General features: G+C 45.5%; 2 protein-coding genes across 3 annotated transcripts; one reads left to right on the forward strand and one right to left on the reverse strand.

The window, feature by feature from the left end:
- Positions 1 to 2,714: 2,714 nt before the first annotated feature.
- On the forward strand, positions 2,715 to 32,053 carry SLC9A8 (solute carrier family 9 member A8). 2 transcript variants are annotated; one of them, XM_086622775.1, is made up of 16 exons: positions 2,715 to 2,793; positions 3,458 to 3,636; positions 7,091 to 7,171; positions 12,069 to 12,127; positions 15,602 to 15,685; positions 16,632 to 16,733; positions 17,424 to 17,458; positions 18,541 to 18,684; positions 19,995 to 20,133; positions 21,976 to 22,081; positions 24,105 to 24,221; positions 25,740 to 25,822; positions 27,546 to 27,657; positions 28,089 to 28,309; positions 29,407 to 29,553; positions 30,833 to 32,053. In XM_086622775.1, the coding sequence occupies exons 1-16, from the start codon at positions 2,786 to 2,788 to the stop codon at positions 30,938 to 30,940; spliced, it is 1,725 nt and encodes a 574-aa protein (XP_086478901.1). In that variant the 5' UTR covers positions 2,715 to 2,785; the 3' UTR covers positions 30,941 to 32,053. The 2 variants fall into 2 exon arrangements, with proteins under 2 accessions (XP_086478901.1, XP_086478902.1); XM_086622776.1 differs by having other exon boundaries at positions 19,995 to 20,031; positions 21,985 to 22,081.
- Positions 32,054 to 43,497: 11,444 nt separating this feature from the next.
- On the reverse strand, positions 43,498 to 58,682 carry LOC104383359 (opsin-5-like). The gene is made up of 6 exons (XM_086622979.1): positions 58,614 to 58,682; positions 49,707 to 49,794; positions 47,910 to 48,072; positions 47,168 to 47,295; positions 44,921 to 45,249; positions 43,498 to 44,082 (listed from the first exon to the last, which is right to left on the reverse strand). Exons 1-6 carry the CDS (start codon positions 58,680 to 58,682, stop codon positions 43,528 to 43,530), a joined length of 1,332 nt encoding a protein of 443 aa, XP_086479105.1. The 3' UTR covers positions 43,498 to 43,527.
- Between the last annotated feature and the right edge of the window lie 12,435 nt (positions 58,683 to 71,117).

Here is a 71,117-nt window from a genome sequence, read left to right on the forward strand (position 1 = left end):
CCATCTGTGGTTCCCCTTTGGCCAGAACCAGCAGACACAGTGCGGAGATGGTCAGCTCACATCCTGAAGAGTTACATCTGCAGTCATCCCTTTTCTACATCAATCTCTCATGATTAGAAGCGCATGACAGCTACAAGGCCAGTAAAACAAAACAAGGGTGGAGATTGCTGATCATGCCAGTTGAAAGATTTAAGGAACAAAAACAACCGAAAAAATGAGGCCAAGGCCAAAACCAAAAAACCCCAAAACAAAAGCAAAGAAAACGTGAAGAGAAAGCAAAATAGCTAAAATTTCTGGCCTTTGTTCTTAGGCCAGATGACCTACTTTCACACCAAGCAAAACTCGAGCGCCTAGGAAAGTTAGTTTTAAGATTTACTTTATTCTGCACCAGCCTGCTGCAGAATTCAACCTCGCTCTGGTGACAACTGCAAGAGCCCATTGCAACAGGCGCAGATCACACGGGACTCCAGCCATGCCCTTTTCCCTGACCTACACTGCTGCAATGGCTCTACTTCTTCCGTCATTTGCTGATTTGCTTCTAAGAAACTTTGCCATTGCAGACACATGCAGCTACTGCTTTAACACAGAGCAGCACGGGCACAGCTATCAGATACGGAGGAAGGGGGCTACAGGGAAAAGGAGCCAGACTTGTCAGAGCTGCACAATAAAAGAGGCACCAGTTACTAAGTGCAGCAAGGGGGCTTCCAGTTGCAAAACAGGGAAAAGGTTCTTCGCCCTGAGAGCAGTGCAGCGTGGGGACAGGTCTCCCAGAGCAGCCGGGAATATGTCCATCCTTAGAGATTTTCAAAATTTCTCTGGACAAGGCCCTGAGCAACCTCCCCTAACTCTGAAGCTGGCCCTGCTTTGAGCAGGAGGTTGGACCAGAGCTCTCCAGAGGTGCATTTCAATTATTCTTTTCTCTGATTTCTGGGTGGACAGGGTAAGGACTGGGCCAGGACCAGGATGCACAGCAGGGGAGCTTCTTCCTGTCCGTGACCCAGAGCAGGTGCTGTACTGCACGGAGGCGAGATGCCATGACCCCCACTGTCCTTCTCTGCCACATTCTCACGTGCTTTCCCTCAATCACTTTCAGTTTAACTTCTTGCCATTTCACTGCCTTTCCCAGAAATGCAAAAGAAAAACCTCAAACGTTATTACGAACTGAAAACATGCAAATTTGCAGAAGACAAATTTCTTTTCAGAAAAATTTCTCAAGGGAAATACTGATGAGCTGTCTTTTAGCAACCAGCTACTTCCAGCCATCTAGAGTGACCTACACCAACCTCTGTTCCTACTGAAGTGACACTCCATTCCCTTCTGGTGTTTTGACACAGCACATTGGGAGCACTTCACAAATACTGAAATTGTCCAAGGCTTGGCAAACTCTGAACTTCAATTTTTGCTCAAAAAAAGGAAGACAGCATTCACAAGGAAATTTCCCGCGTTCCATCAGTTTAAGTGTAACACATTCCGGATCAAGCTTCATTATTTATGGATGAAGTCTTGTTCATAATCTCCACTCCAAAGCATCGTGAAAACCGAGATCAAAGAGCAGAAGCACCCGAGCTTCTGATGTGTTGGAGGCCTACAATCCCCTGAGTTTCCAAACAGAGTAAGATGTGCACATCACCTGTGGAAATCAGCTTGCACCGCTCTGCAAAGTGCCATCCTCATTTTTCACTGGCACCAGTGAGCTTTAAGTGCACCACGTCACACATGCCTAAGCTGAAGTCATGCAGGCTAAACTGTCCCAAACACAACTGGGATGGAGAGAAGGAGTTAAAGCAGACGGGGATTGGCAAACTGCAGATTGTCGGAAATCAGCCAGTGTGGAAAAAAGTATGGTTGTAACTGTAGTAAGACTATCTAAATAGGTCACCACAAAACCACATGAGAAGATGAGAGCAAAGAAGGACGTGTGGGCTCAGTCTTACTACAGGAAACCAGATGTTCTCCAGCTCTGCACTGCCTGTGACAAACAGGCACTGCCCAAATCTCACTGTTTTTGAAAATTCACACATGTTCACGCCTTTGAATGGCTTTCACTTTCATGTAAACGGTTCACGAGTGTCAGCGTGTCTGTGCTGTGAATCTACATTTCCCTGTTCATTAAAGTGCGTGGCTGATATTCCAAGGGCCTTCAGAATGACCTGACGTGTACAAACCAGTGCATCCGTTTGCACAAACCCCTTTTTTTCCCGAGGAAGTCAAACCAGGAATGAACAGGGATGCATGCGATGCTGTCACACTGTTTGCTTCCATAACGCCCATCACCCCTGCATCTCGGACTTTCGGAGACCGGACGGACGGATGCGCATGACCGTCTTTGCAAGCCGGGAGGCGCTAATTAGCCCCGCTTGCAGGTAGGAGCTGACGTGCGGGACAGTTCACAGACCCACGGCGCACGGCGGGACGCCGCGGGCGGCACAGCCCGCCGGGCAGCGCGGGAAAGGGAACATCGCGACATCGCGCCACAGCCCCCGGGCGCGACAGGGCAGCGTCGCCACGCGACAGCATGACAGAGCGCCGCACGGCGCGCGCCCCCGCGCTCACGTGACAGCCGCCTCCCTCCCTCCCCGCGATCACGCGCCCGCACGAAGGCTGCCGGCGGCACGCCGCCGCCTTGCGCGCATGCGCGCTCTCGCCCCCACCACCCTCCCCTGTCCGGTCATAGAGATTGCGGTCACGCTTTCACTAGAGCGTCGCCGAGGAGTCCCGGAAGTGGCTGCGTGCGGGGCGGCCTGGCAGGAGTGCGGTGGGAGGTTTAAGGCCGGCGGGCGGCAAGATGGCGGAGTGAGTGTGGTGGCGGGCGGCGGGAGGGGGCGGCTCGCTCCCCCGGGCCCGCCTGGCGGGAAGGCGTCGCCTCCGGGGCAGAGTCTTGCTGCCGTGTGCCCGACGGCGGTGCCGCTCCTCTCAGGAGGGGCTTGCGGGGGAGGCGGCAGTGTCCCGGCCCCTCCGCGCGGCGCGGCGCCTGGGGCTGGGGGCTGCGGGGCGGCCCCGAGCGGGTCCGGGAGCATCCTGCCCACGGGAGGGGGGGCGGCCGGCTGGCTCTGAAGCGGCCCTGCGCGGCGGGGAGGGCAGAGGAGCCGGCAGGTGCAGTCCGCCGTCCCTGCGGGTGCCGTCGGTCTGATACAGTGGGGTCGTTACACTCGTCCGGCTAAATAGGCTCCTTCATTCTCTGCGTGTCGGGCTTTCACCTGCATCCCAAGCTGCAATGCAGAATGTTTGGTGTCTGCAGTGCACGAAGGAACTCTGCAATAATCAGCTCCATCAATCTGAACTTCCAATATGTGTCTGTGATCAGAGACCGCTTTTAAAAAGCAACCGTAACATGTCGGTCACTAGTACAAATTCAGTGTGATCTGGTGGTTGTTTCACATGTGCTTGTCTTTAGTAGGCTAAGTCTTTATCATGCCGCTCCCATCCAGTATAATCACGTATTGTGTTATCCTGCCAGGTCTGCAAATGCCACCCATGAAGTCATCAATGTCACCCTCCACACTACGCTGGCTGCTACTACCAAATTGGTGGTACCTACACCTGCTAAACCTATCCTTCCAGTTCAGACTGGAGTCCAAGCACAGCAAGAGGAGCAATCTAGTGGCATGACGATTTTTTTTAGTCTTCTTGTTTTAGGTGAATGATGATCTGAAACTCTTTTAATCTCTGTTAATCGTACTTTGTATCTGAGGACATAGGTTAACTTTCAAAATCATAGCATTTTATTTTGTTTCTGCTTTTCTCTCTGTGATGTGGAATATTGTACAGACACAGGGACTTAAAAAGTTGGATATGTAACTGCCTGAACCTCCCAAGCTAAGGACCATTGCAAACCTTTTCGCCATGGTTTGAAAGTGCAAACAGCATGTTTAATTGTCTTTGCCATCTTTATCAAGCGGAAACAGATCTGTTCTGAGTTGTGTTGTGTCAAAGCCAAGCCATAAATTTAAAATGCCTGAAGTAGCATGAGTTAGTCTCTGACCCCAGATTTCTATGACTTGTTTATCTGTTCAAACACCACTTCGCTTTCAAAGTCATACCTCTGTTCTCCTATGTTCATGTGATCCATGAATTCCCTTCTGTTGTTATATGCTTTTACTGTGCTCTTCCTTAAGGGGACACTCAAATGTTCTTTTAGCCTGTCCAGAGCATTGCTTTTTCCAGCCTCTTGCCTGACTGTTATACTCCTGATATGTGCAAGTGCCTGGAGCAGATGATGTGCTGCCAGATAGAAACTGAGCAGTCTTACACAAGGAATAGGTGGCCAAGAGCTAAAGGATATACCAGGCTGCAATAATTATGGTGGTAGGAGTCACTTCTTAGACTATGGTTGCTTTTTTTTTTTTTTTTTATTTGGCCAAAGCAAAGTAGTCAAAAGCTGGTAGAAAAGAGCTGATGATTAGATCTGCTGAATAGAAGGCATGTTTGTGCTTGCATTGGAGTTTGCTGGAAATCCATAATATGCAGATGCCTTTATGGATCTATCCCAAAGAGCAGTATAGAATGCTTTTAACACAGTAATCCTAAATGTATTTACTGGATGTATATTATTCATGTTTAACAAGCAAGAAATTGATACAAAACTCAATTGTACTGATTGACAGGTGAATAAAAACTTCGCTTGGGATACATGGTGAAGCTATTGCTTCCATAGTCTGTTTGGCAGTTGGCAGCCAAATTGTTGCTTGTTAGTGAGCTTCTGAACTGCTGCAGTTTCTAGTACAGCATTTTAAAGTAAACACCAGTTTGAGTCTGCATTAAAATACTGTACTGTAAACTCAGGTGTCTTGAGAACTGATTGATTGATATCATAAAGATTAGTGGGGTGGATATGTGGGGAAGGGAGCCCTGCCAGTCTTCATGAACGGAGCCATCCCTCCTCATCACTCCGAACCCACAGCTTTGGCCCTGAACAAATTATGTGCCAGTAATTAAGCAAATATTACTGTTACGGCTCATGAGTTCTTGCTCAGTTTGTAAGCCCATCCATCTGTTCAGATGCACATCAATGACATGCTCACCATGTTGTGTGTGAGCTGGGTGTACGAGATAGCAAGTGGAGGAATACAAACATCAGTGTTACACCCATTCCCTAGCACCGTATTGGAGAGCAGGATGATGAAAACTGTTTTTATTCATGAGGTTTGTGCTTCTTTTTTGTGATACTGTATAGTAAGTACAGATCATGTTGTAGACCCTAGTAGTTCACAAGTGATCCAGCAAACAATGCCAGTGCTCAGAATTACTTCTGGACCATTTTGCTTGTTCTTTGGCAGTAAATTGAAAGCGTTCTTCCAAACCATTTGCAAGTGGCTGTTTGGTTTTTAGTTAACTAGAAGGAGATGTTAAACCAAATCACTAAGAGCAGTTCCGAGGAGCTAGTTCATTCCCGAGTTCAAAACATGTGCTGTGTCACCTGGCACTGTGCTGTCCACAACGAAATAGAGTGAGAGTCACAGACACAAGGCACAGAGTGAGGTGAGAGAAGATTCCCCTTGCAGTAGAGAGTAGATTTGTGAAATACACAGAAAACAGTCTCTGCTGCGATTAACAGTTTGATTCCAGTATATAAAATGCTACTGACTTCACTTGAGCTTCAGTTGCTTTCTGACAAAATGCGAGCAGTAATACTGTTTATTTCCCAGGCCACGGCAGGGTGATTTGTTAGCAATTAGAGCCAAATACATGTATTGCAGACGCACAGGTCAGATGTTGTTTCTTTCTTTGACCCTTTGTTGATCTAAATTAAAATGGGAGAAGAATCGTGGTACTTTCAACATGGGGAATATTCAGATCAACATTTTTAGGAATTTAATAATCCAGCATTATTTGATTCTTATAGAGAAGTTTCCCATCTGTAGTAGTTCCAAGAGTCAAGTGGTGTCTTCCAACCATGTCCACAGATGATACCCAGATCTGCTGTAGATCCCTTGTAATTTGCCTTTACCATTGGCGTAGAGGCTGTGATGGGATTTTCTTACTACTGTGACCTTCGTTTTCGTTGTGAGACAGACTTTCTCCCTACTGGGTGAAATACATTACTACAGTACGAAATTGACTTTTTAAAAACAATAAGTGAATGTTGCATCAGATTCAAATTCTAATTCTTTTTAACTTCAAGCCAAATCTGTTTTGTGTTTTTCTACACTGGTCCTTTGCTCTTACTGGTTTAAATTATAGCAACACTTAGCAGTGAATATCTCTTGCTAATTTGGATAAGAATTTGGCTGATGCTTGTTATGAGAACCAGGATATTTAAGCATTTACCTGTTCTGCAGCCTCATAGCCCCACTGAATGGCACTTAGGGAGGCTGTGGAGCCAGACTCTTCTGAGGTGCACAAAAGAACAAGAAGCCAATCACAAGTTGCAACGAGGGAAATGTGGATTGGAGAGAGGAAGAAAATTCTTCACCATGAGACCTAAGCACTGAAAGTGAGATTGAGAGAGGTTGTGACTTCTTCGTCTTCAGAAGTTTTCAATCTTGACTGGACAAGGCTCTGGTCAACCTTCTTTGACTTTGAAGTTTGCCCTGCTTTGAGCAGGAAGTTGGTCTAGATGACCCCAAGAGATCACTTCCAATGTAAATTTTTCTGATTCTGTGATTATCCCTCTGGGTAAAGCCCATCCGCTCAGAGTCACTTAGATGGAAAAGTATGTAGCTTTGAAATTTTAATTGAGGCCACGTGTACATGTATGTTTTGTTTCAAAAATACAAAATGTTTACCAGAAAGGTTACTAAAACAGTGTATTCTGTATAACTGACATTTTTTTACCATTACCACTCAGAGAATGTTTTTTTGTAAGCTGAATCAGGCTCTAAAAGTAGTAATACTAGTATTTTTAGAATATAATTTTAAGTCCTAGAATTTGCCTTAGTTATTTTCTGTCATTTGTAGATCTATTTATGTACTTCAGTGAGAATTAGGTTTGAACTAAAATTTGGATTCTTGCATTTGTGGATTTCTACTAAATCAGAAGAAGTTTTGCTACATGTAATTTAGAAATACTATGTAAAAGTGTATTTTATTCTCTTCTAACACTTCTAAATCTACGTTTTTTTGTTTGTTGTTTTTTTTTTTTCCTTCACAGCTATCTGCATCATATTGGTGCATTTACTGATAAAATACCGACTTCATTTTTTACCAGAGAGCGTAGCTGTTGTTTCTTTAGGTGAGTAATCATGACATTTTTATATTGAATTTGTGTTAATTCAGGGACTCTTGGTGTCTGTACTTGAAATAACGCTCTGTTGTGTGTTAAGCATCACTAGAAAGGTACAGCAAACTGGATGCAGTGAAGAAAACAACCAATTAATAGAATTAAATTAATAGAAGAGTTCAAGAATATGTACAGAGATTGGCTCAGTAAAATGGCACATACAGGCACTATAAGGGTGTCACTACCTAGGTACTTTGGCAGTTTCCTCTATTTTTGCATCTGCACTGTAGGGCAAGATACTGCAGCACTCCCTGGCAGCGAGACTCTGGCCTCCCCTTTGAAGTGGTACATGGGTTTGTATTAGCTTCGGTAGAATTATGTCTGTGTATGTTATTTTAATCTAGCTGGGGACTGTAATTGTATCCTGAAAACTTGCCTGGACTGCCAGACACTTAAGTATCCCTGTGGTACCATGACATGAGCTCTTCCTGTGACTTGAGCTAGAAGAATGCCACCCTTAATGAAGATCAAGTGCTTACTTAATTTGAATTAAATTTGGAGTATTCCTAAGCCTGTAGTTTTATGTTAGGATAATTCTATTTATTTGTGTGCTGCTTTTCCTGATATGTAAACGTGCAAATGAGGAGGAAATCAGGCCAAACACATTTATCATTTTCTCTACATATTGTCTAGCATAATGTTTAAAGAATGTGCTCTAACTAATCCCAGCAACAGTTTTTCAGCTGTAACTTGTTTACAAGAATCTGTGATATTTTTGCTTCTATTACTAGTGACGCTTTCACTGACAGCCATTCTAAAAATACACCAAAAAGAGAAAGATGCTTACCTGTAATTCTAACGTAGCGTGGAGGAGTGTAATATTTGTTGAGCAGGTAGATTTTTGTCTTTCTGCTGGGCTTTGCCTGCTGTACTCTCTGGTACATTCTTCTTTCATATTTCTTAACTGTATTTTCGCACAATTTGTCAATGGGAGGAAGTAAGCTTTCTGGTGCTTGTCAGTAGCTTATGCTTTCTGGAAAACAGGCATCTTTTTGCATCTTGAGTGCTAGATTGAGAACATCTTAGAGCTGTTAGTGAAAAGAAAAACATACAATTCTGCAGGCGTGACTGCCTGAATTTTTAGATAATTATTTGATGCAGACCACATCACATTATTGGCATAGTAGAAGATACTGAAACTTAGAGACATTCACTTGCAAGGCCCTGTTTGAGTTCTGATATTTCTGTGCAGCTGAAAAACGAATAGACCTGGAAGAAATCTGTCATAGTTCTGGTGTGGATTTCCTGGATATTGCACACACACCTCATCTTTATAGGAGCAGCGTCCGTCGGACTTTTGTGTGTTTATGCTTCTGTCTACCATAGTATGACATGGAAAGATGAGAGCTGCTGCAGATGATCCTGACTGACTTTGTCATCCCCATGGAAACCATACAGTGTTTGATTCACTATCAACACACTTCTCTTTCCTTCCCTTCTTACATTATTGCCTTGGACAGGTGTCTTGTGTGGTATGTCTTCCAGGGTTTTGAAAGGTTCCTAAAGGACATTACTATCCCTTCAGTATCCTTCCTCTTTGTACACAAATATCCAGGTGAAATATGTTAATTTGACTTCTAATCAGGTTAGTTACCATTGTTATTAAATAGCTAATCTAAAATTAGGCATAATCCCTAATTTAAAATGCAGTATATTGATTGCTCTTGCTGGCATAGTTTTGGATTTTCTTCACTATCATTCCTTAGATTCTGCCCCAAGGCAGTTGGGGCAGTGCTGAGCTGAGGTGTCAGGCAAGCTTGCAGCACTGCTGCTGCCGAGCTTTGCAGAGAGCAGCAGAGCACAGACATTCTTCTCTTTTTGTTTCTTGTTCTTGGCATCTCAGGAGCTGGACAAGGATTTTAGCTGTGCTGGTATGTCCTGTGCTTTTGTCAGTCCCAACAAATGCTTGTTCATGGAACTGGTAAGTTTCCATGCTGGGGCTGTCACTGCTACTCAAGATGGGTAAGAAGGAGCAGTGCCTCTCTTGTATTTTCACACAGAGGGTATGTAGGAAACTTGCACCGTTCGGTTTTTGGTGTAAACCATAGCATAGCTGTAGTCTGTCTCCTAAACCAGACAAGGTTCCAGCAAATGCAATTCCGCTAAGTCAAGAGAGTGTTATACCCAGTAGCAAACCAGCTAACAGATGTCCTGTGTCACTTAAGCCTTATTTATTTAGTTTATTGACTCAGTCATATTTAAATTACTGTCAGCTCTGTTGACAGAATGTGGTATCTGTATAATCGTTGGAATTGCCAGCTAATTGCTGGTCAGTGAACCTCTGTTACTGGTAATGATCTACACAGCTGCAAGAGCACAGCTTGAGTTTCAAGTATCCAGTTTTGCTAGCAGTGCCAGAAGTGAGGTGTGTCCTATTTTGACTTGTAAATTACGCAAACGTTCTCAGGCAGTTATTGAAAGCTAATAGAAATGGCAGCAGACAAGATAAGTATGATTTTCACAACTGTTTTTCCTCCTGTTGTCTAAGATGCTCAGAAGCTTCTGTTTTAGGGCATGTTACTCTCCTGGTGGACAGGGCAGGAGTGTATTCTCTAAGACTGGATTTTGATCTTCGTCCTTAAAAGTTACTGGAATTTTGTTGGTAAAATAGTTGCCAGAAAAGTTTTTCTTTTGGTTTCCTTACTGAATTTTAAGATGTTCTCAGGAAAAATACAGGAATTTTCTTATTACAACCAACCTTTAACATCTTCAAAAGAATGAGGTTTAGATTAGCTCTTACAGACTTAGCTTTCCAGTTAGCCCCTTGACAAAACTGATTTGCCTGATTTAATAGATGGAACCAGCTGAACAAAAACTGCTTTCATTGATCTAGTAATAAAAGAAGAGTAGTTTGTAAAGATGTGTGAGGTTTTTAAAAACAGCATCAAAGTGTGATTCTGCTGCTATTAAACTGTCTTGGTGATGTGTTATTTTGTGCAGCTCTCTTTCATGACTTTCCTTAGCATAATCTTAATTTAGTAGCACTGTTGTGTGTAATACGCAACTAGAAGAAACTTCTGCTATGTAAAGGTGTAAGCTGTGTGATTCGAGCTCATCCTTTTCCCCTAACCTCTGCTGCTGCCTTACATTTATATTGTTCATTTAAATTTTGATACCATAAAAGGGCCTCGTCTGTCAGTGACACTGTTGTTAGGGTCAGTTTGTGATTAGCTCTTCCTCTAAAAAAGAGGTTGAAACTGACCTTTTACTTAAGCTTCTTGAGCTCATAGGATAGAAATGCCCAGCTTGTAGCCCACAGGCCATGGTTGACTTACTCACAGGGGTCCAGTTTCACAAAGTGGCACTGAAGCCCTTCAACTTCAGCAGAAGTGAGTTAAAGGATTCTCTTTTCTTTTAAATCCCCTTGAAGCATAGTTTTATGTGAGAACTCTCAATACTAATTCATCTAATACTGAAACTTTGTTCAGGATGTACACTCCTGAAGTCTGTGCCTTTAGCTGTATAGGCTCTAGTTGTTGTGATGGTTTTTCCCCCACATAAACTTCTTGTGAAGTGATACAAGTACTGCCTGTACCAGTTGAAGACTGGTCTGCAAAAATTAGAAATGTTCTAGTCCTTGGCTTCTGACACAGCTTCCATCCCAGAATGGAAAGCCTGACTGTTAGTACTGAGACCTCTGTGTGGCATGTGAGTGGCTGTATCTGCATTCTGTCCTCTTTCAAAGAACAGCAAACCTTTGATGTTCCTTCATTGATGTTTTGCTCTTCCTTTGCGTATAAACCATTTCATGGAACAATTATTTCTATCCTCTGGGACCAATGCCTTCACATATTTTTGTATGAAAGAAGGCTTAAGCCTCATGGCTTTGTGTGTATGACACATCCGTCAGGAGTAATCCATGTGATGCTGTTTGTAAGACTCTTTTGATAGCTACAGCATGAGAGAATAAAAACACTTGAGTAACAGGAAAGCACGCTTTAAGCTTCTTAGCCATTTTTTACCTTTTATTCAGTGTTTTTCACTTCTACATGCCAGTGTTTGACTATTAAGTCTCCATTCTGTAAATAATAAAACACAACTATGCAGAAACACAGATCTGGAATCTAACTAAAGACAAATTCCTCATAACTCCTTGAAAACAATTAATGACAGTTCATGAACCATCTTCATGATTTCCAGAAGAAATCTTGTTAGTTTGGAGTTTTTTGTCTTACTTGTTTGAAGATGGGTAGGAGGAAAGAGCACGATAACCTTTAAACATTTAGTTTGCAGACCCTTGGTAAAATTATTCCCAAATTAGTATTTCTACATGACTTAAAAGATGTTAATTCATTTGGGAAATAGTTATGACAGTGTCTCCACCCTGATCAGAATTTGTTGCCTACTTTATTGCCAGTAAGTGCTGTGATTTCACTGGGAAAAAATTCACTTTTGTGGGAAAGGCTGATTTTACTTAATCTGTGTTAACACTGCAAAAAATATTAAAGTGACGTGAAGATTTTGTGCCATCACACAGTTACCTAACTCGTAACTTCCTGATTCTTTAGCAAGAAAGGCCAAATTTTATTTGAATGCAGCTTAGATGAGAAGTGGTTTTGAGTAGTTAAACCTGTTACCTTTAGGAACCAATGAACACAGCACTCTAAATATGCGTGTTCAGTATTCAGATATCTCAAGTGGCAATCTTTTGTGCAGGGAAGCAGTGTAATTGTGTAACGTGTTGGAAACGGTCATATATCAGACCCAAAACCACTTTGTGCTTTTGTGATTTAGGAATGAAAGACTTGCTGCTTTATGTTTTGCCTTGTTGACTGAGAGTTGATAACAATTAATGGAAGCAGTGATGTGTTTGGTGAATATTTCAGAATGTTATCTTATTCTCTCCTAGGTATCCTTATGGGAGCTTTTATAAAAATCATAGAGGCTCAAAAGCTGGCCAACTGGAAGGTATATTTGAAGCAATTCATTATTGATTGTAGAACAGTCCTTAAATGTTGAAAATAAGATTGTTTGTAATACTGGTTTCTTTAGAGGTAATTCCAAAAACTGTACATTATACTTTATGCCAAGGTTTGGGTTTTTTTTAATAATAATACAACCTACCTGAGGTCCTAATCCTGCTGAACATTTTCTACATAATATATTTTTCACTGAGTAATCCTTTTTATGGTACCAAATCTGTTCCTATTAGATACATGATAGAAAGTGGTGCTGGGCATGTTTGGGATCAGTTACAGTGAAAAGTATAGCAATGCAGTTGTTCATCTTGTATAGTTTTTGACTGTATTTAGTCCTCTTCCTCCTTTTAGAGTTAATTTTGTAGGTGTTTTTGTAGAAAAAAACGTGGTTTGATGGCTTGTAAAGTCACGTATTTTACCTGAAGATGTTAACGTAGATTTCACAGAGGTAAAAGGAACACTTCTTCAGAGTAGCTGTGCTAGAAGTCATGTTATTTACTTATTTTATTTACTTATACTTCACATTGCAACAAATTGTGGTGCTATGAGACAATTCACAAAGCAATCCATTAAGCATAGCAAGTTTCTTGGATATTCCATTGCTTCTTGTGCAAAGACTGCCTAAACCAGTGTGCCTGAAGCATTTTTCATGCTGGCTGAGACAATGGAAGCATGATACAGGCTTTCTTTCCAGCAGAAGATACAGGCAAAACTGCTGTGTAGAAGGTTGTCCTTGCCCTGGCGCTTTGTGCATTACAAACTCAGATATGTTAACAGTGATGGTAACCAAACGTAGAAAAATGTGACTAGAGAGGTTGTGGGAAGCTCCATCCCGAAGATATTCAAAACTTGGCTGGACAAAGCCTCAAGCAGCCAAAATTGCTCTGAGTTGGCCCTGCTTTAAGCAAGGGCTTGGGTCAGCGACCTTCAGAAGTCCACTCCAACGTGCGTTAGTGTATGATGCTTTGAGGTCTTATCTGTGCATGTGTGGAGTTACAGAGGCTTCCCCAGGGAGGGACGGTCCTGGCAGAAGTGTCTCCAAGAGGTGAAGTCTACGGTGAAGCAAGGATTTTGCCTCCTACAGTTTATCCACATCATCGAAACAATGAACTCTTCACTGTTCCTGCTGTAATTTAAAATCTTGCAGTATTTAAGTTGTGATTTTGTTTCATACTATCAAAGAGTTTATTAGGATTCAATCAGTGAACTTATTGAAATCACAGTGATTTGAATCACCAGTTTTAAACAGGATTTATCTTAGCAAGCTGCAAAACTTGGTTTGAGTAGTGAATTTTAATCCTAGCTTGCAGCTTAATATTTCTTGGCAGTTATTTCCCTAAAGGAAGATATTTTTTTTTTTCTCCTGAGTTGAAATACAGTAAAATACATAGATTATCAATGAGATGTGCCTTTTTAATTAAATATTATACTTTTTTATCAGCTGACTCCACTAATTCTGTGTACATTTATTTAAGCAATTACATAGTTCAAGAGTCATGTTGTGATATTTCATTTTTACCTAGTTACTTATTAGAAACAGTGGGTGGTGTACTATTTAGTGTTTTTTCATTTCTGATTTGTGTCAACTGGATTTGACTTAAAATTGAAAGTCAGTTAAACACCCACAAAATCAGCATTTTAAAATAGCTTCTTATTGGCGAAGTAAAATGATCTGAAGAGGATTATGTATTGAGGGAAAAAAAAAGAAAGCTTAAAACATGCTCTGATTTGAGCACTGATTCTATAAACACAGGAAATATTGATCATAGCTAGCGAATTACATAGTGATTTCTAGTAAGCTTTGGTCAATTCTTGGGAGGCACTGAGGAGTCTGGGTATGTTTGCTCACATTATCAGCTAAGGTAAAGGGTCATAGATACCATATTATTATCTGGTTATTTAAGTTACCTTCACTGTATTAAAGCTTAGGCTTTAACATAGATTGTCATAATTTCAGATGTGAAATGTTCTAATCAATAATTATTCTGTACTTTATAAAATGTTTTTAAATGGTTTTAAATTGTTTTAAATTTAAGAGAACTTTTGTTTTATCTGATGTGGAAAAAATAGGATATTGAATTGCAGGCTATATCCGTGTACAAAGCAAATCTTGGATCGTATCCCTGCCTTAAGAACTCTGTAATGTATGTAATGTAGTTTCTTGCAATCATGCCTTACTAAGTCTTCAGTGGACCTTGTACTTGCTGGTGATTTTTGCTGGCTAGCATGGCTGATAATCACGGTCCTTGTTATTTTTACTTTCCTGATCTCTGCTTCAATGCAGCACAACAGCAGTCCTTCCTTTTCATTATTTCTCGCCTCCTTGTCCAACTCTGCTTTCAGGGGCTTTTAAACAGTGAAGTTATTCAGGTATGTGGGTTTTTTGGTCTATGACAGGAACTAGGTAGCATTAGTCTTCGACGCACGGAATTGTGCAGGCAGAGTAATGGCCTAGAGCATTTCAATATAAAGGATGAGTTTTATTTTCTAAGTCCCTCAAATCCTTTAAGATGATTATCGCTAGTACAGACAGGAATGAGACTTTAAAGAGATGAGTACTTCTTTTTTGAAAGCTGGTGTTTTAACAGAACAGTCCATCAGCTGTTTAACCTGGATTTAAACAAATTAATCGTGGCTTACAAAGGTGACAAGTTCTGCTGTATTCAAAACTGCGGGGACCAGGAGGGAGCCTGGTGGGTAAAGAGAGAGCGGCATGTTCAGCCAGGATGAATTTGCCTCTATGCTTAGTCTGCCAGCAGAAAAAAAAAAAAGGCACCATTTTTGGGGTACAACTCCATAAAGCAGTGGTAGCCAAGTGATGAGATAGGTGACAAAGAGTAAGGTCACCGAAATATAACATCTTACTTCACAGTAGGTTTCGTTTATATCACTCTGATGGTAGAAAGGAACCATCAGAGTAGTACCATTAAATTACAGGCATAAATTACATTTGCCAGAAGGAATCAAACATCTGACTCTTTGCAAGTGTATTAAGATGATGATCTGATTTCTTCTCAAGTGATGAGTTTTCAAGTAGTTTCACTAGATCACGATTAAACTAGATTATATTCAAACCAGTGGCCAAGAGGTCACTGTTCCTTGACAGACTTAGAGATTTTGAGACTGTGAGATAAAATGGGAATACTTTTTGTGGAAACAGAAAGACTTTTCCTTTGCCAGAAATAACCAGTTTTCTGTGCAGCTTATTCGGAGATAGTACTTTAAAATAAGTAACACCTAGATTTCTGTCACTGGGTTAGAAAAAACAATGAAAGTAACAGCTCTGGAGTAGTTTACTATTCTTCAGTCTTTTATTTTATGATAAGAAGGGAGAAAGATTAGTGCCATTTTCATTTTCCAACATTTCTGTTGGATTTTTAAAAATAATTTCCCTTTTGTAAGATTTGATGTTATTTCAATAATTATGATATCCTTGAAATTATACTTCATTTTTGTTTTGCAGGAGGAAGAAATGTTTCGTCCAAACATGTTTTTTCTGCTTTTGCTTCCACCTATTATATTTGAATCTGGATATTCATTGCACAAGGTTAGTCTCTGCCAAACACTCACTTTACCTGTTGAGCGCTTGTTTGGAACAGATTCTGCTTTTAGTTATCTTCATGAAATTTAGAATAATTGCATTAAATTCCATCATATTAATCATTGGGGAATTGAGAATGCAAAATTTAAGCCTCTTCAGCACAGAATGCAGGGAATGTAGCTCGTTACTGTTAACTGAATGTTGGCAGGGTGCTTGGTACTGCGCAGAGGTTGTTTTCCTTGGTCGGAGAGGTTTCTTGCCTCATCAGAGCTGCACAAGGGCTGATATGAAGGAGGTAGAATGGGAAGGAGTAGGATCAGAAGTGGGAAAGGTGAGGTCACTCCATAGCGAAAGAAGAGGAAAACCTTTACAAGGGTTTTCACTCTTTGCCTCGGAGCCTGTGTTTCCATGGGCATTGCTCATAGCGCTCGTGCTGGCTGAAGTGGTTCTGGTCCTCCCTGTGTGCTGCCTTTCTGCTCGAGCTGTGCTGCACGGGAGGCAGTGGGCACTGGGCAGTAGTAATACCGTGAATTTGTACTGTCACTGAAGATTTCTTCATACAAAATCACGACCTAAGGAATGGACTGGCAACTGGGAGCTTTACAAGCCTTTTTCACATGCGCTGTGTACAATAGATGGATTAATTTACAGTTCTGTCAGGTTGGGAATGTGTCAAAGTGCTGGTGAATATCCAGCTGTTCGTCTGAGGATTGGTTTGTTGTCAGGGTACCAGACTGACATCCTGTCCTGGGTATCGGAGGGGTTTGCTGTCAAGAGAGCAGGCTTTTTAGGCAGATGGAGTGGATGTCCTGAGGTACTTGGAACCAAAATAATGAAGCTTTAGTATCAGAAACCCAGTTGTGAATCAGAATCTAATGTAGATGCAGACCCAAACAGGACTTTTCCCTCAGATAATTCTCACTAATTTGCTTACTTTATTATTGTGTTCCAGGGTAATTTTTTTCAGAACATTGGTTCCATCACTCTATTTTCTGTATTTGGCACTGCAATATCAGCTTTCATTGTAGGTGGAGGAATTTATTTCCTGGGCCAGGTAAGAATAACTACTTAGAAGCACTTACATTTATCCAGCTTGCTCTTTGAAAGTCAATTTTTCAAGGGCAGACAAACATAGTGAAAGTGAATTCCTGGGTCACAAAGTCCAGTTCTCTGCTATCACAGAGGCAAGGTTATTAACCCTTTCTGTAGATAGAGCATGCTCCATGTTAAAGGCAGCTAAGACTTGACCTGAGTTGTATTTTTTTTTTACTTTATCTTCCTATTGGAAGCTATTCCAGTACCTATCTTCTCTAGACCCATCTGATTTCCAGTATTAGGCTTACTTGTTCTTCTGTCAACAGTTTTGGTGTTTTTTTTCTGCTTTGTTGTTTCCCCATTTGTTAGCTATAGACAGAGATAATTATATTTTCTCTCAAACTTCATTCTGGTAGGCCAAGCAATCCATACTTTTCTCTTTGTCTCTCAGATTTCCATTCCTTTAAATGCTTTAGTTCCTCTACTCACCTGTATCTGTTCCAGTTTCATTTGGTCTTCCCTGATTTTGAGTGACCAGAATTGTAACAGCAGATCATTGTTAGAGGGCAGCATTAGATCGGGTAACATCGTGATGATGATTTTTTTTCATGATAACAAACTTAGGGTTTGATTAATAGTTTCATTTTTAAAAACAGCAGAAAAACACAGTTGATTGTGATTTTTTTTTATGTTTTGCGTGTTCTTTCAGGCTGATGTAATTTATAAACTCAACATGACAGACAGGTAAGCTTTTGGGGAAACGGTGTAGTGTGTGAAATGAAGCACTCTTCAAGATACTGTATATGGGAAATGCACTGTAGTTTGCCAGCTCTTCTGGTTATTGTTTAGATTGCTTAGATTCCACATGGCATATGAAACTAATAAAGAGATCGAACACTTCTAAACCTTATTTTACACCCTTATTTCCAAATGGTATTCTGTGCTCAGTTATTTTTCTAGACAAGAAAGATACTGTTTTTTTTACTAACCAAACTTTAAAATTAAAATATGTAAACCTTGATTAGTTGGCATTATTAATATATATGATAAAGGCATAACTTCCTTCTCCAAATCTTCTCTTAAAAGACAGAATGAGTTTTTCAGTATCAGCAATGTAGATTTTTCAAGAACTTGGCAAAGGATCTTATCAGTTTTTTAGGAGTACACCACCCTACTGTTAAACAAAGGTTGTTCCAGGTTTATTTGGGACTTTTGTTTGTTTATTGTATAGCCAAGTACAGCAGTGTTCTGTTAAAATCCATAAATAAGCTGGGAGGCAAGCAAGAAACATAACAAGTAAAACATACATGAACAGCAAAAATCTTCCTTACTTGTTTCTGTTGTTTGACTTTACACAGCTGAGCAGTCCCATTGCCTCTGTATTGTCTGTCTTTGGATTCCAAAGTAGTGAAGTTTTAGCATTTCCCTTTAGATGTTCCTCTCTAGTACTCCTGAACAGCTAACACCATGCATGTATGGTACGTGATTTGGACTCTGTCTGTAAAGTTGTTTGGTTTCCCATTCCTCTAATTTTTTCTCATTTAGTTGGAGTAAGACATTGATACTGTTGTTGAGAGCTGGGAGATAGGTATTTCTCCAACATCTCTTCCAGCTAGGTGACAACTTTTCTTTTTGGTATATCAGTAAATGAAAAACAAAACTTCCCTTTTGTCACTTCAAGTTCTCATGAATGAGAAGAGACCATAAGTTTTCACTGTGTAGAAATTATAACACATAACATCTTCGTTACTAGTTGTTCATATAAGTTTACTAGGTACATATTTTTCTTTCATCTACTTTTCTTTTTTTGTTTTGTCGTCTCCTAGTTTTGCATTTGGGTCTTTAATATCTGCAGTTGACCCTGTGGCTACTATTGCCATCTTCAATGCCCTCAATGTGGATCCTGTACTTAACATGTTGGTTTTCGGAGAAAGCATTCTCAATGATGCAGTCTCTATTGTCTTGACCAAGTAAGTGCATTCGAACTACATCTGTTTACAGAAACAGCAACCGTGTTATTTTCTGTTAATTAGTTATTCTGATATGCAGTAATTCTTCCATCTCCATTTGGAACAAATCATGTATTTTTGGTGTAAAGCTGAATTTTGTATGAACGTCCTTTGTTAAAAGCAATCCATAACATAAACTGCATAGGCAGAAGACAATAAATGGCTGTCTTTTACAAGTACCTCAGTGCCTTATCTCATTGACCCCAGATAATTGGTTGCTTTATAAGTCCATACGTGTCCATACTGGCTCTCTTTCCATCTGAGGTCCTGACAACAGAATACCAACGTGCGTCCTTTGAGGCTTGCACAAAAAATATTTACCTTGCCAAATACACAGCTGGGTTTCCTGTATCATTGGTTTATACCCAGGATCACATATCAGTCTAGAGGGATACATCAATGTCCATGAAATAGGACCTTAGTTTTACATTTACACTGGGGCTATCACAGGGAGGAACATCCAATATCCTTATACTTTCCCTGTGATAATTCTTTGGGGCCGAAGGAGTGAAAAAAAAATACATATATATTTCTTCATGTTATTGCTGAAGTCAGTAGATGTCACTATGAACATATACAAGAAGTAGATGTACTGAGAAGGTAGAGAAGCTAGAGTCATTTTTCAATGAACTGATTGCTTTTAATACAGTTGTGGTTCGTTTATGTAAGACCATGAAAACTAAGAGCGGTCAAATGGAACACTGGTTAAAATCCGTCTCTTCTTTGCATGGAATTCTGTGAAATATATTCCTGAAATCCAAAGAGATTTCTCCCCTATCCTCTTAAGAGCTTCTTTGTTTTTCTTCAGTGACGTTATTGTCTCTCATCCACACCTAAATATTTGATGGGGGGTCTTTCTGTTCATTTGTTCTTCTCTGAGGATCTCATGATCTGTCTCTTTTCATGCCTTGAGTTTTTACCACTGCAAAATGTGTTTTCTTTTCCTTTTCAGAGGTTGAAAATTGTTTTGTAATACTGGGCATTATCATAGCCTATTTACGCCATTCTGGGGATTCTTCAGAAGAGCAATGCTGGATTTCCAGATTTTTAGCAGAATTAGGTTTCCCTTTAGGGATTACACTAAGACTTGATGTAACATCTTTTGACATTCCTCTTGTTATATGTATCACAGTAAAAGCCTTTTAAGAGTGGTAGCAACAAAGAAATGGAAATCTTTTTTTGTCGTTGTCCTCAAAAGATGTTTTGTATTTTTGGATCCAGGCTTAGAATTTATAACCATTTCTTTTTATTTATTTTTTAATTATATCTAGCACAGCAGAAGGTTTGACAAGAGAAAACATGTCAGATGTAAGTGGATGGCAAACTTTTCTTCAGGCACTGGGATACTTTCTTAAGATGTTCTTTGGCTCTGCAGCACTTGGCACACTTACTGGCCTCATTTCTGCATTAATATCCTTTTTTAATTTGGGGGATACACGTGTATAAACTGATGAATGTCAGCATTCTAGTAGTATTTTCTTTCCCATCTTCTTCAGCATTTCTTAGAGGATATTTCTTATTAGACGTTATTTTGTTGGCTGAGGATTTTTTCCTGCTCATTTTGGTTTTATGTTTGTGTGCATGGGTATGTATTAAAAAGTTGCATCATATTTTTATGAACGTAATTAAGGTCTGAAATGCTGTATAGTAGCTTTTATCATGTGCATTGGACTGTTAAAAAATACGGTAATTGTTTTGTAAATTCAAAATATATTAATTCCATTTCGGTACTGATCCATTTTTACAAGCATATGGCTCCTTTTTTCCATACATAGAAGAGTTCATTAAAAAGGAGAAAAGAAGCTGCTTTTCCCGAGTGCTTTTGAGTCAGACCAGCTCATTTGTCCCTGGGTACCGTATTCAGGCAGCTGAATACAGACACTGTTCTATTTGGATTTACCTTGAGTTATATTTTGCCTCTTCCACTTCCATGAATTGGTTGCTAAACAACCCAGAAGCTTCTCTGCTGAGATAAGGAAGGATGTTTGGTGTAAGTCAAACACCTTTCTTAATTTTCAGGTCTTGTTTAATGTTAACACTGACTTCACTGTAGGTAATCTTTTGTGCTAGGCTTGTACAACAGTTACTCATGTCATCTGGGACACACTGTTAAGCGCTTTGTTGGTAAATAACAAGAACAGAGTGTTTGATTAGACAGACATATTTCCTCTCTTGGGTCATCAGCCTGATTCCATAAGCTTTTAAATTATTCCATACAACACAACAAAAGAGGGAGACAGATGTTCAACACTGCTTTCACTGATATCTAAATGACATTAAGACAAAGAGAAAAGCAGCTTATTTGCCCTATTACAGTTATTTGTACCTCAAAGTATTGGATTTACTCTAAGCATGCAAAATTTCAATGCAGCAAAGGAAATCTCTTATTAATTGCCAGCAGATAAATATGATTGAAGGTCGTTGCTGGTTCATGACCCAGGAGGAATGTGACCATCCATGTCACAGGCATCTAATCTTCTGAATTTTAACAAAGATGGTAGGTGAAGTATTTTAAGCATGAAGGCAAGGATGTGATTGAAGGAATATTCCTCACTGTTAATATTACTGCAAATCTGTCATATCCTTTTGAAAGTAACTAGAAGTCTAGTGACTGAACAGAGGCTGCTTGCATGCTTAGTGTGGCAAATAACCATGTCCAAGGCAAAATCTGCTTGTACTTGGCAGCTGTGCTGCAAAACTGTGCACGAGATGCAGAGCAGAACTTGTGGCCTTTGACAAATGTCCACGATTGTGACCAGTGTGAAGTAAGTTTTAATATCTTTAATATCAAAAGGGCATTATTTTGTTTAAAACATAAATGAGAGCTGGTTTTATTTGCTCTTTCGTAGCTCTCACCTGTTTTTAGAAAAACCTTTACTATTTAATGATTCTCCGTGGATTCTCTGCAATAGTTTTGGAGCAGAGATGTAGGGAAATGGCCCTTCTAGATTCAAACAAACAGTTTGGCATGTTGTTATCAGCGTTGTATAGGTACCTCAGTAGCAGGTCTTTTCTGCCTCTAGGTCTGTCCATTCTGATACGCTTCTACCACCAGTAGCTTCTGTAAGAAACACTCCCTGTAAGAAATTAATCTGTCCATACTTGAGTCAAAGGCCGATGTGTAGACTTTTTTAGCTATTCAGTTGATAAGTACATTAAGCATAATCATTGTTTTGTAATTGAATGACACAGATCTAAAGTTTTCTTGGAATTTTTTTTAATTTGCTTTTTCCATAACGTTTTCATGTGTACGTGCTAAAGCACATTGATTTGAGGAAGACACCCTCCCTAGAGTTTGGGATGATGATTATCTTTGCTTACCTTCCTTATGGACTTGCAGAAGGTATCTCACTCTCAGGTGAGCAGCAAATGAGTATGTGCAAGTTTCTTTGATAAATTTAGGGAGTAGGTTTTATTTGTATCTCAGAGCACGCCTGTTTTTTTTACGTTTTCTCATTCAACCTGTGCTCTTACTTTTAACTTTGACTTACTTTAAAGAAACACTTATTCTCTACTTCATGTTATAGAAGTATAGAAAAAGTAATCACAGTTTTCATAAGAATTAGTTAGCCAACGTAATTACTAGTACTCTCCCCGGTTACCTTTGCCTAACACAGAATTAAAATTTCAGCTGCACACTGTGGATCTCAGCCATGTCAGCTAACTTAGATAATGTCCAGCCTACTACCCTGGAGCCGTTTTTTTCTGCCTGTCCTTCAGTGCTGTTGGGGAAATCAGCTGAGACCACTGAGTGTTGTATGTGTCTCTGAACACTGGGTAGAAGTTTTGCTGTAGGCCAGGAGAACAGGCTTACAGGTGAACTTCTTCCATCATCCTTTACAATCAAGTACAAAGACAGATTCCAGTTCTGTGGGATACCCGATGTCTCTGACCTTTGCTATTTAAGTGGTTTTTAAGGCAATCAGCTTCCTGTCTCATTTCTCAAAGGAAAGTGGGAAGGGATGCAACAGTTAGTATAATTCAAATAGCTAGGGAATCTGCTTGGTTCTTTTTTTTTTTTTTCTTGGTTTGTTTTTATTTTTAAGTGCATTAAAAGATATATTTGCTCTACAACTTGGACTATATAAGAATGTTACAAGTTTGTGAGGAGTAGTAGCAGGATTATATTTCTTGTAAATGAGCTACAGATAGGAAGTCACACCTTCTGAAAATGTACATGTGAGCTAATGTGAATATTTTGGAATGGATCTGTAGCAATGTGTATCAGCCTACCCTCACTGATGTCAGTGGAGTTATATTTTTTTATATGCATGAAGATGTGGCCTATAATCGTGGTAGTTACAGAATGAAGATATATAATCCTAGTGCAAATACTCCATTCTGCCCACTTGCATCCAAAACTACTCTGTATGTGTGTATAGGCCAACACATACGTAGGGGAATGAAATTTTATGAAATGTAAGTAAGCAGTTTGATATGATAAAATATTTGTATTGCTATAAAAACAAGTTTTGCCTTGTGAGAAGATTATTCTGGAGGGTCTCAGCACATGGCCTTTCTATTTCTAATTTATATTGCTTATGAATATAAAAATTATAATAAAATATTACAGAATTACAGTGCAATAGCATTATATAACCAAAAAACCTGTATGTTGGTATACAACAAAAATTAATTTACAGTTAAGATTCCTAGTTAGTTACTTGCAGGATGATAGAGGTTCTTTGTCATTTTATTGGTAAAGACAACCTCTTTAATTTGCTCAAGTGCCTTCAAGAATAGCTTCTGAAGCATGTAGCTTCAGCCAGGTACTTCTAGTCTGTTAAACATAGCTTGTTTTGGGCTAAGCAGGCATGCTCCCACATGTCATCCTGTCCTCTTGAAATCTGCATTGCAATTATTTTTTCTGGGTTATGTTGTCAATTTTGGTCAGCTATTTCCTCATAAGGAGTACTGTAGTACTACAACTACTGTAGTACTTGTTCTTCAAGTGGACTGCTAAATTCTTCCACAATCATAACCATCATCTCAAGTGACATCCTTCACAGGTATAAGTCTGTGCAGTATCTTCTAGTATCTAGTAAGATCAGTGGAATAAGACCGGTATGAGTAATGATGATAATAGAAACCCCACTTACTGCTTCATAAGCTTTTGCATTAATAAGGGCTATAAAGACTTCAGAATAGATTGCCCGGAGAGGTTGTGGATGCCCCCTCCCTGGAGGTGTTCAAGGCCAGCTTGGATGGAGCCTTGAGTAGCCTGATCTAGTTGAGAGGCGTCCCTGCCCATGACAGGGAGGTTGGATTAGATGATCTCTAAGGTCCCTTCCAGCCTGTGCCATTCTATGATTCTATAAACACAAATAGTTGCAGAGTGCAAGCTGTTCTTCTTCTGTTGACTGCCACATTTCTATCTACAGGTATCATGGCCATCCTCTTCTCCGGCATCGTGATGTCTCACTATACACACCATAACTTGTCCCCAGTTACACAGATTTTGATGCAGCAGACACTGAGAACTGTTGCTTTCATGTGTGGTAGGTGCCACCTTTGGTATATATCTAATATTAACAGTTTAAAATGTTATTTGCCTGAAATGGTGATTCTGATGGGAGCATGTCAGTGGTACATGTCTGTAAGAGAAGAATTCCTAATAGTGGAGGCTAGAAGGCAATCAAAAGTCACCTTTCCTGTCATACTGAATAAAACAAACAGTAAATCTCTCTCCCATCCTGCAGGCTCCTGCTAAGACTTGCCACAAGATTGATAACCGAATAGAGATCTCTGACTTCTGTATTCCTCTGGCATATTTTTAGTTTTAGGAGATGTATTTTTAGCTGTATTTTTTAAAATAGTTTGGGATCTAAAAAGCTACTAGCAACAACAATAGCTTCACAAATTGAGCAGTTGGTTTTGGAAGTAGTGATACAAGAAGCTCAGAGTCCCATAGGCTTTCCATTTCCTCTTACAAGCCAAACTCTGGAAGAAATTACATGCTTCTGTATTACAAATACATCCCTGTTTTTGAGGGCATGGCATGAATGTGTTCCGTATTGCTTGCAGGAAGATGCACTTGGAACATGGTCGGGGAGAGGCCTTGCTGCAAACTAAGCTTAACCACTCGTTACCTGAGCACCAGCAGCTCATCAGCATTTGGTCTTAATCTATTACAAGTGCTAGAAAAGCACATATTCATTCAAGTCACTGAAAGGAGTTATTTTAAAATACTGTGCAATTTCTTACATGTTTGCAGCAGGTTTTGAACATGCAAATGTAAGGAGCCAGTACCCAAAGCATGACCAAACAATGTCTTATGCTGCAGTAACTCAGGTATTGCTACTGTCTGTCCAAAACCATCCTGGTTTTAACTGCTTTTATAATAAGGAACCTACCTTGCTAGGACAGCAGTGGACTGATGAAACATCTTGACTCCGCGATTATCTGATGGTAATGGGTTGATGCTGTGGAAATAAAATGTTTGGATTACTGCAGTGATTGTGCAGTGGTGGTACTGTTTCAGATTTGCAAACTTTGCTTCTAGAGGTTATTAGAATATACAAGGGCTGTTAGATCATACAGTGCAGTATTTTATTACAAATAAAGTCATGAACTGCTGCTGTTCATAGAATTTAATGAATCAAATACTTTATAATGGTGTTCAACTTGCAATATATGAGATTGGGCCTGACATTTCAGTTTTATATAAAATCTGATTTAAAGCTAGTCACTAGTAGTCACTCCTGTAGCTTGTATTCTACAGCTTGTCCTGTCTTCCTCAAGTAAAAAAATTCCTCAGTCTTTAGAACAAAATTCTGCTAGCTTTGTTCCTATTGGTTAGTAATGTACAGCTGAAAAAAGCCTGCACACACAGACCAAGTGCTGTCCACTGACAGCAAGAGTGGAAGAATCTGGCCGATGCATAATTGCATTTGTGCCTATTTTGTGCTTTCAAAAGTCCGGAAATACTGTTTTATGTACCATATGTAGTAACATATAATAGGAGTAGAAAAGGTTTTATAGAATGGTTTATTTAAGATGTGATTTCTCTTTTTCAGAAACGTGTGTTTTTGCATTTCTTGGGCTGTCAATTTTTAGTTTTCCTCACAAGTTTGAAATGTCCTTTGTCATCTGGTGCATAGTAGGTATTTACTTCCTTCCGTACTTGTTTAGATGAGGTTTTGGTATTGGGGAGGGGGGAAACACCTCACAGTTAAAATATTTAGAATAGTTGTTAGGTTTTTATGAAAATACTTTTATATTTTTATCTATTGCACAAAGTTAATTCTGACTAATAGTATGAAATTACTATCCTTATTCTCAGAACTTTGGTGTACAAATACATCAGTCATCTTTAAGGAATTCCAGTTTGCTGTTATTTTGGATCCCTGCTGTATAAGATCATTAAAAACAAATAACAGAACCTTGCTTGTTTTGACCGTATTAGATGTATTAAAATAAAAGAAATCTCAAAAGATGTTGAGATTATTATACATGCCAGTTTATTCCAGCAGTTATTTTCCCAGAATATAATCCTGAGTTTTTATGTATCTTTAGCTTCATACGAATGATTTGTGGGAATGGGCAGTTCATAAAAACCACAGTGCAAACTAGTATGAAACTCTGCTCCATTTCACCTCTACAGTTTCTCTTTCATGTATCACTGCAGTTTGTTTACATAAACCAGTTTAGTCCACACATCACTTCTTCCCTCTGAACTCACCTTCAGAGGAAGTCCTTACTCAAACCTTCTCCAATGTGTATTCATTCTTTGACTCCATTCTTAACTCTTTTCCTTTTCATTCTGTATTTCAGCTTAGCTTTACGTAGTGGCACTTTGAATTTTGTTTCACGTAGGGGTTACCTACATTCATTGCTCTTATAATTGTTGAATATAGATAGGAAAAGTATGTTCTCTTTTGTGGAGTCAAAACAGGAAAATGCACATCCATTTCCAGATGTGTACAGCAACGTATACTATCACATTTTAGTCCATGGTTCAAGGGACGAATCGTTATCTACAATTTACAGATAGTAGTATCAGCCTGGGGAACTGCTCTCACTGCATTACACCCAACTTCTTTATCTAATATATATCCAGGGTGTGACACTTCCTTCTATGTAGCATTGCCTTCACAGGCATAATGGAAATTGTGTAATTTGGGGGTGATTCATAAAGGAAAACAGCACAGCCCTTCAAGGATCCTGCTGACTAATTCTAGGATATTTACTTTATCAAGGTCTATTTGTGGTAGAGCTTAAGAGCAATGCCATTGTGAAAACCTTTGCTTTTCTGAGTTACCGTTTACACCGTATTTGTTAACTGTCTGACATTAAATCAATAGTACTTTTTTTCCCCTCTCTCAAAACGTTGCTTCACTGTGTGGTATATTTCATAACCGTACCCAGGGAAGTGTTGAGGAACAAAATTACATGCTACTTGGTTGGCTTCTGGCCTTTTTCTCCGAGGAACTGGTCCATGGGGAAACAACAGAAGTATCTTACTGCCTCTTAGCTGCTGTGCCAAGGGTGTGATTAAAGGAGCTGAACTGACTGAACTGAGGAAAACTTTTACCCAAAGTAATTCTTGGTCTCCCTAGAATGCCTCTTGGGTTTTAATTTTTTTATTTTAAGTAAGTAAAGTAGTGTCTGGTCTCTGTCAGGGACAAGTTTGGTTTAGTTTTAGTTAAGCAGACAAAATGTTTAAAAAGTTAAATTCCTCATTGACCTATGCTGAGAGGTTTCTTTACATTAGTTCAGCAGCACACCTACTTGCAAGAGTTGTGAGTGGAAAGTACAAGCCAGGTGCAACTGGGGGCCTTTGTGAACGTAATGCATCAAGTGGTCTTGTTTCTGTTTTTCAGATACTTGTTCTGTTTGGTAGAGCAGTGAATATTTTCCCACTTTCCTACCTACTCAACTTTTTCCGTGATCATAAAATCACCCCCAAAATGATGTTTATCATGTGGTTTAGTGGTAAGTTAAAGCTCAAAGTATGGAGGACTGGAAAAAATGTTTTATCTTTTTCATTGTGTGGGTTACTCTGGGAAGAACTGTTTTTCCGTCTGTGGAACAAAACTCAACTGAACGTTTGCACTGTTCTCAAACCCAAGTGCAATAGATATGTTCTCTTTCCCCTTTGCGCTAGAGGACCATGCAGTGGTGATCCCTGCTAAAGCTTTTCTGCAAAGAGTCTACTTTTCTTGGTTAGCAACTTCAGTTTGAACAACAGTATCTGAAGAGCTCAGATTCGTTCTAGTGTAGTAACCAAACAATAGATAAACAGACATGGTATAGGATTGTAAAAATCCTTTAAAGATGGAGAATTCCTGTTGAGTTATCAGAGAGCTGAGGAACAATGTAGCTGTTGATTCACTCTCCATTGATTTACTGTTCTCTCTGATAAGGTTTACGAGGTGCAATTCCCTATGCCCTCAGCCTCCATTTGGGCTTGGAACCAATAGAGAAGCGGCAGCTCATTGGGACAACAACAATCATCATAGTATTGTTCACGATTTTGCTGCTGGGAGGAGGAACCATGCCCCTCATCAGACTGACCGACATTGAGGACTCCAAAGCACGCAAGAGGAACAAGAAGGACGTTAATCTTAGCAAGACAGAGAAGATGGTTTGTTTGGGTTTTTTATTCAGGAGATCACTGTTGGGCTTTGTTTGTTTTAAAAATTTCTACACTTTCCAAGACTAGTATGTTATTTTTTACTAAAAAGTAAAATGAAAGCAATAGAAAAGTCATGCAATATAATTTTAAAATTAAAACAAAGACAGAGGTTGGTTAGTGTTTACACAAAATAACTGTTTGGACAAAGGGAAGAGAAATAGTCTCTTGACTCAATCTAATTATAAATTGATCCATGCAAATTAAAGTAACCCCTGCAAAAGCATAAAGCAGATGATACATGATTGAGTCATTTAGAGAGGGAAAGTAGTGAGTACAGTGTGAGTCATGAATTAATCATGAAAAGGCAGATGGGAATTATTTCGAAAAAGTCAAAGCAAAGGCCATGAGAAGGTGGTAACAACAGCAGCCCAGCTGTTGTTTAAAATAAAGCCCAGCTTTATTTTAAAGCAATTTCTGGCTAAGCAAGAGAGTACTGAAAAAAACCTAACAGCCATTCTGAAACCTCGTGTGCAAAAGACCGGAGTACAGAAGGTATCCTAAAACATTTGCCTGTTTTTCCCCAAACCATCAAACAATACATGGAGGGTGTTTTTCTGTAGGATCTGAAGAACAGCTCCTCTTGGCATGAGGTTTCAAAAAGCTTGGAGTCTTCAGAGCTGTCTTACTCTGTCCCTGTCGGGAAACGTATATAGGAAGAGCACAGGCATAGGGCGTGTTCTGATACAGGGCTTGTTTTCAGTGAGACAATGATGTCAGTGTTGCTTGCTGGATAAAATCATTGTTCAGCTCACAAGAGAAAACCTGCACACTAGAAATCTGTTCTCAGCAATAGTAACAATACAAAATATGGAACGTTTGAGGTCTTTCACCTTTCAGCATGAAAAGGAAGCTAAGTGGCTCTGGGAATCAGCAGCTAGATGGACTCATACAGCCATAAGCCCTGGTAGGCTGGGGTGGTAATTTCCATATTGTTCCAGCATAGGAATTGGTTGCGAGAAGGAAGAGCACAGAACAGGGGGCTGAAACTAGCTGGAGGGATGACTGCCACATTTCTCAAATTATTCCAATATTTGTGATCTTTCTAGGGAAATACCATAGAATCTGAACATTTATCAGAGCTCACAGAGGAGGAATATGAAGCCCAGTACATAAAACGCCAGGACCTCAAAGGGTTTATGTGGTTTGATGCCAAGTATTTGAATCCTTTCTTCACCAGAAGACTCACACAAGAGGTAAGACTTTCTTGTTCTCTTGAAGAAAAGAAACTGTGGTAGAGTTGGTTGTTACTTCACTCTGTACCATTCCAGGCTCCAGCATAGCCATGCGACTTCCACATTAGGAACAGTGAGCCATCTAATATATTACTTGGGCATATGTAGAGCAGCTGTAATGAAAAGCTGCACTGTAAAATTGCAGGTTGGATTAAACAAGCATCTCTCAGGGCTACCACAATTAAACTTTAAAAGGTGTGTGGATTTATTGAACTCGCCTTTAATCTTGCAGAATACCATGAAGAGTATCAGGAGTTACTCGTTACTACTGTTGCTAGAAAAAGCTGCTGCCACTCATGCAGGGATTTTAAAGTGCCATCACACAAAGTTACTGCCTTTTACTGTACACAGTACTGTGAATTCTGGAGCTGTGATTTTTCTGTAGAGTGCAGTTTTTACATTGGAAACATGCACCAGCATTGCAACCTTCACTTTTAAGACTACATCACTGGAGACCGAGACTTCGAAGCTGTAAATGCAAAATGACACCTGACTGAACATGTAACTTAACACTGCGTGGCTCTGAGAGGTGTAAATACTGTGTCATCTTCGCTCCTGTGCCTCAGAAACCTGAGACTCCTTAGCCACAAAATTCACTGTTTTTTCCAGTTTGCCACAGAATTAAGCATTTTTGCTGTGGAGTTTATAATTTTGTGTAAAGTGTGCACATTCCATCTTCCTAGTCTGCTCAAACATACTATTTTTTCCTCGTTTTGTACCTTTCTTTTCAAAAGAATGCTTTCAGCACTTTCCTACAAAAGCTAAAGACATTTTTTGCAAACCCAAAAAGGAATCAAGAAACCAGTGCAAGCATCTGATTCGTAGTTCGTAGCCAAAAGCACAGGCTGCCATGCAAATTGCAACCAAAGGCTAGAAAAATAAGTATGTGAATCACCACAGCAGGCCACAAGCTTCCCAGTGTCCCTGGGAAGGCGTAGAGAGGAGCGCAATTCAAAGCCAGGCCATTCAGACAGCATTAGAATTGTTGAAACCCACAGAGCAAGACTGTCTAGAAAACAGGTAAAAATATCTGTCATCAAAAATATCGTCCATGGAAATAATTACTGACTGAACACTTGATAAACATTTTCTGGTAGGAAACGGAATTGCTTTGGATGTTTAGAGACCAGGGGTGGATTATCTCCTAAGGAGTATGCTAAACTAGTCCTTCTCTTTTGCTCTGACACACAAGTAGTGTTGCAGCTAAGTAACAAACTGTTCTGGTTTGCTTTCGCCTTAGGACTTGCATCATGGACGCATACAGATGAAAACTCTCACAAACAAATGGTATGAGGAGGTACGACAAGGACCCTCAGGATCTGAAGATGATGAGCAAGAGCTGCTATAGCAGACCTGGGCAGGAATGCAGTGAGTTTATCATTAGAAAGAGGATTTAATTATCAGGAGTCTGACTGCATGAAAGCTGAGAGTGAACTTCCTGATTTCAGACACGTCTTGTGCTACATGTTTAGGTATAAAACTGCAGATCTGCTGTGCTTGATGTTACTAGTCAGTGATGGAAACCCAGAAGTGTCAGACATTGGACTGAATGAAGAACCTTTCGTTCAGATTGTACAGCATAGTAAATCTCATGCAGCCTGTTGAAAAGCAGAAACACCTGCCATGAAATGATGACACTGTTTGCTAGGGAGGTCATCTTCTTCTTATGAAATCTGCTGTAAACGTGTGCTGAAGTACAGAGCCATTGTATGACTCTGCAAAACAGAATGAATTGCACTTTATTTTTTTTTTAATATATATATTTTCATTCACAGCATGGAGAGTCTTGACAGTTTATACTGTGAATTTTTTTCAGCACTAGTAAGGGAATCTTACTGGAATAAATGTATGGGATTTGCACATTATAAATCCAGAGAAGATGCATACCTTGACAAAAAGCAGATGTTGCACATAGAAGGAAGCACCTCTGAAAACTGCTGGTTTTGTCATTGGAGAAATTCTTGATTTCTATTTTATGGGATTTTTTTTTTTTCCTGTGCTTAGGTATCTAATCCACAGTACTGATTACAGCATGTTTGGAGGAGTGGGGGATTGTGTGACACAGTACAGAACTGCATTTGAAATTGTAGTTTTAACATTGGGGTTTTTTTCCTTTGGTTAAAGCCAGTTGCAGTGGGGTTTCTGTAATTGGCAGTTGTTTCTTGCTGGCACTTTGGCTTCAAATCTTAGAAAATAGCAGCTTTTGTTTTGGCTAATTCATGAAGTGTCTCTAACACTCCAGAATTTACCAGTGGAATTTTTAAGTTCTAGTGGAAGCAAAAGCAGTGTGTACATGAGGAAGAAAAGTCTACAAAAGTCTAAATCCAGGTACAGAAAGGTTAGTTGGGGGTTGGAACTAGATGATCTTTGAGGTCCCTTCCAGCCCTAACCATTCCATGATTCTATAATATTGCACATTGCTGAAGCAGCCTCAGTTGGGACGTGCCAAACAGCTTTCATTAACTGTTGATACAGTTTTTCTCTTCTGCTTACACTGTTTCAAAATCAGCAGCATTGTTTCACTTTTTTCTACTGGGCCCAGTCTCTTTGCTCAAAATTGCATACACCTAAACAAACAGCCCTGCAGTGTTTGTTGCACATTCGCCATGGTTACACATGCAGCAGTTTGCTCTCACTGCCAACCCAAATTCCTCATTACTCATTTGCATCTTCACTGTTGAAATGTGAATTGTAGTTCTGCACATAAATCTGACCAAGTGCACATTTGTTTCTGAAAGCGTGAAACTTCTATTTTCGGTCTGGTTTTGCTACTGAGGTTTTTAATCAACCGCTTATCTGCTGGGAGGAATAAAAGTTCAAGAATGTATTTAGAATCCTAAACCTGTGTTGTCTGAGAAGTTTTTCAAAATAGCACATCTTGCTACGGAACTCCTTTGTCCCCTTTCCCCACCCCATTAGTTCAAAGAACTCTGCTAATCCCAGAGCTGAAACATGCACTGGTGGGAGTCTGAATGGGGCATCAGCTCAGCTTGTGGCATTGACCAGAATGCAGTTGGTGTTGCTTTATCCTCAGGACAGGATCTGTGTAAAAATCAGACTTTTCCTTCACCCTTCCAAACAACAGTAGACTTAATTAAATTTTTGTTACCCATCAGCCTTCCTAGATTTCTTAACCTGAATATTTAAGCCCAGGAGCTGACTGGGAGGTCTCCAGGAGCTTCTCTTGTCACTGGAAGGTGTACATTGAGCTAGATGCTGTTACGCTGGGCTTCGTGTTATGCCTTAGTCATGCTGAAATATAAAAAAGCCTCTGATGGCTATTGCTATTCCGGTGAAATAAGAATAGAATGGAAATGAATAGAGGGGTGTACCGGTAGATCGGCCCTTTGATACATCCGCCACGGCAAACCGATCATTTCCTGCCCTCTGCTGGCAACTGGAGAGAGAGCTCTGGCATCTAAGGAGCCCTTTGCTGGGAACAATTTTACACATTAAATTGAAGCAATTAACTGATATAGCTAGAACTAATGAAATCACTTTGAAGTAATTAAATTGAAGAAAATTTGGATGGTTTAATTTTAAAGCCACTATTCTAAAACTCAGGAAAATACTGCATTTGTCAAAACTTGACTTGAGACAGCTTTGTTCTCAAAATATGCACCAAATTCCTTGGTTTGGAACCAACAGAAGTTTTTGCCATTATTTCAGTGACCAATTTTCATATTCATTTATCAATATATTGACTTTTCTGTGACAGTCATTTCACAGTTTGGATTTCTTCACTTAAAGTAATATGCTTAGAAAAGAAAAATTACCTGTCTCCTTATTGACTTGCCTTGCAGTTACTTTAGATCATTTCCTGTTTTATCAGACCAATGTTAAACTGTAATCCCTCTTCCCACAAGTACTGGCAGCCCCATCCTAACTTGGTGTCATCTGCAAATTTGTGCACACGTAAACTTGTCTGCTGTCAAGTACGGAGCCACCAGGAAGGCCACTGCAGGTGTGACTGATTACGGAGCCCTGAAGTTCTGCCAGGCGGCAAACCCAGCGGCTGTTTCTCTTGACAACTAAAGAGCCATGCCAAGGAGAGGCGGGGGAGCTCAAAGCATGGCAGCAGGCAGCTCAGACCCTCCAATAAGTTATTTTTCCACCTCTTCCAGCCTGTCCCATCCCCCAAACCAACAGGGGCTTTCACCAAGTTTCACCCCACTACTCACATGGACAGCAAACCCACTCCCACCATGTTGTCACTGCCAGCTCACGGGCCTGATCTGTGCCTCAGTTTCCCCAACTGCAAGCCAACAAGCAGCCCTCTGAGCTGCTCGATTCCCAGGGCTACCAAAACTACCAACCCATACCTGTGCCAGGCAGGGAGGGGATGCCCCTGCCTGCCCCACTCCCTCGCATCTCCCGTCAGGACGTATGGTCATGCCACCCCCTCCCTGTGCAGGGCTGCCACATGCCACCAGCTGACGCTCAGCCGGGGAGAGCTCCCAGGTCTCACCCCTAAGACACAACGGAGCACTGGACGGGGCTCCAGCACATCCTTCCTGCAGACACACCATTGCCGCCCCTGTCCCCCCCAGAGTGCCATGTCCATGGGCACCAAAACAGCTGTGTGGCTGTTGCTGATGAGCAACCATTACCACGGAGTCTGGTTTACATTCAACCTCTGCCATCTTTGAGCCCCACCTCTGCCCCGGGAGCCCAAGAGCAGGACCCCAGCCCCAGCCTGATCATGACTCAGCAGCCAAACGCGAGCAAACACCTCCAGCTTTCTTTGCCTTGGTTTCATCATGAAGATGATGTTATTTTTAACTCAGCCACACCAAGAGACACTTGGTGTGGCTGAGTTAATTTTAAACATTAAAGCACCTACGGGCTGTTTCTACAGCCTAATCTAAAAGCTGCCATAAAAGGACCAAAGGCAATAGTCGTTATCTGCCGTTCAGGAGCTTAACCTTTGGAAAGAAAGGCCAAGGCTCTGAGCTTTGCTTGTTAAACACCCTTCACCTTTCCCAGCAACCGTGCAGCATGTGGGTGAGGTCACCCACCCCAGAGAGGAGGTTTCTACTCGTGGGGCTGCATCTAAAGGTCAGTGGCACAGACTGCAGCTGAGGGCTGCCCAACCTTCGAGAACAAGGCCACAGGAGAGGACACAGGCACAGAGACCGGAGAGGAACACACACTGTTGGCTTTGTGCAGCCACTGATTTTGGAAACCCAAAAGGTCTGGACATGAGGGGTCACTGGCTGTTGCGTGGAATAGTGGTACAAGTACAAGCTGAGGGCAGCTCTGGTTTGAGCTGATGGGATCTTTGTCAGGGATCCACACTTTAAAGTTGAACAGGAGTTGGATGAGTTTGTGTGGGACCTGCCAGAGCGTGTTGCTGTTGGGGAGGCTGGTCCCACTCCCAGTCCTGCTGGTGGGGAGGCCAACAGCAGCACAACAGCCCGGAGCCACCAGCTGGGAGGGTTTTACACATTCAAGTAACCACCACAGCCAGAAGTAATGAAATTGCTCTGAGATCATTAAGCTGGAAAAATGTTGGGCAGGAGGGGGAACGATAATTAAAAAGCAACTGCACTAAAACTTCAGAAGGTGCCCACTACACTTGTCACAACTTGGAGTTAAGGCTGCATTTCCCTCAAACTACACGTTAACCTCCACAGTTTGAAACCACTGGAAGACATTTCTACTGTTATGTCAATGACTGATTTTCACCATCATTTCTAATTTTGCTGACTTTCCTCGATAGCCACCTTATTACCCATTTCCTGGGGCACATGGTTTCCCTGCCACCTTGGACCATGCTCTTGTGCCCTCAGAGCCCAGAACAATCACCTGTTTTGGTGGAACATGGCTCCCGGTGGGCCCTGGGGACACTTGAGTTAATGCTCCCTGGCTATGGGGCACATCCAGTTGTTCTGAGTTTTCCTTCCCGTGGCAAACTGAAAACCAAGCAGAACAGTAAAGCCCATCCCTGTGGTCTCAGAGCGGCTGAGGTGAAGCTGTCCTTGCAGAGCCAGTTCACAGAACCAGTGTTAATAGAAATTAAACTCAAAGGGTAGATTTTTTTTCCAAAGGTTTGTATTTGTATACAATCTAACTGCTGCTACCCATAGCTGAGCCCACTGTCAGGGAGCAGAGGAGGACGAGCAGAACAACAACATTTGCTCTCAGCTTCATTTATGCAAAAAATCACATTTTTCTGGTCATGACCGCTGTGAAACGTGGCCCTAGGGACTGCTCTTGGGGTTGAGGACACAGCCCCACCAGGGCCTGCAACACACAGAGAGGGACAGCCTTTGGGTGAAGCCATTTGATAAACTAAGACAGAAGCTCAAATCGCACACCACCCGTTTTGCCAGTACCATCCCATGGCCAGCTGTGGGATGCTGCATTGCTCCAGGGTCCAGTTCTGTGCCCCACTGAGGTCAGTGGGACTTGACACTGATTTGAGGAGTGTCCCATGTCCCCAGGACAAGCGGGAAGGCTGCATGGACACACATGGGCTGCTTTAGTTCACCCCTAAATTCTCTTTCAAACCTAAACCCCTGCCAGGCTGGGGGTCTCCCGAGGGGCAGGAGTGCATCCCTCGCCTGCTCACCTTTCCAGGTAAGGCAGCAAAGGAGAAGGTTATTAACGGAGCCAGAGTGAGCAAACTGTGTATCTCCCACGATATTGTTGGTGGGAGAACACAGAAATCCAAGGGGTTTTTAATCCTAAAAGTGATTTCATGATACTGATGGATGTGAAACCATGGGAGATTTGAACAGAAGATAGTCCCAGAATGGGCCAACTACCTTTTGGAGCTGCCTTAGGATTTTAAGTGGCCTCTGCCAGCCTGCCTTTGGGATAGAATTTCTCTCCTTGAGAAAGATTTCTTGCTGCAGGTTTTCTGGCTCAGGCTGGGCTTTTAGTAACTCTATATTTATTACCTATGCATAGGTCCATAGAGATGGGCGTCTGCACTTGCTTCAGCATCTTCAACCTCAAGAAGCTTAACTCAGAACACAGCAACTACTTGTGAATAAAGCTGTCGCTGGAAGAAGGCACAAGCACTTTTGCTCAGCCAGCACTGGGCGGGAAACGCAGGGACCACGTCTCACCTGCCCAGGAACCAAACCCACTCCAGGGCCCTGGGGCAGCCCTGGCTCACCCTCTGCACCAGGACCAGGCTCCCATCCTGCAGCAAGCAGTCACTGAGCAGCAACACAGCACTGCAGCCCTCACTTCCCCCCTTCCCACCCAGCTCAGAGCTGGAGACCAGGCTACAGCAGCACCAAAGGCTGAAGAAACCAGTTCTCACAACTAGCAACCACCTCCCAAACCCTGCCCGACTGCTGCAGCTACCACAGACCCTACCTCAGCTCCAAGGGATGAAGCCACCATCCTTCTCACAGCCTCAGGCTCACCCCACCTGCAGCCACAGGAACTGCCCTTGATAGAGAGGAGGAGTCTTGTCCTCAGGTATATGGTGGCAGCTGATGACACCAGTCCCAGCTGGGGATACTGATTAAATCAGCACCAGCTGGGCCATGCCCCCTATAGAGCCTCATAGAGCCCTATAGACAACAATAGAAGCCCTATAGAGCCCCATAGATCCCTATACAGCCCTATAGACCCTTATAGAGTCCCATGTAGTCCTATAGAACACTATAGAGCCCCATAGACACCCTACAGAGCCCCATGGAGCTCTATAGAAGCCCTATAAAATTCAAGAGAGGCCTATAGAAGCCCCATAGAGCCCTATAGAAGCCCTATAGAGTTCCATGGAGGCCTATAGACACCTATAGTAGCTTTATAGAGCCCTAGACACCTACAGAAGCCCTATAGAGCCTATAAAGCCCCATGGAACCCTGTAGAGCCCTACAGACACCTATAGAAGGCCTATAGAGCCCCATAGTTAAAATCTAGTAGTAGTTAAAATCTAAATGGTGTTCTTGTAATGGGAAGAAGACCTCTGAAACAGTTCAGCTCTCGCTCTGCACCTGGTGACTTCTTCAATCACTGTATTTTCAGCTGCAGAGGACGAGCCATTGCAGAGAGGTGAGCGCAGCGCTGCGACACGGTGAGTCGGCGTCAGGTGTCAGAGGGAAGATGGGACTGTGGCTCTGTGGCTGCTGATGTTTGGGGTTTGGTTCATTTTGAAGGTGTGAAGCAGATTATCAGCACTGGAGATGACTGGGGCAGGTAAGCAATGACCAGTGGGCTGAAGTAGTAGTTACTGTTCAGGTGTCAGTGCTGGTGCAGTGATATGCAGCCCCCAGACCCATCCTAGAAACTCCTAGAGCCACCCAGACCCCTCCTAGAGCCCCCAGACCACATGTAGAGACCCCCAGATCCACTCAGATCCATTTAACACCCCCTCAGGCCTATCCTAGAGCCCCCAGACCCATCCTAGAGACCCCCAGATCCACTCAGACCCATTCTAGACCCTCACAGATCTATCCTTGAGCCCCTAGACCCCTCCTAGAGCCCCAGGAAAATCCTAGAGCTCCTAGGGTGTCTAGAGACCTCTATGGGGCTATATAAGGGTCTATAGAGCTCTATGGCACTCTGTGGGGCTCTATAGGGGTCTATGGGGCTCTACAGGACTTCTGTAGGAGTCCATAGGCCTCTATAAAACTTTATAGTGCTGTATAAGGCTTCAACAGGGCTCTAAGGGCCTCTCTATAGGGCTTCTATGGAGCTCTTTAGTGCTTCTATAATAGTCTATAAGTCTCTATAGGGCTCTATCGGGCTCTGTAGGGCTTCTATAGCTGTCTGTAGGGTTCTATGGGGCTCTAAAAGGCTCTATAGGGGGTATGTATAACTCCATGCGGCGATGAAAGTGTCTATAAAGCTCTATGGGGCTTCTATAGAACCCTACAGGTCTTCTACAGGGCTTCTATAGGGGTCTGAGGGCCTCTATGGAACTCTGTAGGGCTCTCTAAAACTTCTGTAAGGCTCCATGGGGCTTTATAAGGCCTATAAAGTTTCTATGGGGCTCTAGAAGGGCCTGTAAGAAGAGAAGGAAGGGTGGGTCGGAAAAAAGCAGGAGAGGAGGAAAAAAAAGGGTGGCTGGGTAAAAAGCAGAAGAGGAGGTAAAAAAAGGGTGGGTCAGTAAAAAACAGGCAAGGAGGGAAAAAAAAGGTGGGTGGGTAAAGCGCAGGCAAAGGAGACAGGAGTGTAAAAAAAAGGCTGGTTCGGCAAAAAGCAGGCAAAGCAGGCGGGGAGGTAAAACAAAAAGGGTGGGAGAAAAAGTGTGTGTGAGGAGTGGGTCTGGCGGGTGCTGTGGGTGTCTGTGGGGCTTCTTTAGGGCAAAGCGATGGGGTGCGGGGGGGAGGCGGGACAGAAAAGTGGCAGACCTGAACGTCTGTGCGGCAGAACCAAGGTGACGGGGGGCACAAAAAAGTGACGGACCGGAACGTTTGTGACGCGGAACCAAAGTTCCGGGGTGCGGTTTGCGGGGGGGCTACAAAAAGTGACGGACCGGAACCTTCGTGACGCGGAACCGAAGTTCCGGGGGGACAGAAAAAGGGACGAACTGGGCGGAATCTTCGTGCTCTGTAAGGTTTTATAGGGCTCTATAGTGGTGTATATAGCTCTGAGGGGCTCTATAGGGTTTCTATAAGAATCTATAGGACTTTACGGGGCTCTATAGGGCTTGAATAAATTTCTTATAGGAGTGTATATGGCTGTATAAGGGTCTATAGGGCTCTATAGGGCTTCTGTAGGCGTCTATAGGAATTTATAAGGCTCTATAGGGTTTCTGTAGAGGTCTTTAGGGCTTTATGGGGCTCTATAGGACTTCTATAAATTTCCCATAGGGCTCCATATGGCTATATAAGAGTCTATAGGTATCTATAGGGCTTTATAAGGCTCTACAGGGCTTCTGTAGTGGTCTTTAGAGCTTTACGGGGCTCTATAAGGCTTCTATAGGGTTCTGTAATGGTCTGTAGGGCTTTATAGTGCTCTGTAGTGTTTTTAAATTCCCGCGTAAGTTTCTTGAACCCTTTCACATTCTCCCACTGCCCTTCCCTCCCTCTCCCTGACCTCATTTCCCTTCCTGCCCGTGTTTCTCCTACCCCATCACTTTTCCAAACTCTCATTCTCTCTTCACTTTTTCGAGGCTCCTCCTTTCTATTTTTTATTTCCTCTCTCTGTTTCTTTTCCCACGATAACTTCAGGACTTTCCCTGTCTCGGCTCCATCTCCTTTTCCTGCTGTTCCCTCCTGCCTCTCTCTCCCACTCCCTCTTTTCTTCATTCCTCTGTCTCTCTATCTCTGATTTTTAGCTCAAGCTCTCCCCACTGTTGTCCCAGTCCTCGTCCCTCTCTGGACAACAGTGTCGCGTTTTCCGCCTCCCTGTCCTGCTGTCCTTCCTCCTGCTTTTCTCTTCCCTTTTTCTCCCTCTGTCCTGCTGCGTTCGGGCTCTGAGCCTTGTAGCTGACTCGCTGCCGGGATTTCTTCCGCCCGTTAAGGAAGAAACTGTTCCTGCCTCCTCCGCGCCCCTGGATGGGTGTGTTTGCAGCTCCCAGATGTGGAGCTGGTGGCCGTGGCCAGGTCCAGGGGAGGGGGCCATGTGCTGTGGGGCTTTGGCCATGGCCCTTCTTCCCAACGGGCTGCAGCTGGGGCTAGCACCACCCCAGATGTGGCCAGTGAGGCTGAGGGTGGGGCTGTGGCTATAAAGGAGCCAAGGCTGGGGCTCAACGAGCACAGCAGTGTCTCGGGTGCCATCTCTGGGGTTTTGAATGCCTGTACTTATTGGCAGAGCATCAATCAGTCAATTCTTTTCTGGTGTGACAAGCTTAAAGCGCAGATCGGTCTTGCATCTCAGAAGTTTCCGGTCGGTCCTCATGCGCATCGTTGTTCCAGGCTGTGTCAGCAGCACTGATCTCTTACTGTCCATTTCAAGGACTGGGACTTCTTGCCTGCATCCTTATGCTCTTGACTCTTGAAGCGAGGTTTCTCGTGCATCCATCATCTGTGTTTTGGCAGTAACTTCTCATTGTGGGCTGTCACCTTTGGAGTTGTTTCTGGGCTTGTCATGGAGCCTCCTTACATCACTGTTGCAGCCCCTTAGGTCTTGTTGCCCCACAGCGTCTCCAGTCCAGGAGTCATTGTTCTTGTTGAGAGGTTTTTCCTTTGGAGTTGCGTTGCCTAGAGTCCTCTGGATCCCCTGAGACTCATTCTGCACCCTGCCAGATCCCTCTTAGAGCACCTAGACCCATCCTAGAGACTCCTACATCCCCCCAGACTCATTATACACTCTGCCAGACCCCTCCTACAGCCCCCAGACCCATCCTAGAGACTCCCAGTTCCCCCCAGACCAATTCTACATTCCCCCAGGCGTATCCTAGAGCCCCCAGGCCACTCTTAAAGCCCCAGACTTATCCTAGAGACCTCAGAACTGAGAAATGAAAGTTCTGCCGACCCCCGAACTGCTCTCGGCCTTCTCCACACACACCCCAACCCCCCACCCCTGTCATTGTGGTTCCACCTCACGATGGTTCCGCCCTGTCCGTGCTGAGTCTGTTTCGCAAGCCGCTTCTGGCCATGGCGGTGGCACCGGCCGGGGGAGACGCGCTCCCGGCACGGCAGCTTGACTGTGCCGGAGCGCGGCCACTGGCACAGATCCGAACCAAGACAAACACTGGTTGTGCATGAGTGGATTTACTTGAAAAATGTACAGTTTCTGGAACACGACAGCTCGTCAGCGGAGACACCGAGTGCCGGGGATTCCGCTGCGGAACGGGGCGCGGGGAGCGGTGCCCCAAGCGGCGGGGTGGGAAGGGACCAAGAAACCGTGGCCTGGGTCGTGCGGTGACCGGTCCTCCCAGAAACCTGCACCCACATTGGAAACTTCGTCTTCTCTCTTCATTGGCTGCGCTGATTTTCCTTTGTTTGCAGCGTTTTGCAAATGTTGCCCATCTTTGGTTGAGTGGGGGATGTTGCATAGCAGGAGCAGGGAGCAGAGGCAGGAATGTGGCTCCCCATGAGGCCTTTCAGTTATTACTTGTCTCTTGTGCATAAACCCTGCCCTGTCCCAACCGTCTGCGCTGCGGGTATGACATGGGCATAACCATCCCAGGAAGACGCAAGTGCACCCCAGAGGTGTTGGTGACCCTCTCCTGTCGCAGGGAAACTGCTAATTAAAGTGGCTAGGTGGAAATGACCGAGGGACAAAAGCAAGTGCCATGACTGCCATGCTGTCGTGCGCTAATGGGAGCTGTGCAGCATCAGGCGGTAATGATGGCACCCACAGAAAGCAGCGGCAGGACCCCCAGCACCCTTCGCTGCTTCACCGGGTGCCTCTGCACACATGCAGCAACTGTTTCCCCCACCACAGAGCTCACACAGGCCCTGGTGCCACCTACGCTGGAACTGGGCCATAACATCGAGGCCAAAAAGCCCAGCTCCTGTTTTAAATGCCTGGGTCACTGAAATGACTGGTGGTGGGCACCTGAAGTGCTCTGTGTCCTCGGGAGAGAGAAGGCAGCTGTATCTGTGCTAAGAAAAGGCAGCGATACATCCCAGTTCTGGGAGCAACTGCTAAAAATAGCAATATCTGTATCTGGAGAGCAGAGGGAAGAGGGAGAGCTCGGGGTCAGCTAACAGGCACTGTGGCTGGCAGGGCACAGCCAGCGATGGCATCGAGGGCAGCGGCTGTTTCCCAGCACTCGGTGCAGAAGACAGTTCCCTGTTCCCGTTCAGCACATCCATGATTTAACGCTGCAGCTCTGGTGATGGGCTGTGGTGTGGTTTTGTTTGTTAACCAGTGACAACATAAAGTGCTCCTACGAGTAACTGGCTGGGTGGGTGCCAGAGAGCAGCACGTTTCCCACCTCTGTTACTGACTCCTCTCAGCACCTTGAATGCATCTTTTGATTTCTGGGGTCACAACCAGTGTCTGCAGAGCCAAACCAGCTCCCGCCATGCCCAGGGCTGGGGGTGGGATGGGGGAACCCGAGCTCAGCCCCAGGTGAGCTCCACCATGGGGCTGCCAGCGTGTGGCTGCAGAGAGACATCAGCACATCTGCTCTGCATCTGCCACAGCAGATAACCTGCAGGCTTTTCTGTTGCATCAGGCCCTTTCACAGCTTCTCCGTCCTTTTCATCCCAGATTCTTCCCGTGGGTGACCTGCCCACGCTGATCTCCAAATGGTGACTCCAAGGCCACGGGACACTGTTGTCCAGGCAGCTGCTCCCCTACACAGCAGCACAGACGGTGTGAGCTGGCCCATTGTTCCAGCTGCTGGGAGACCGTGGGCCAGAGCCCCGTCTCCAGGATGGTGCTTGGCCACAGATTTGCCATTCCCTGCCGGGAGAGCACGACCTGCTATTACTCGCACCGGGATTATTTTAACCCCAAATCTTCACTCTAAAGACAAGCTCCCGTTTCGATCTACAGGATGGTGGTGGATTTGCATTCAAATCGAGGGAGTGTGGTGATCCAGCCTGCGCAGAGAGTAGTCTCGAGAGGTATATAAAGATGCTTCATAATCCCAAGTGAGGTAGCTGAGTGGCGCGGTCCCACTCCCCGACGGGAAAGGACATGGTCAGTGAGGGCTGCAGGAGCTGGTGCTGGAGGTAGGATGCCCCCTAGGGTCTCCTGGCCCCCAGCCCTCCCTGCCAGGCACAGTTTCTTAAGACAACCAAGTTTCTGCTTGGTCATCAGAGCACCAGGATGGAAAAACAAAGGCCAAGGGCCCAGAGAGCAAGCTACAGGAGAAACTACACCTTGGACTTGTACCCTGGGCAGATTTCAGGCACTGGGGGGGGGGTCTACTTTTTTTTTCTCTTTTTGCAAGTGCAAAGACTAGGCTCAGAGTTGCAAGAGCCAAATCAGAGGAGGAGGCAAGGTTGGTCTTAAACTTTCACATCAGTTCATCTGTGGAGCATGGTGGGGACCCATCAGGTATGTAGGTGAGAGAAATGTTGCGCTTGGGTTTGTCTTCCAGTGCGCTGGTAGGACACAGCTGGGCTAGAGAAGGTCTTTCATGATATCTGATGGCATTGCTTCCCCCGCCACATTCGCAGCACCCAGGCCTGACCTTTTCCGTGTGACAAGCACCATCACCTGCACCGTCCTCTTCAGCCCCGGCTGGCAAGCAGCCCCGTCGGCCAGGACAGCCAGGGGAGCACGCCGGGGCGAGCTGCTGGGCACCCGGGGGAGTTTGTAGCACTTGGGGTAGTTACTGAAACACTCAAAAGTGTCGTTGCAGGTTCTGCAAGCCCCAGGGGGGTCACCAAAGCCTGGGGATGGGAAGGGCTGGAGCGCAGCACTCTGGCAGCCACAGCAGAGGAGGGTGCGGATGGCCTGGAGGACCACCATGTCTTTGGAGAGGAACTTCTGGAAATTGGGCTTGAAGAACAGATACACCAGAGGGTTGTAGAGTGTTGAGGACTTGGCAAAGACGGCCGACAGCACAAAGGCCAGTGCCGGCACCTGGCTGGCATCGCCGATGACTGCCCACAGGGCAACAATGGCATAAGGGGTCCAGGCAGCCAGAAAGCCCAGGCACACGGCAATGCTCAGCTAGAAGAGAAGGAGATGGAGACAGCAATGCCGTGAGCCTCCCACAGCACTCGCGGGATATTGAACCACCCCCTCCAAAACTCAGCCACATGCAATGGGACCCTGAGCAGTTGGTCACATCCCCAGGGAAAGGTGCTCAGCCTTCTGTCCCGTTGCATCAGGGTGTCCAACATCGGGGCAGCAACTCAGCACGTCCCAGCGTGGGCATGTGAGCACGTTGTGCTCGCATCAGGCCATTCACACCCTGTCCCACCTGGGAAAGTGGGGAAGTGCCTCAGCACGCTGCAGCAGGTGGGTGTGAAACACCCAGTGACCCAGCTGGGACCAGCCCAGCATTGGACTCCAACAGCCTTTTGGCAACGCCCAAAATCCCTTTGGCAACCTACATGCCAGGGTGCAGACCAAGCGAGAGGCTCTGGAAATAGGCCGTGCTCAGAACCCCCTCCTCTAAGCAGACACGAGTGTTTCCTTCAAGGCCAGGCTTGCAAGCTGTTTTCTTTCGTGGTTTTGATTATATATTTTTTAAAGGGTATCCACCTTTTTTTTTGACATATCCTGGGTAAATTATAGTATTAGCTTGTAGTCTGGGGAACAATGACTCATGCAAGCTCCTTTTATGATCTTTTCCAATGTAATTTAAAATGAAAACTCTTCCACCTGATGGCTTTAAACGAGGAGAAATGTGTTATTACCCACACTGATACAAACACCTGGAGAATTCGTCGGGAGTGCCAGACACCCTGACAGAAGAGGTCCTGCCATGTTTGCCTGCCCATGGGGCAGTGGGCTGGGGCAGGGGACACCCTGAGACCCCACAGCACGCCGAGCCCTCCCCTACCTTCACAACCAGGCTGTGCACGCTGTGGACTCTGCGCTGGGGCGACGTGTGCTGCCTGACGGCTCTCCGGGACCCCCGCACCGTCCAGAGGATCAGCGAGTAGGAGACGAGGATGAGGAGGCAGGGAAGAAGGTAGCAGAAGATGAAGAGGGCGAGGATGTAGAGTGTGGCCTCCCTGCTGGAGGCTTTCCACGTGATGCAGCAGGCTGTTCCGTAGGGCTCGGGGCCGTAGCTGCCCCACTCGGCCAGGGGGGCTGTGGCAAACATCAGGGCATAAACCCAGATGCACAGCAGCAGCACTCCAGCATGGCAGGGGGAGAACTTGTTGCCTGCGGCAGAGAGATCGGGGTGAGAATGGCTTCCCGTGGGCGAGGGGGAGTGGACAGAGGGGCTGCGACCCCCAGCTGCCTGCACGTCCAGTGCTGGAGATGAGGCCAGCAGCCCCGGGACACAACCGGGGCCGCCTGGGCAGGGCAGGAGCTGCTGCACACAGCACAGCAGCTGTGGGGTGGGCAGGGCCATGCCAGCGCTCACCCCCGGGGCCCAAGACACATGGGCATCCGCCTGTCCCCTTGGGCGGGCGGCCGGAGCAAGGAGCCAAGAGGAGGGTAAGGGTTTGCCCTGGCCTGGGCAGCAAGTGGCAGGACCAGCGGTGCAGCCACTCTTGGCTTCAGGAGGGATTGCTGGGAGGTTGTGCGGCTGCTGGTGGCACGGGGGGCACACACAGCACCCGCGGGGTACAGCTGCACCCGCGGCCCGGCAGGTAGCCAGGAGGGAGGGGGCTGCCGCAGCCCGAGCACGGGGCTAGGAGAGAGCTGGCTCCAGGGCTGCTCAAAGCCATCCCAGACACTGTCATTTGAAGGACTTTTTCCTCTCCGGCAGACTGAAGCACTGGGGGAGGCGGGTTTTTTTTCATTTTTCTCTCATCCCTCATCAAAACTAAAGCTCCCTGATCTTCTAAGAGCTCAGGATAAAGTTCCAAATCTTCAGCCATACATAGGAGTAACATTTTTCTTTGAAACTAAGCAATTAAAAGCACATCAAGATTAGCCATATCCTCACGGAAAATGGGCCGGGGCGTCACGGGGAGATAAGCTCGACATGCCAGGCTGCCAAGCGCTGGCTGATCTAGAGAGCAGAACCTGCACAAGGAAAAGGCACCGGTACCTGGGCTGCCTTTTAACAGGGGACTTTTATCTTTATCTTTCCTTCCTGAGGAAAGATCAGGAGATCACCTGATCTCCTGAGGTGTTGTGCTGGCACATAACCAAGGTGACTGCTCCAGAATGGTCCTTGAGGCACCGTGAGCTGCTGGGGACAAAGCACGTTGGCAACAGTGGCAGGCTGGGGGCAGATGGGCAGCGAGCCATGGGATGGGGTGAGGATGCACCCTGGGGTGCTGGTCTGTAAATCAAGCTAATATCTTTGATTTCCCGTTGTTATTTCAATTTTCAGTCTTTAATCCAAAGTCTATTCTGAAGATATACACTAGATGGAGGATTAGCAGCTGAGCTGAGGAAATTAAGAAGCAACTCTAAATAGGAGAAGCTGTAAATGTGTAGGAGCCATTCCTTGATCCCCCTGCTTCCCTCAGGTGCTCTCTGCATTGCACGCCCTTTACAAAGAGCTAGTGCACAAGCTCAGAGCTGCAAACGTTCATATTAGCCCTGCGGAGGAAGTCCAGACTAAAATAGGGCTACAGAAGTGAGCTGTAACACTGCAAACCCAGCCCTCCTGTATTAATTATTTCAGTGAATTAAATACATTTGGCCTTTGGCTCTCCCACCAGGGAAAAGGGAAAGCATCTTCTCCTTGTGCTGCCAGAGCCTGTGGTTTCCCAGATGCGGAGTCTGCTCTGGTCTAAGCTCAGAACTGTGTACAGACATTTAAAACCCTGCGACCTGCTGTGATACAGCAGCTGGGACTTTTCTACAGAGGGAGGACAACCCCATGACGCTTTTCTGGATGATGCTCCTGAGCCCTGGAGTGATGGCTGAGTTGCATGCACAGGACATGGGCCCAGGGGCACAGGGTGCTGGGGCTCCACAGCCCCAGGAGGTGGAGGGGGGTGAATACATCAATGATAAAAGCCTTCAGAGTTTGCAGCACCGGTCTATTGACTGGGAATAGGTCACCCTGAGGCAAAGCTTTCCCAGAATAGGTGGATCTGGCCCATAAGAGGAGGGAGAAAAATGGTTAACAGAGAAAGGTGTAAGTACAGATCAGATAACGCATCCCAACACCTACCATATGCTGGGTAACAGACCTTCAGGCAGCAAACCGTGCTGAGCACCGTCAGGCTGGTGAGGCTGCACAGCCCAAACAAGACCCCGCAGAAGGCATAGAGGGTGCACACCGCCTGGTTGAATAGCCACCTGCAAGGAAAGCCTGCGGGTAAACCCAGCCCTTCCCCAGTGTCCGCGGCGGCTGGCTGGCTGGCAGCCCCTGCCCCTCCGCAGGAGGGGAATTGTCTCTATGGGACCTGCTCTGCAGGAAGGCTGGGTGTTTCCCAGCCGCTCTCCTGGTGATGGGGCCTCAGCTGCTGGTCCCACACCAGAAGCAAAGCTGACCATATGTGGGGCGGCTGCCACAGGCAGCACAGACACCAGCACCTGATTGTCCAAGAGAGCATGGGCAGGATTTTGCCCCTAATTTGTTCCCTGAGCACCCCAGTGACAGGCACAGATGGAGCCCTGGGTGCCCTGATCCACACCGGCACACACCACTGCAGTGCCTGTGCCATGCGGGTGCCAGCTCAAAAAGCCCCCAACAAACCCTTTTTAAGAGCAAGTCTATGTGAAAAAACAGAGGGACAGGGAACAGAAAGCCACCCTGCTGTGAGGTGGGTGTCTGTGAGGTTACACAGTGCCCCCAGACTGACTCCTTGGGTCCCTCAGCAGCCCTCGGCAGGCATCTTCCCGTTTCAAGACAAGGTTTGCAAACCGCACCCAGGGCCACCAGCCAGCACAGAGCCACTTCCACAAGGTACCTGTGTGCAAAGAAGGATGAGGTGGCCAAGGGGAAGAGCGTCACCGTCATGCTCAGGTCACTGATGGCCAGGTTGACAATGAAGAACTCGGCAGGCTTCAGCATGGACCTCTTCTGATAGGCCACCAGCAGGAGCAGTGAGTTCCCAGAGAGGGAAACGATGCCTGCAGAGAAGGCAGAGGAACGGTGCTCTATGTAACAGAGCTGGGAAAGGAGCCAGGATCGTTTTGAGATGTTTGGAAGCGAACACCGGAGATGTCTACAGAGGACAGAAAGGACTCCAAGCTTCCCTTTCCAGAGCGGGCTGAGCAGGGGAGCCCACGGGACCTGCAGAGCTCTGTAAGCACATCTGGAGCTGCTTTACATTGAATTTGATCCCTTCCCCTTCCTGAGGTCCTACAGAGGCGTTTGGCAGGAGGGATGAGACTACACTGGGCTCCGGGTGCAGGATCTGGCCAGAGTCACTTCTTCCAGCTGGAAGGAGCAAGGCAGGCACTTCCTTCCAGCTAGATAAATAACGGGAGCTGTGTGCGATTGCTTTTCTGATGTGAGGCCAAGGACTTGGGCCCCTTCGCCTTTTTAATTCTTCCTGGCAACGTCACTCCTGTGAGTCTACATCGTCCAATATCATGGTAACAAACTAAACAAGAAGAAAGGCATTATGGAGATCAAGGAAAATCCAGACTAAATAAAAGAAGGCTCTTTGTTTGCTATTAGTGTATTTAAAACAACAGTGGTGATTAAAATTTTATAACAAGGGCTTTCTCTCTTTTTCTTATTACGTAATTGTTCTTTCATTGAAAAGAGGTTTCAGTGTCCTCAGAAGGGGAATCTTTGCTGCTCTTGGGGCAGGCTGGGTAGGATGAGAGTTTCTCCCTTATGGATTAGGCTGTAAATTAAATATCATGGTAAGAACCAGCTTCCAAAGCCACTGAATAGCCAATACTGAAGTTCCTCTCAGGAATAGGATTCTCATGAAGGACCCAGCCAAATCCAGGGCTTTGAAGGTTTTAGAGTTGCTGGAGGGTAAAGTACTGAAATGTGTGTCCTTATTCCCAGCCTCACAAGGCATTTTTCCCACAGAGCTAGTCTCACATCTGGACCAAGTACATTTTACTAGCTTTACTAACTCCTAGGAGCTGTAAGTGCCTATAGGACTGCTGGCAGTCCCAGTGGCGTGTGCCCTGCCATGTGTGCAAGCATCCTTCGGGTGCCCCATGCTCACAGGCATGAAAAACTCTTCTGGCACTGAGGAGACAATTTGCTTGTGGCTCAGAAAACTGGAAGGCTTTTCTCTGCCCACCATTCACTTCTGTCCCACACCACCTCAGAGCATGTCTCAGCCCATCAATTTTGCCCACTGGCTTTCTGGTGCCACTAACTCCAAATTACAGGACATTCACCAGCATCTTCTGCTGAAAGCAAGAGCCAGCTGGAGGTCCAAATCACCTTCAATAGTCATGAAGCTGACAATGCCAACAGAGAGTCCCTATCGGTCTCACACTGGGTGGCTGCAGTAGGAGTTACAGCGTGTTCCTCAAAGGTTGTTCTTCAACTTTCCAAATATTTAAAAACATAACTGGTACTTGCAGTTCCTGAGAGGGGAATGCAGTCACCAAGCTTGGGCCAGATCATCCTTTTGAGTAATGTGGGAAGGGTCAGTGTGATTATTCTGCTAACGACTGAACGCTTCTGGAAGCATCAGTGACTGCAAAGGACCTGAGTGTCTCTGGCAGGCAGACAGGCACCTGGGCTGCCCGCAGCAGGGACAGAGGTATAACAGGTTGTCTTTCCTTACCAAAGACTAAATAGAGCGTGCCAAAAATCAGGTCTTCTCTCTCCGATAAGGTGGAGATGAACACCGAGGCGTTGGACGCATTTCCCATCTGCAAACCAAGATACAAATACAAGTGAGATTTTGGCTAACGAAGGAGTGCTTGGCTTCTTCAGTTCCCAGGGAGGACAGCTCTGTGACGCGCTCCTGGCACCGTGCTACAACCAAGGCAGCAGCGTGAAGCCCCCCGGCCCCGCCACTGCAGGAGGTGGCTTCAGGAGCGCTGCATGCAGCACTGACCTAACGGCTGGGCAGGCGGCCGGTAACAGGATCAGGCTGGTAATCTCTCTTGATTACCATTCCTTCAATTACAGCTTTTACTGATTAGCATTAGCCTTTGGATCTAAATTTTCTCTCCAAGTCTGGGCCATATGCTGACTGCAGCATGCGCTGCGCATTTAGACATGGAGACACCGGCAGCTTGGAGCTGGAGGCTTTGTGTTCTGCAAAATCCCCCCCTCCTCCAGGCTTGCCCCGTCCTTCACCTGCCTCTGCCTGTCCCTGTGTCCACATCAGCAGGAGACTTGGCCCAAACTGCCCTTGCGACACAGCCAAGACCTGCTCATGTGCCATCCCGGCAGCACATTAATTGCCTCTACTGCAAGATGTGCACTGCATGTGCTGAGAAGGGCCTGTGCAGACATGGGGACAGCTACAGGCTGTCCATCAAATCCTAGCCCAGGAGACCCCACAGCTGGAGACAGAAAGGAATTGCCATCCCGATCATCACTGCTCCTGGCTGGAACCCTCCTTCTTCAGCTGTAACTAAACCTCATCTGTGCTGCCAGCGGTGCAGGTGGTGAGGAACTTGGGGGTGAACACATGTATTAATAAAAAAAAATAAAATAGTAAAAAGTCATTCCCTTTCTCAGGGTGCCTGACTCAATCATCGAGTTTTATCGGTCTAATTAGTTTCCCTGTTATTTTGTGCAGCTGAGCCGAAGGTTCCCAAAGTGCTTAGGAAGTTAATAGGGGGTAGTAGAGCAGAACAGCAGACGCGTTTCAGTATATTCACTCCCTTCACTGATAACAAATAAATGGAAAAATATTTTGTTCAGGTGAAGAAAAAAAAAGAGAGAGGGGGTGAGAGAAAATAATGGTTTAATTATATGTTTCGATAGCTGTTAGCTTGCTCGCTGGGATGTTTAATGCACGCAGTTTTCCTGCCTCCTTCCCTAAGGTGCCTACCTGCACGCTGCGGGAGAACCGCAAACAGTGCCCTGCCAGGGAGTAGGGGCTGGGGAGGGGGAGGCTGCCAGGGCCAGCCTGGGCATGGTTTAACCCTGACAAGTGACAACAGCCTGCTTATTCCTGCCCCATGGCCTAGTCTTCATACGGCCACGCTGCGAGCCGGAACAGGGAGCAGATTTGGCCTTATGGGGAGGAGGTAAATAAAGATCATACCCCCAGCATGGATCCCTGACCACTAACTGCCCTGTATCCAGCCAGCCATGAGACGGCTTGGGAGCTATGGAACGGGCCCTGGGAGACGGAGCCTTTCTCTCCATGAGTACTGCTGCCATGGACTTCATGAACAGCAACTGCCCTTGTTGTTGGTACCGAGGTGAAAACGCCAGCCTCACATCCAAGGCTGCGTTCAGACAGATGGAGCTAATCACTTGAAGTAACACCTAAATTAGCTTGGAGTGTAAATGTATTTTAAGACACTAATTGGTGTTAAACTGCCGAGAGATCCTGCCAATAGTTCTTCATTCTCTGTGTTATTGGCCCATACAGGCAAACACGGATGGATCACGGCTTCTCTGGCTTACTTCACGGCTTTCTTGGGTTAGGTGGCCACACAACCTATGGTGTGTTTACAGCTCATATAGTCTCACTTGCTCCTCCTCAGTAAGCCTATCTTGAGCATCTGATGTTAAGCTATCAAATGTTTTTATTCCCTTGGACTGGTGCCCACATACCATGAGTACGACGGAGTTGCCTCTGCAGGCCAGGCAGGATGCTGGTTAATTTAGTTAATGGAAGCCACAATGGTCATCCATGGTTCTCAGTTCACTCTGTTAACTTTTGACCTCTTTGGATGGTTCCTGCTCCCCTTATGAACAGAGATGGTGGAAGCACAAGAACTGGTTTGCGCAAAACAGTCCCAGCAAGTGTGTGCTGCCCAGAAAGAGGCGTTACGCGCTGAAGGAGCAACAGCAAGCCAGGTTTTGGCTTGCTCGCTCTAACAGACATGGCCAAAGCCCTTGTGCTGCTGGCAGACTCCCACTTCTTTGCCCAGGTTACTCATTTGACAGCTTGATGCAAATGTGATTTTAAATTAAGCTCCATTTACATCATCCTGCTAAACTGACAGAGGCTCTCAGGAAGCTGTGCAGCATACTTGCCTCCGTCTCCAACTCATTTATCGGCTTTTGGCGATGAGAAAGAGGTGCCGTACTGCTTTGAAATGCCCCATCCTCCTGTCTGGGTCCGGAAAGTCTGGTCTGTGGCACTGCATGGACACCATGAAGGCCAACGCAGACAGCCAGGAGGTCTATAACCACTCCTGTTTGGGTTTTCTAGTATAACCTTTCACTTCAGAGAAATGGCCACCACACCTGGGATCTTTCCAATCTTTTGTTGTGCAAAACAAGGCACATTTAACAACAGCACGTGCTTTACAAAGAAACTAAACCCTGGCTATTATCTGCTGTTTTGGAAGAGGCTGCTGGCCCTTAGGGCTTGATATGCAAGCACTTAGGGGAAAAAGCACCAAGCAGTGTGATTGCCCAGGCAGGCTGACAGGCACACAGCTAATTTCTACTTGAACATATCAAATGTCCCCTGTCTTGTTACCAGTATGTACAAGTAACTTCTCATACATCATTACTTGTGTTTATGTACATGCAGTTTTGATGTTCAGTCTTAAAAATTCAATCTCTTAATAATTGCCTGGTAAAATACATAAGGAAAATATTAACATTTGCATTCTAGAGGCTTCCTACTTTGAACAATATAGTACTGCTGTCAGAGCAGCAACCTGACTTAGAGGACTCCTTGCCAGCCCAGCACACGCTTTGCAGGTGCACACTTCCCTGACCTGCTTTTCCTTATGCTCTCCTGGCTGGTGGACATCACTCTCTCAGTTCTCCTTTGACAAATGGGTAGCCTTGGACCTCCCTAACACATTTGAATGTCCTCATTTGCATTATACAGTTCAGCTGCATCAATTTGTTTTTCTTAGCAAACATGATTCTCAAGGTGCTTGCTTTACACGCCTCCTACCCTCTCCCTATTCATCTTATCTGGTCTCAGTGCAGAGGACCAAGTGCTGTCATCGTGGCCCCACAGCAGGAGATGCTGCTCATGGGAAGGTTATGAGAAGTCACTAACATCCATCCACTCGCTTGGGCTTTCTAGCTGCTCTGGGTAGAGTGGGAACTCCTTGGCCATCTCTGTAAATGTCTACACAACATAATTACCAGGGCACGCAAGGTTGGAGTCTGAGCAGCAACAAGCCAAGATCCACTCTGAGCTCTGCTTAGAGGGAAAGGAGTTTAGGCAGAAAATTATCCCAGCTAACACTAACTTGGGAAGCTGCACGCCATTCCTCAGCCTGGGCTGGGTATCCAGGGAAGCAGTTTAACTGCCTGATCTTTCTGCACTTGCACCGCACTAAAGCATCCCAGAGTAACTCAGTTTGCTCAGCTTGTCACCGGCTTGCAGCTTTCACTTACAGGTTTATGTTGAAGGTGACTGTCTCCTCTCTGTGTCCTCAGCACGACTGATGGCACCTGCAGCTCCGGGAAGCTCCAGCTGGGGTTGCCTTTCCTGTTTGCTCCCTGGGAGTTTGGAGAATCGAATCGACAGAAATTCTGAGTGGAGCCCATGAACCCCAGACAGAGGCACCAGCACCGAGGTGAGGCCAGTCAGCTTTAAGCTGTCCCTCCTCACCCCGGTCTGCGCTGGGCTCATCTTTCAGCAGATACTAAAGCAATAACAAAACTGTTGTCACCTGTTCTGGGAGCTGGGTAGCCCCAGGCCCGGCGACCTCGGTGTGCTCCCTCTGCAAGGGCAGCCCGCAGAAACCAGCCCGACTGCTGCGCTCCGGCAAGGCTACGCCCCAGTGCCAGCCAGGCTCTGGGCACCGAGTACACACTGCTTGATTACAGAGAAACTGCAAAATCATTTAGAAGGGGAGCACAGCAGCTCTGGGGGTGGGAGATGATTGTTTTCTCCCTTTACAAGATCAGTCATTTCAATAAAAGGATGCTCCTGGATACCTGGCACTGTCCCTGCGATGGAAGCCCCTTGCAAGCACTCCAAGTGCTTTCACACCCAGGCTTCAAGGTGAATCTCCCCCTTTATTGACTGTCCAGTGGAGATTTAGGTTCTCCCTTGAGATTTTCACTGACAATCCCAACTTGCTGGAAACAAATGCTGGAAATCCCTAGCAAGAAAAATGGAAACGTTTCCCAATCTTTCTTCACCTGCCCTGTGCAAATCTTGTCCCTAGCCTCAAATCCTCACCATACTATGCAGTGACTCATAAAGAATAGCAAAATAAATAGGGCTTGTGTTCAGGTTTTGTTTAAATCCCTGTGAATCATTTTATCTTAGGAAAAAGCAGCAATGGTAAATCTGGGCTTCAGTGGAAGATGGGTAGCCAGCTGCAACACAGACAACTAGGGGATCTAAGGCTTTAACTGAAGGGAGCAGGCAGAAGCGATGGGACACTGCAGAAAAGTCCTCTGATGAGATTTCTCCATCACACGGAAGCAGAAAAGGTTGGAGTCCCACTTCTCCCTTTTTCAAGCTGCCTTCTAAAAGGTTTGTGAGGAAATGGGCTTTCCTCCTCACCAGCACATGCAGGAGCAGGCAGGGCAGGGTGAGAACATCACTCTGATGCATATTCATAATTGTCAGGGTGAAAAAGCTGCTTCAGAGTACTTAATTTCACAGCTAACGAAAATCCAATCTCAATGTGCTTTCTATGATGAACGTCTTTGCAGCCCACCCCTCCCTTCCGTGCGTGCCAAAGCATTTTAATTGATGCTAAGGTTAAATTTATTAGAAAACCACCAAGTTATTAGCCCCACAATAAAAACTGTGGATGTGGAAAGGGAAGGAGGGAGGAGATTTTGCTACATATTCATCAGCTTCTAAGTTTCTCTTAAGAATTTCTTGAGAAAGTGACTCTTTCACCTTAACCACAAACAGATAAAAAACAGGCAGAGCTCCCACAGGCACATTTTGGATGCGTGCACTAACATACAAGCCTATGCCTTTGGGATAAATGCAGGCACTGTCAGACAGTCACAGCTCTGTCTGGGGCACTGAGTTACAGTGTTTGTCCATACAAGTGCCTTTGGCGTTGCTTGTTGCTCTGGCCATCCCTACACACATCAGGCCGCACGGAAGGGAGCTGCAGTTTCTGGTGATAAGAGCCCTGCGACGGTGCAAGCTGGGCCAGAGCCAGCCGAGGGCTCAGAGAGCTGGAGTGACGTCCCAGGCTGCAGAGTGGAACCCGAGAATGGATTAAGAGTCACTCACTCAGGGAGCGAAGTTGGAGAGAGGAGAGTGAATCCAGCAAGAGACGAGGATGTCGAGGTGCTGGACACTGGCAACCCCCCTTGTACTATGGGTGGGCAGGAGGACACAGTGCCAGTGGTGAAAAGGGGCTGCTGGGATCATGTCCTCCATAGAACACCCCAGATGCTAAATGCTTCACAGCCCAGTGAAAAGAATCTCCCGTACTCTCTTGAGCTCTTTGAAGGGTGAAAAGTGTCCATGGTACAGAGACAGGTGATTTATACCTCCCTGTACCAGACCGAGTGGCTCTGGCCATGAGAATGACGTCCTTCATTAACCTAATTGGAAACCACCTTTATTTAGGGCTGAGCAAATCATTCCTGAAATTTTCATAATGCATAGCTCTCCTGTAGGCCATATTTCACTCTTCCTCAAAAGCCCTTGGAAGCAGACATGCTGAAGACAGCACACGCACACCACCTCTCCGGGATGCTTCAGCAAAGCACATGTGTATTAAGAACATGGAGCCTGGGAAAATGAGGGACTGTGGTCAGACAGCTGCACTGGTGACGAGACAGGGCAAGGCCCAGCATAAACAGTCTGGAAGGAATTGTTCCTGCTCCTCAGCGTGCAGGCACACACGCAGCAAAGGAAGGAGTGAACTGGCAAAGCTTGCAGGACTTTGTTTCCTTCAGATCTCTGGCAGTTCTCCATCCTGCAATACATCAGGGGAGCTACAAGTCTTCTGTGAGATCAAGCTGGCAAAAAGTAACAATAATCCAGGGGAGAAGAACTTCTATTTCTGACATATTACTTGGGATAGGCCTTATTTTCATGGTTGTGCTTGAGCTATTCGTAAAGAACACTCCTCTCATTGTAATACGGAAAATGACAAAAATGCATCCCTGGCACTGATAGATATGCTGATGTCATTGACATACTGACAATAAATCAGTTTTATAGAAATATGGAGAGCTATCATTTTTGTGTCTGAAAGTAAATCACAAACTAGATGCTGTAAACCTGCCGTAGCTATGTGCAGCATACAGGCAGGTGAAGTGAGGATCAGTACAAAAACTATTGCGAAAATCTCAGACTTTCCCCTGCTGCTTTCACGGGGGCTTGTAAAGCCTTTGCCTCCCAAGATGAATTAGAAGGTGGTGCACTTGTCCAAGCAAACCTGTGGGGGTATGCTGGGACCTCCTCACACTTGGCCCCAGGAGGTACTTACATGGTCTTTACCCTTGTGGAAACAGGACCTGTTCTGGTTCTGCTTCCCTGCTGGCAACCTGCCCAAAGGCCTCCCTCTCTTTAAGCTGCTCCCTCAGGTGAGTGTGTGACGGAGGGGGAAGCTTGCACGAGGAGGAGAGTCACAAGCTGCAGAAGCATCAGTGCAGGTACTAAACACATTCACATTCATTTCTGACAGAAACAGCTGCTGGAGTTCTCTTCCAACTCAAAAACATTTCAAAAACGTGACTATGCTCAATCAAGACTAAATCTGTAACTCCTCTGGGAGTGACTTCCGACAAGAATGTCTCATCGGGGGCTACCCAGCCAGCACAACGCAGCCCTTTAAAATCAAACTGCCTGGCCACGTAGTCTTCGGTCATACAAAGCTGCTGTTGAATTTGATTTAAGCTCCATTGCTCAGACTCTGTTCTGAGAAGAGACAGACTGTGAAAGCTCCTTTCCCCTCAATTTAATCAGACTTCAAAATGAGATGAAGTTTTCCAAGCAGCTGCTGCCACAGGTACATTATGAGGAAACCCTCATATTCTGCATCCCAGACCCTATTCTTGGGTTCACATGAAGAATCAAACCTAAACCTACATTCCATGTCCATATCTGGCACCTGGGAGCACACTGGCATGGCCTGATCGCATGCACACAGTCTACCTGAAAAAACACACATTTTATTTTGTGTGATCGTTGGTTTTGCCCTTTCCCTCTCCAGACTTGGACAGTTGCTTTTCTTCAGCCAACGAGCCACAAAGCCAGAGCCTTTCTTGGAGAGGAGGAGGAAACCTGATGAGCCTGGAAACTCAGCTGACCTCCAGTCTCTTTTGATAGTAAATAGCAGGAATCGATTTCTGCAATTCCTAGCACAGGGGAAGCTTAGACACTGCTGCCTGCCTAGCAAATAAAGCAAGCCTTAAAAAGTCACAGAAGAGCAAAAGAGCACAGCTGAGTGACTGCTCGGTGTCTGAAGGACACATTGCCGTGTGGAAAGGCAGCCCTCAGTCCCCTCCCCAAAATCACTTTGTAGATTACAGACTTTTCCTGTGCCAGGGCTGCCCATCCCCATCGGTTACAGACAAACCAAGTCTGCTTTCTGCCTCCCTCATTAGCCACCCAGGACCCCTGCAGACCCCTTCAAGAGGGAGTGCAAGCCCATGCACATGCTCTCAGTGAGATGTGCCACTTGCACACACCAGTGCCCAGGGATGCCCAGGCGGGGAGCAGAGGTCGCACCCAGGGCTGGCACTGCCCCCCATGCCCACCCCGGGACATGCGCTGCCCCGGTGCTGTGGTCCACCACCCCCTCGGGGCAGCCTGTGTCTCACGGCCCCGGGGACACAGCGAGTGGGGCCGGGCTCCCTGCCCTCCTGCGCCCGGGGACACCCACGGGCACCGCGTCCTCCCCACACCCAGGGCCGGGGATGCTCGGGGCCACCGTGTCCCTCCCGGGGATGCTCGGGGCGGCGCCTCCCCCCGCGGCCGGGTTCTCCCTTACCTTTCCCGGAGAAGCCCCCGGGGCAGCTCGCTCCGCTCTCCGCTGCCAGAAACTTGCCGGGGCTCCCGCGGCAGCTCCGCGGGGCGGCAGCGCGGGGAAAGGGGCGCAGGTTCCGCGTCCGCGGGAGCGCGGCGGCGTCACCGCGGCTCAGCACCGGCGGCCGCGGACAGCTCCGCTCCCGCCGCGCCCCGCCCGGGCTCTGCCCTGCCCGCACCGGGCTCCGCCCTGCCCGCACCGGGCTCCGTGCCCTGCCCTGCCCTGCCCGCACCGGGCTCCGTGCCCTGCCCTGCCCTGCCCTGCCCGCACCGGGCTCTGCCCTGCCCGCACCGGGCTCTGCCCTGCCCTGCCCTGCCCGCACCGGGCTCCGTGCCCTGCTCGCGGGGTCCCCACAGCCGGGGCAGTTCTCGTGCTGCAGGGCTGGCGGGGCCAGCTCAGCCCGGCCACCCTCCTTCCCCTGCACCCTGCTCCCACCAGGCACCCTCCTCACCAGCTGCACATCCCCACCGCCTGGCGTCGGAGCCGCTGTTTTCACAGCAAGGGAAACTGAGGCACAGGGAGTGTAGTGCAGCACCCCATGGCCTCAGCATCCCCAGGCACTCTCTTCCCTCCCCTCGGCCATCTCCCCCCCGCCAAGGGAGGCAGGCTGGCAATTCACTCACCTCTCCCTGAAGATCTGGCTGGCCACTCGGCACGGCCCCATGCTGTGCTGTGAGGTGCTCCAAGGACATGATCGGAGTGACAGAGGAGACGAGGAGGTGGGGATCGCTGTGCTGAGCCTGTTGCCAATCGGAGCTGGGTTTTGTTTTCCACCCAAATCATTTGACCTGTCTATGCTTGGCAAAACACGAGTCACAACCATCACTTAACCATGTGTTTTGTTAATTCTCTCCACACAAAAAGCTTTCCCAGTTGGAAATGAGAACAATATCAAAAATCCTAGCGCTCATTTTTAGTGCTCCAAATAGTCAGGACTTTTGGTCAGCTTGGATTTGGGTGTTTAAATCTGCTTCAGAAAGGAATCCCGAAGCTGGAGAAACGGACAGCAATAGCACAGCAATAGTCTTACGTACTCTACGTGCTTTGGAAAGAGCCTTCATGAGAAACAGTTATGGACCAAACAGCTATGTAAATAGATACATACTGAGATTATTGTAAATCGAAAGCTAGTTGTTGTTTGTGTTCCAGAAACACAAAGGGCTCAGCCAAGTTTAGAGGCCCCGTTGTGCAGTCCCCTCCACATGGCCAGAGTTAACCCAAAGAGCCCAACATCCAACAGGGAACATGCCCCATTTTCCCCCTTTCACCTGGGACAGGGCTGAGGCACAACATCCAGTGACACGTCAAGGGACACAGAGAGTCCTTGGCAGTCACAAGCTCAAATAGGAGCAGCAGCACTTCCCACTCCAAACCGCACCGTACACAAGGACTGCAAATAGTTACTGAACTTTGTGAGTATGTTTGCACAACTGCATTATTTTTTTTTAGCATAGTTTCCTTGGGAAAGAGACCTCCATCTCAGTCTGTCTTTCCTCAGCAACACTGCTCCTCCCCAATAGCACTTCATTCATCAGCCGTTCTCATCCAGATTTGGAAGAGGGATTGGAGTCTTTGAGATAAGTTAGTTCCCACTTGGTTTGTGCAGTGAGGAAATACCCAAAGGAGCTGGCTGAGAAGGTAAGAAAGCTCAGTGGAGATGCCATGGGGCAGGCAGCTGATCAAGCAGCACCCACAGCCCCCTGCTTGCTGCCTCCCTTCTTGTCTGCAAGAGATTTCAAGAGAGAGATGGAGGAGCCAGAGGTTACAGAGGTGATGAGACAGAAAACCAAACCCTCAGAAAACTAGACCTCCTAAGGTTGGCTGCTCATGGAACAGCTTTTTTTCTTAAAGCCTAAGCACATGGTGAGACAACCTTAAACCCAGTCCTACCACACTCTTTCAACACTGCTTTTTTATGGCAATGGTCGAGGCACAAAGCAAGCACTTTTGATCTGGAATTTAACCAACAGGTTGATTTCTAGAAACCAAAACTGACCTGAAGCATAATTCTTTGCTATGAATCCTAGAGGTTTTGGTATAGCCTTTGTTATCTCAAGCATTTAACTTTATTTTCTAAGCTCTCCCTTCCTCTTTCCCTCAAAAAAAAAACCCAAACAAACAATCCAAACAAACTACAAGAAAGAAAGAATGAATAGTTGAGCTATCAGTCCCCCAAAGGAACAAGAGTCAAATGGACATAACATGACCACAGGACGCTGGCAGCATCACAAAGACAACAGAAGAGGTATGTCAAACCCACACAGTGTCACCTGTCCCAGAACTGGTATTTCTGGCTGCCAGCCAGGAGAGTCCGAAGTGGAAAAGACTTGCCAAGCAGGTTACAGCCCGCAATTAGGCAGACAACTCAGAGAGCCCTGTTCCCCTTTCAACACCAACATTAATCACAGCATTAGGACTGTAATCCTGTTTCGTTTTTCTCTGTCTCTGCCTCTCTGCCCCACGGGCCACAGGCAAAGGCTAACCAAAAGTTTTTGATTTCTCTTTGGTCACCTCCTGAAGAGACCTACTCAAGTTCAATCTCAAGACTGTACATACTTCGTTTTGCTCCCAGTCCATTGGAGCCCGTTTGCACCAGCTGAGGCGGCTCTGTACAGCAGATCCTGTTGGTCTAAGGTCTCGGTTCCAGCTATGCCTCCAAAAGAGGCCAAGGTTTAACTCTCTCTATGACTGTTGAATCCTGTTCTTCTGTCAAGAACAGCTTCCCTGTTGGAAGATACTTTCTCCAGATGCTTTTATAAATCTGTGCTAATTAAATCAAATAAGCCTTTTCATGTAATTAAACATTTGAGTTCTTAAGAATACGAATGTGGAATTGCAGCATAACTGCAGAAAACCAAGTGGGACAGCAGTGAGTACAGGGACACAGGAATTCCCCTGCTCACCAGTGAGCCAGGAGGACATTGCAGGAGCTGGTAGGATTTGCCCTTCAACACCAGCCTCCAGATCCAGGAGCTACCGTTCCAGATTCCACCTGTGAAATTAACCTTATGGGCTCTTTTTCTTACAAAGAACTTGAAAATTAAAACAAACAAAATGAAATTACTGTGGCTCTTCAAAATGGGTATCTGGGTTCTCCTTCAGCCAAGGGAAGCTGGTAGGGGAAGAAAATGCAGATGCACACATGTGTGCACATGTGGCATCTTCCCATCCAGAGGAAACCAGTAAATCATGTTATAGCCAAAGAACAACACAGCTCACCAACTAAAGCTTTCAACTAGCTCTACAGACAGCAACAAAAATCTACGACAGTTGCCCTGTTTTGCAGCTGCATCAATGAAACGCTGCATTCACCGCTGCTGGCTCAGGCTTGCAGCCTTTGGGGGCAGGTCGCTGCTTCCTCAGCGCGCTGCTCTCCCCCCCCAGGGACGGCAGCCCTGCTCCCCAGCTGGCCCGGCCAGGACGCAGGTATCACTTTTGCACCAGGTGAGGAAGGGACAAGGCAGCCCAGCTGCTCCCCTTCAGACGTGCTTTGCAGCACTCTGTCCTTGCCCAGTCCCAGCTTAGCGTTTCTGAAGTCCAGATGGTGGGAAGTAACCCGAAACTTGTCTCCCTCTGCCTTTTAGAAACTGCCAGCTCGCCACCAGATATACCCTGGGAGCACCTCGTTAAAACACTGGCAACACAACTCTCATAGTGTTGGAGATAAGGAGGAGATGAGATTTTGAGAACCACTAGTCTGGCCGTGTTTGGACTTCCTTCCCTGTTGTTCTCCCCCTGTGCTGGAAGACACTGACTGCAAGGATTTGTAAGCCTACCAGTGCGTTCAGCCATTTAAACTCCATAATTGTGCCCCTAATTTGTATGTGCAAATACTACAACCTTTTCCACGCAAACTGGGCAGTTTGACAAACAAGCATTCATTACGGAGCTGTGTCTTCACAGTTAATTTACTTGTGTAATAACTGCACATGGAAACTAGACACACAGCCATGCCTCTCTTCTGCATATCAACCCTGATGCCAAACACTGACCCAGCAGCAATCCCTGGCTGGAACTCTCCTCCTTACTGCAGTAGGTGCTTTCTGATAGCGAGCAGGGAAAGCTGTTGTTAAGAGGCCAAGGACAAGAGGATACACGGCCATGGGAGGTGCAGCCAGTGTTGCCAGGTGCTCAGTTCTCCGTATGTTTCTTCCATCTCTGGCCATTTTTCTGCATTGAAGGTGAAATGAAAAAGCATTCCTTGGGTACCAAAGGGACATGGCAGAATTATCTGTTTTCTGAGACAAAGTAGGAGAGATGCTGCTGCCCAGCAAAAGATAGCAAGCCAGCTGATCAGATCTGGAAGGAAGTAACTTAGATAAAGACAAGACAAACAAACACCAACTGGGGATAGGGAATATCCTGGGAAAACGACGGAAGTTCCCTGATACCACGAAACTAAAATGATTCAAAGGGGGGGAAAAAAAAGAAGAAACAAACAGATTGGTGTGATGGAGAGTTAATTCCCATGCTCGCTGTGCTGTGGAACAGGTGTCTGAGAGACCATTCAGCTACAGCATCATTAGAAGAAAATTCCAGCATAATATATAAGATATTCTAATTGCTACATCTAATTATGAGGAAGAGTAAATCACTATGAAAAAATTATCTGTCAAACAGAGTATAAACACGTAATTGACAATCAAACTGAGAGCTGTCATCCATCTTCAGAGGCTGCTGCTCTGTATAAAAAGACACCACTTGTATTGGTGAAGTAGAAGAATGCTTCTGGAGTTATTGTAAAGTCCTATTAATCTGATAAATCTTTAAATATTTACATAAACTGGATCCAAAAATGAAAACTTTGTCAAGTATGTTTTCTCAACCTGAAGACCAGTAGGACTCTGCATTATCAAACTGGATTTTGCTAAGGCAGCTGGACAGAAGTTTATAACAGTGCTTTGTGAAACATCTGGTACTAATCTAACTAAAGAATTTTTAATTAGCCATTAATTTCCTCAACAGCACAAATGCTGGGCCACCTGCCGTGATCACAAACAGGTCTAACTGAGCCAGTGTCCCTAAGAAGGCAGCATGAACTGTGCACCTTGCCCCTAAAGCTCAGATTTTTATACCCTTATTTGTATCTTGCTCCTCCTCCGTCAAAGGCCGTGTAAACAAAGTAAAATGGAGTCACTGTCACACAGGGATGATGCCTTCAACCAGACCCGAGTTACGCCCCCATCAAGCATCCTGGGGCCTCACCCTTACCGTTTTCAGTGAGCAACTCTCAGCCTGGAATTCAGCCCAGGCTCTGGAGGCCCCAGCTGGCTCCCTGGGTCAATGCTGCTGGTGAGCATGAACATCTGCCATTCAGCAGCCAAACCAGCCGTGTCCCGCGGCAAGATGGTTGTGTTGGCACTGGTGACAGGTCTGAGAGGGAGCCATAGTCAGACAAGCTTCTTTATGGGCTGTGCTGCTCAGACAGCAAATCAAGCAGCCCTTCCAGCCCTGGATGGTTGCTTTAATGACCAAGGCTGAAATTTTGGTTTCTGCCTTTGGAACAGAAAGCTCTGTGGATGTGCTACATGCATCCACAAGCTGCTTTGGCTATATAAAAACGCGATTAAACCTTTCCTTGTTACTGATCCATCGCCGAGGCAGCAAGTGCCAGTTTTATCGCACAGACCTCCTACGTTCCCAAACTGTTATTGGTCCTTTAGATGTATTTATCCATTTTGTTTTTAAGAAGTGAAGGGCTGATGGAGTTCAAATTTCCATTTAGGATTTTTACAGCACTACAGCTGGGAGGTCATTTGTGAATTTATTGGATTTTAGTGATTTGGTGGTACAAATGTTTCATTTTAAAATTAGATGAGATTATCCAGTATCCTCTGTGAGCACTTCCATATAAAAGCACTGACGGACTAAGAGGCAGGACGGACTCTACATCATCAATCATGAGACTGAGACTATCCTGAAATCCATGGACTGACAGGGTCTGAGGAATTTTATAAGTGGTCTGTTCCTGATTAGTAATGGCATTTAATTAATCCCTAATCATCTCCCTATCTCAAGTTGAGTCTTGAATCACAATTTTCTGCCCTAGCTCTTAAGCCACGCTGTTTTTCTTCCATTTTATGAAAACAGACATGCTTACACCCATTTTAAAGGTCTCTGGCAATGGCAATACTGAATACAGTATCAACACAGATAATTATGCAGGAAAAACGTCCATGCAACCTGTATGGTTGGCAGATAATTTTGCTAACAAATAGCTATTCCTACTTACATGAGTGACCTTTACAGGCAATGAAAGGTGCAGCCTACACCCTGAACTTAAACCCATACAACTCTTCTAATCACACATTTGAGTTTTAAAATCGGATAGGCATTTCTCTTAGAAAACTGTAAGGAGAAAACACTTATTTAAGTATAACACTTACTAACATCCAGGAACATTGGAAACTCAGGTATTGAGCAGCACATAAAAATATCATTCCCCTTCAGCATAAGGGGAATTCTTCAGTTTGAACATTACCATTGTTTTAACACACTGAACATTGATGTCAGGAGTAGATAACTGTGCATATGCATCACTTGCGCATACCACGGCAGCAGAGACACATCTAAATGTCCAGTGAAACATTTCATTTCCATTCCAATGATTTTTAGGAACAAAGTCTTATAAAAACCTCTCAAATGAGAAGACCTTCAGCATAAAGGCAAGAAAGAAATTCTACCACACTTGAACCATTTCTTTGCAAAACCTAGAAGAAGGTTTGTAACGACACCTGAGGCTCAGACTGGAGGGGCTGACGTACCAGAGTGTGCTGCTTCCTGCAGCCTCTGCTGCAGTGACAGTTGTGTCTGGCAGAGAACAGAGCAGACAGTCATGGATGGGATTGCCTTAAATCACTACAACTGGATTTTCCACAGCTTTCAATTGATGCCCTTGGTAACTCAGACCAGCCCACGGCTGGCACACAGAGATGTTAACTGGACCATGCCCAGTGACCCTGTACTGGCAGCAATAGATTTGCTTCCAGCATTAGGACTCTCAGTTTCCTTGGTCACCCCTGGTTGCCTCAGTTTACCCTCTCAGAAGAAAGCAGATTGCAGGGATGTTGTGAGGTGTAATTTAAATTTGCAAAATGTGCTGACATCACTAGCGAGAGATCTGTTCTGAATATTTAATTTTTATTTATCATAGCCTAAACAGAACATCAGTCAGCAACACACAAATTAAAATTGAACCATTAGAGAAGCCTGCAAGAAAAGTGATGTTTAGCTTTTTCATTAAGTAGCAGTGACAGATACAGATTGGGAACATGTTCCATAGCATGAACATGAAGCCCAGATGCAGCCTGAGGTGTAGCAAAGCCTGGAAGAGCCACAGTCGTTTGTATGCAAATGACAGAGTTGTCCACAGAAGCATGAATCAATGACAGTACATGTGTGCAAAGACTTGGAAGCACATTGCTCAATTCCCTACAAAGAGGATGGGAATACTGTTCTCTCTTGTACACCTAGTTTGTTCCCAACGAATAAAGCAGCACATGCTGCAAATTGCTCTCATCAATAATCAAGCCAGGAGAGGCAAAAATAAAGCGACAGGGAGCAGGGATCCAGGGCTCAAGTGGCAAAACAGCTCTGATGGATATTGTGCTCAAAACCCATGCTATCAAAACTATTCACGAGAGAGAGAGGCTCGAATAATCACCTCGTGTTGGTTGGGCAAGATGGAGACTCTGGGGGTGGCCTTGCCCTTCACGGTGTTTAAGACATGCACCCCTTCCATCATCTCCCAAGCAGGTGAGCAGCAGGGTAATGGGATGGAGAGGAGGAATTAGAGCTGTTATGCCCCACAGTCGCTCAGCTGCGAAGCAGGAGGCTCGGGGAGGCAGAGAACACGTGTGGCAGCCAGCAGCCCAGGCAGGCCACTACAGCACGTCAGCAGGAGATGGAAATTCAAACCCCTGTGCGAAAAGGGACACAGTCACAAATCTGAGAGCACCTAGAAACAATACAGCCCCGTGAAAGGGTCTCAGCGCCAGGACGGAGGCAGTCAGGAGGAATACACGTCAGCCAGCTGTGCTGCGCTGCCCAAGCCAAAACGCTGCTGTGTCCTGCGTTGTCAGGGCGCTGAAAGGAGCCTCGTCCTAATGAAAAATTAGTCTGTGGATGTATTCATGGGGCAAGGGAGTGCAGAGACAATTGGGAGGAAACTCGCCTGGATTAATGACTCAGAGAACTGTCCAAACAGCTGTGTCCGATACTGAGGATATCTGCGGGCAGCAAAAGGCTCAGTGCCAGATGCAAACATTATCTCCACCATGCAGGCCAGCGGTAGTGGCTGGAGGAAGGGGAGTTCCCTAAGAGACAGCTCTATTTTGAGCATGAGCAGCAGCAACCAAATGGCCACGGGTGGGGTAGAAAGGTCTTGATGTGCAGATGGGTACGCTTACCCACTTCGCCAGTCACGTATGGAGCACAGCGCTGCGCAGTATCAGAACCAAAGGGTGAATCATGCACAACATCCTAGCTAGGGGTTCACTTCTGCCCTTATTTGATGTTCTCCATACACAGCCACCAGCAGAAGTATAGCTCAAATCTGTTTGAACTAATGGAGAAGCTTCAGGTGGGAACTGAAGGAAACAGTTCCCAGGACTTGCTCCTTTGTCGGCACTTTGTATGAGCAAAAAAGGCCATGTGAGACTAAACAAGCCATTCTAAACAATTACCTACCCACTCACATACTGTTCCCGTGGTGCAACCAAAGTAAACGCCTGTACTGATCAATCATGAAGAAAACGTGGCTGGCAATCGGCTAATGACCCACCCATGGCAAGACAGTCAGCTTAGACCTCTGAAAGTCCCTGCTCCTAGATGCCTCTTCCAGTCTCTAGACAAATTGCATCCTTAAAACACTCTGTCTCAAAGGACAGTAAAAAGTTGTTTATTTTTCAAAGCACAGAAGTCCACAGAGATCAGATGGTGGGCAACACTGCCCACCAGCCAAAGCCCAACTCCCAGCCAAAGGCAAGTTGGAGCCTTTATTTCTGAAGCTACATAAGCACAGAAAACATCGTCTTGACATTGATTTCCCTTGTAATTCTCAGAGTTAGAGGTTGCACTCCATCAAGTTCCCACTAACATTTATCACTTCCACAGAACTACTGGATAAACCCTTTTTCCAGCATTCCTCAGCCTGTGTTGGGAACTCGTTTTCCCAAACAAAGACCTTTCTTTCAGCTGCCTTTTACAGCCTTTGTATTGCCCTGCCCATTGCATGGCAAGCTGCAGACCTCGCTACACACATCTACATGAACAGCTCCAAGCTCTGCTCCTGAACCGTTTTGTAACTTCAGGCAAGTGACTGAAACTCTGCCTTGTTACCCTGTCATGGTTTGATGTGGAGGGGGGGGTGGTTCTGGTGGCAGGAGAGGGATTTTGCTCCCTGCGACCTCCCCGGTTTTGGATCCGGGTTAGGCTTAGTTCTGGCCACCGGATCAGACTGCCATCCCCCTCGGGGTTGAGCCAATAGGGCGCCTCTGCGAATTGCCCTATTTAAGTCAGGACAAGGGAACCGGAAAAGGTGCTTCGCCCAGGATCGAGCAGAGAAGGGAGGAGGGCACTGCCCCCGCTCCCTGGCTCCTGGCCGGGCAGCTGCCTGCGTCGGGCCGGCGCCGCCCACGGAGAATGGCGGCGGCGGAGCCAGCTGGGGAACTCGGGGGCACCCCACTCCCGGGGTGCCCACTGGGCTGAGTTCACCTGGAGAGGACTGAGATCTGAGAGAAACAGCTGCATCGACAGCAGGTCAGTGAGGATGGAGCGGGAGGAGGTGTGCCGGAGCCGAGTTTCCCCTGCGGCTGATGGTGAGATAGCAGGCTGCCCCCCTGCAACCAGGACGGCCTCGGTGGAGCAGCGACCCACTCGCAGCCCGTGGGGAGAAGATGCCTGAGCCCGAGGATGGTCATGTTGGGGGCACGGCAAGGCAGAAAGGCATCTGGAGTCTTCGTGACGACCCACGCCGGAGCGAGTGGCTACAGCTCCCTAAGTACCCGAGACTGTGGTAAAGCCCACACTGGGGCAATCTGTGGGGAAGGATTGTTTCCAGTGGGCTGGACTCACGTTGGAGAAATTTGTGGATTTTTCCTCGTGGGTAGGGGATCCATTGGAGCAGGGGAAAAGGGTGTAAGGACTCCTTCTCCTTTAAGAAAGAAGCAGCAGTAACAGCACGGAATGAACTGACCTGCACTCCCCCAGTCCCTGCCCCCTGTGCTGCTGGGGGAGGAGGTAGAGTCGGGAGGAAAAGGAAGGTGGGGGGGGGAAGGTGTCGGTTTTAAGATCTGGTTTTGTTTCTTTCTGTCCTCTCAAGTAATCGGTTTTTATTTCCCTTTGTCCTTCTAAGTAATCATTAATAAACTGTTTTGCTTTGAGAAAAGCGCTGCCTGTTTTGCCCAGGACCATGGTTGGTGGGTGCTCCCTCTGTTCTTGCCTCAACCCTCAGTCCTTTTGTTTTTTTTTTTCTCTCCTCTCTACTTTATTGGAGAAGGAGAGACTGTGTGAGTTTTAGTTGCTGGATCAGCCTAAAACCACGACATACCCCCATCGTGCAACACTGACCACACACCTTTTCCAGCTCTTGGGGTGATACGAAGATTTGGTGGCCTTAACTGAGATAAGTACAAATCCTCACTCATGCTTCCTTACATTAGAGAGAAAAACCTTTCACTGACACAGGTGGTGTTTAACCCCTTGTGAAAACCCTACTCAAACCCATTTACCAGTGGTAAGCACTCCACAGGACGGATAACGCTGACGTGACCTGCCTGCAGTCCATCACTGGCCCAGGAACATGAAACCCCAAAGCTACTGGCACAGTGACGTTTTAGTCAGGATTTTCATGGGAAATTTTAAAGGAGTATTGGCAGCTGCGAGGAAAAATTCATTCAAGACAATCAACAAAAAGATTTTTAAAGAAATTTATAGTCTTCAGAAGTAATAGGCCAATATCTCACAGAATTATCAAGTGTTTTATCAGGAAAGGTCTATAAAAATAAGCAGTGATGAGTTAAAAAGATCGTTTGTGAAGGAACAGAGCCCATGAAGGACAACTTGGAGATTATTTCAGCTAAAACCAAGGATCTACAAGTAGCTTAATTTTAAATACAGTGGAAAACACAGAACTGATCCACTAAATAAAGAGTGTGAAACTGAAGAGAGGACTTCAGACTCTGCTTAAGTGGCTGTTTTATGGCCCTTACAGAGAGGCTCAAAGGGACCAAACACAGCAGATGCTTTGTAAGTCACTTCCCGGCTCCACCATGCATGGGCAGGGCATCTTAGTGAAGTATTGTTGTCCACACTGGCAGAAAATTTGTAAAGACCAGTTGAAAGGTCTCCAAGCCAGCCTGCTGCAGCTAAAGTGTTGCATACTACCACTCTTGGTTTCCATTCAGACCACAAGAGCATTTAATTTTAGAGAGCAAATGGAGAGCAGAGAATAAAACCACTGATTTCAATTATGTTCATAAAGCAGCGTCCTAAGCTTTAGAAAAGGCAGAGCTACAACATAATCAACAAGGTCAGAGATATTTCCCTAAAAGCATGCTCCTAAGATTTGGCCTCAATAACAGCAGATTAAAAGATAAGTTCTCTTTCAAGATTGCCCTTATGAATCTGACCAAGCCTAAGAAAATCACCATAAATAAACACAGAAGAAAATTCTGAAGCAAAATTGCCTGAACATAGTGATTTGGAGCCTGCTGTGGCTCTCTGTAAAGCCTCAACCCCTCTCTCAGTACCTCACATTTGTCTAGAGCAGGGATGTATCAGAACAGTCACGATACATCACACTAATGAAATGAATCTGGACAGCTTTACTTCCAGTTTTGTTGCTCTCCCTTTTGGTGAATGATGTCATCTCACTGGGCCTCTGTTTCCCCACTTGCAAACAGCATTAAGAGTACTTATTTTGCACACAGTCTGGTATGAGACCCTGCTTATTACTTGTCTGTGCATGGCTCTGAAATCTTCATGCAATGAGTTTTTCAGCATCCCTGTCACATTGGCTCCTTTGCTATCTCCCAGGCACATTTTGTACCTAGCAATCCTACACATCAGTCTGTTATGCCTCACTGAGTCAAGTGTCTTACAGGTGTCTCTGTCCATTGCTTCCTGTGTGCAACTCTGCTCACTGCGTCGTCGCCTTGAAAGGAGGGGAGACACCCCACTACATTTGTCTGACAAGATTTAGTCACATTGGCTGATCTTTATCAACTTGTATTTCTCCCCCACTGCTTTGTGTTCTCATCTCATTTTAGCGTCACTAGATTCTTACCTAGCCTGACTGAGGTCAGACTCACCGGTCTATAATTTCCTGAGTACGCCTGTGCTGAAGAGGCAGCTCAGCATCTTTGCAAGTGGGTTAGGGACGGATTTGAAGGGTAACATTTTGTGAGAAACAACGCTAGGTGATGGCACTCATTTAAGACAGATCTATGCTACAAGCTACACATGCTGTTGCCCAACTTCCTACCATCTGTACACCAAACTTTCAGCTTTATGTTAAATAGACATTAATCCCATGCTTGTATACTTAGATGGAGGCATGAGATAACACATATGTTGCTCTTGAGATGCACTTCCCCCCTCACAATTTGTGCTTGTGACTGTAATGGAAATATATATTAAAATATATGTTTCTGTTCTTGTATTTGGCTTTTCAATGCCACCCACAATTCCCAGTGCCTGCATATTCTGGCTTCTCACATCCCACTTGTCCGCTGTGCTTTGAATGTTGCCTGCTACTTAAAGTCCAGCTGGCCAGAGTTTAACCCTTAACTTCCAAGATCCTCTCCCAGACTCTCTCTAAATCAGCCCTGTTTAGCTCCACAGCCTCAGACAAGAAAGAGCAAAGCACCCCCAGGAGCACTGTGGGGGCTGGATTCCTCTCGATGTCAGTGCTGCCAAAAGGAAACATCCAGCACAGTAACCAGAGCACTCCCTTTCCACCCTCCCCTGCCATGAAGAGCTCACCTCACCCCTTGCCATAGTTTCTCAGCAGTCAAACTTTAGTGACGAGACCAAAGTAGAAGAGAGCAGCGCAAACATCTGTGCAGCAACCAGCTGAAGGTCCTGGAGCAGGCTCTGATGCTGGGAGTCAAGGGTTAGCATCTGCC

This window comes from Tauraco erythrolophus, chromosome 18 (genome assembly GCF_009769465.1).
Source record: "Tauraco erythrolophus isolate bTauEry1 chromosome 18, bTauEry1.pri, whole genome shotgun sequence".
In the NCBI taxonomy this organism is placed as follows: Eukaryota; Metazoa; Chordata; class Aves; order Musophagiformes; family Musophagidae; genus Tauraco; species Tauraco erythrolophus.

Bases quoted from the DNA above. Each gene is read 5' to 3' on its own strand.
- SLC9A8 (XM_086622775.1), top strand. The intron at 15,686-16,631 runs GTTAGTCTCTGC...ATTGTGTTCCAG, and splicing joins CTGGATATTCATTGCACAAG to GGTAATTTTTTTCAGAACAT. The intron at 20,134-21,975 runs ATATCCTTTTTT...TTTCATGTGTAC, and splicing joins CTGGCCTCATTTCTGCATTA to GTGCTAAAGCACATTGATTT.
- LOC104383359 (XM_086622979.1), bottom strand. From the start codon at position 58,682: ATGTCCTTGGAGCACCTCACAGCACAGCATGGGGCCGTGCCGAGTGGC. The intron at 49,795-58,613 runs GTGAGTGAATTG...CTTGGTTTGCAG, and splicing joins AGCCAGATCTTCAGGGAGAG to ATGGGAAATGCGTCCAACGC. The intron at 47,296-47,909 runs GTACCTTGTGGA...CTTTCCTTGCAG, and splicing joins TCATCCTTCTTTGCACACAG to GTGGCTATTCAACCAGGCGG.